At 40.5% G+C, this 57,281-nt stretch overlaps 2 protein-coding genes across 2 annotated transcripts; both read right to left on the bottom strand.

The window, feature by feature from the left end:
* Positions 1–497: 497 nt before the first annotated feature.
* LOC308221331 (cytosolic phospholipase A2 epsilon-like) lies at positions 498–16,934 on the bottom strand (the record flags this gene model as incomplete). Its single annotated transcript, XM_080618316.1, has 22 exons — positions 498–706; positions 1,240–1,426; positions 1,795–1,961; positions 2,423–2,614; positions 3,296–3,403; positions 4,515–4,652; positions 4,994–5,108; positions 5,814–6,036; positions 6,454–6,590; positions 7,227–7,362; positions 8,040–8,077; positions 8,566–8,646; positions 8,789–8,958; positions 9,154–9,220; positions 9,974–10,016; positions 10,718–10,758; positions 12,118–12,249; positions 12,598–12,734; positions 13,699–13,771; positions 15,032–15,034; positions 16,199–16,282; positions 16,908–16,934. 22 exons carry the CDS (start codon positions 16,932–16,934, stop codon positions 498–500), a joined length of 2,508 nt encoding a protein of 835 aa, XP_080474442.1.
* A 3,741-nt stretch (positions 16,935–20,675) lies between these two features.
* LOC308221330 (cytosolic phospholipase A2 epsilon-like) lies at positions 20,676–53,450 on the bottom strand (the record flags this gene model as incomplete). Its single annotated transcript, XM_080618315.1, has 21 exons — positions 20,676–20,881; positions 22,010–22,196; positions 23,202–23,368; positions 24,147–24,338; positions 25,595–25,702; positions 27,059–27,196; positions 28,314–28,428; positions 29,892–30,114; positions 31,053–31,189; positions 32,070–32,217; positions 34,092–34,129; positions 35,310–35,396; positions 35,508–35,674; positions 36,097–36,154; positions 36,564–36,606; positions 37,693–37,733; positions 38,839–38,970; positions 39,465–39,601; positions 43,208–43,280; positions 52,022–52,108; positions 53,355–53,450. The coding sequence occupies 21 exons, from the start codon at positions 53,448–53,450 to the stop codon at positions 20,676–20,678; spliced, it is 2,580 nt and encodes an 859-aa protein (XP_080474441.1).
* Positions 53,451–57,281: the final 3,831 nt, after the last annotated feature.

Below are 57,281 nucleotides of genomic sequence, written 5' to 3'. Positions count from 1 at the left end.
CTTTCTCTAAACACTTGCCTATGATATGTCATGGTCCTTGTCACAAATCTGTTCCGTAGGCTGCTGCTTGCCTCATTACCACCTCACAAATGCAAAACACCAGCAGAAATAATAAAATGTGTTTTTAATGTGGTCTGCCTTGAACGTGTTAGACAAACATTTCAAACACTTTCTCAAAGCAACTAGCACCCTTTTGGCACCTTCTTCTTCGTGGCTGCCCATTTTCTGCACCTTCTTCTTCGTGGCTGCCCATTTTCTGCACCTTCTTTGTGGCTGCCCATTTTCTGCACCATACAATGACTTGGACTCCACTGTTGCAGCTGAATTGCAATGAATTGCTGCAGTGAAATTCTTTGGAGAAAAAGTTTCTTTTCAGTCTTTTCTTTGTTCATCTGAGTGAGGTTGAGCAGGATTCCTTTGAAGCCTGCAGGTTTCCTGTAAGGGAGCTCCAGTCTCTCAGTAGGTTGAGACAAAATAACATCTTTCTTTGTCTGACATTATTTCTTTTTCTGCCTCTTCCGTGCCACTGCTGTGTGCAAGGCCTTCATAATGAGGTCTTTGTTATTCAGGATGTTGTATTCACTCAGCTGAACCAGACGGTCATATACCTTCTCAGTGTATTGAACTGAATACGTTGAATAAGGGGAACAGGAGCTATAGAGATCAACTTTGCCATCATCCATCTCTGACTCTGAGCGCTTCTGACCTAGGAGGAAGGAGTGACAAATCACTGCTGAGCAATGCGAGCTACTCTGGTCATAAGCAAGCAAATTCTTAACAGGGCAGGGAAAAGAGATGTGTCTTCACAGAGAGAGTTCATAGTCTAAATTACTCTTGTGGGTTTAAAATTTTTTATTAAACAAATAATTCTGTTTTCAAACTGACAGCTCAGTCCCTGCTTCAGGTGGATATCAGATGCTTTACATGAGGAGGAGAGAAAAATTGTGATTATTCCTCTTACACTGATCTACACTGCAATTTTAAGCTCTACCTGTGGCTCATGAAGATACATCAAAGTTATCTGCAAACTATCTATCCTAGGGATCAAAACAGCACAGCCACAGCATCAAATCTGACATGGGAAAAAAAAGTAACTTTAAGCAGCAGCGAGGTTTGATGTACTGAAATGAGCCAAAGTGAACTCCAGGGGTTAGAGTATTAAATGCACTCCTTTAATAAAGAACATCCTTTTAAGGCTGCCCATGATGTAAACCTTTTTTCACCTATTTGATTACTTACCTGGTGCTTTGTATTTTTGGAAGGTATCATTAATTAGTGGGAAAAACAGCAGTACTGGAGCTCCTGGTGTCTCAGCACCATCAAAGAGGTAACACTCCTTCAGGTTTTTCTTGTCTTCTTCACTCAAGTCCACCTTGGGAAAAGGGATTTTCTGCTCTGAGCAGTACTTGCAGGTCTGGTCCAGAGCCTGATTCAATGAATAGAACAGTACTAAGACTTAAATAGGATTTCAGGGATCAGGATTTCTTGAAGTCCAGTAACGAGGGGCATTTTCCAAGCTAGCTGCTTGAAAACTCTGAAACCCCTATTGGAAAGCACTGCATCATTGGAGAGAACATTTTTTCTTTTCTGAGTCTTAGCACAAAACAATTGTATCATACAAGAAAAACAAATGAGAATATTCACTGCCTATAAATGAAGTATCTGCAGGATTAAGCCACAAATGCTAGTGATCAAGATTTTTAGTAGGAACAGTATAGAAAATACCTAAGTGTTACAAACTTCCAGGTATTCAGCTGTTGAAGAAGAAATAGAGACTGATTCAACTCCTCTCACCCGTGTCTGGGATCCTGCACTGTAATTTAAATGCAGGATGATGTCCACCTTCCTTTCTGGTTTTAAAAGTGGCATGATGCTTGTATTGATGAAAAATCCCGTATCTACCAGAGACAGGAATTCCTCTGATGGTGTCAGCTGGTTGGGAAATGTATCTAACACAGTACCTAAAAGGAAAGATTTTTCCTGCTATAAGTGCAATAGAGTAAAACTGGTTAGCCTCTTTTTCCCTTTTACACCATGACCACAGAGTCCTGACTGATTACCATCTTTGGGAAACAGAGATTCACCATATCCCTTGTCTTCTGCTCTCCCAACTCCAGCGACATGCAATTGTATGTTGTAGTGGCAACATTCCTGAAGGGAGTTTCTTGTGCCTCGCCACTGAGTGTGTCTTCAAACAGAGAAAGGGAGAACCACCACCAGGAGCTGGTGCCCCTGCGTCAGGAGGTGTGTGCAACCAGTAAACCATTGGCATAGAGCTCAGCACTACACTATGATACATCCCAGTGTGCCACAACTGATTTATCTAATAGTGTCTCTGCCCAAACATTCCCTCTAACCTTGGAGAATGGGTTTAATATCAGATTTGGGTTTTCTCTCCTCAGGCATACGGGTCTTCTGTTACCTTTCCATCTGCAGAAGTGCTTGTTCTCCAAGTAGTCATTATGCATCTGGAAGCCCTTTAGGAAGTTGTGGTCCTGGGCAATGCAGACGCGGTCAGTGAGAGCACTGCGGAGAGTGCTGCCAAGGGGGCCGGGCGGGGTGAACAAGCGAGTCCTCAGCTCGTGTGGCTTCAGAGGTAGTAGAGGTTCCTCCTCTGCACAGGGAAAACATGTTAAATCCTGTTAAATCCTACCTGCCTAGAGCAAGGTCATCCCCAAAAGTGTCAGGGTAAGTAGTAAAAATCAGTGGATTTTTTTATTTAAAAGGCTTATGTTGAAAAAAACTCAATGAGCACAAGTGACAAAAGTAAAATGAAAATACAATGCTACTCTTACTAGCCAAATACCATTCCTTATGCAGTCCAGACTTGGATAAAAAACAAGACACAATATCAGGCAGCAATGAAAATCTACTCTGGACATATGCAAACTTGTAGAATAGAGTGAATGGAAGCTTTGGAAAAGGATAACTGTTGCACTTTTTTCTATTACAGTAGCTCCTACTTACTGTAGTCAAAATCTTTCTGCTTTATTAATAATTACAGATAAATCTTATTATTCTTGAACATATTACTCATCTGCTATCATCAGTGTTGTGCCCCCAGTGAGCACACAGTTCACAGGACTGGAGATTTTTAAACTATCCAGTTATGCTTTGCAGTATGAGATTTTGAATCCAATTCCTTCCAGAAAGGCAACATGGCCTTTGAAGAAACCCTCCAAAAAATGCCAAATCTACTGTGCACATCTCATGTAGCAGATGGGTATAATAGTTTCTCTAATATTAACTCTACCTAGCAATAAATACACAGTAAGGAAGAAGTATGATAATTTACCTATATCGTCAATTTTGTCCTGGGTCCATCTATGCCAGAAATCTTCTGATGAATGGGACAAATTCCAGATATATAATACATTAAATGAGAATAAACTACTCCACATGCCTGTAAAAAAAGAAAGAGATTTCTAACTTGTTCACTCATAACATTCACACATCATGAATTGAAAAACTGTTATCATGAGAAGAAATTTGTGAGTCTTATGCTTTTCCTTGGTTTGTTTTAAATGGATGATATGTCATTCTTATTTGGCTGCTGGTTATTAGGGCTTGTATAAAAATAAAGGGTGAAAGCTTGCAATCTGAGAGATTTGATGGGAAAATATGTTGAAAGGTCCTAACTTCAAAGTGATCTTACAGCCTCTGCATTTGTAGGCTTCCCTTTTTGAGAACAAGCCTGTTAACACAGAGAGAGATCAGTTTTGACCATGCATTTTTGAGCTTGAGAAACAGTTTCTTTCATTATCGCTTAGTGCACAACTTCTTACAGTTTTCTGGCTCAGGAAGTGCAAGTGTATGTACATCCAACATAGGCTTAGGCTAAAATAGAGCAGTGTCTCCCTCTCTGTAACTGCAGTGGCCAGTAGAACAAACGGAAGTTTGCATCTCAAATCAGTCACAAGTTGACAATTTCTGTCGTTGTCTGGAAGACATGTATCCATGCTCCACTTCAGCCAATAATAGAAATGTTTCTAGATATGACTACACCGTTTTCCCCCTAGGCTTGCCCAGGCAACGTGGAAACTGGAGACAGTGATGTGTGACTCTCTGGAGCAGGGGGACCTGGTGTGATCAAACGCATCCTGATGCATGGAAGAATCAGCAAGAAGGCTCATGTAAACTGTCTATAGGAAGCACACAAATTACTGACTACCCGTGAGAGAGGCAAGAGGATCTGGAGTTCACCTTTTTGGAGTAGCATGAACAGAGCCATGGATTCCCAGGGACCTGAATTTTATTGTTGCACTGGAAGCGATACTATATTTTTATTCAAAATTAGCTTTAAAAAGGAAAACAACTATTTGTCTGTCACTTTGAATGTTCTTTTTTACAGTAAACTGAACCCATTATAGTAGTTATTAATTCATAAATGAAATTTTTATCCTCTCTGGTGAAACTGCCCTATCAGTCATGCACCAGCGCTTTATTAGTCCTTAGTTTATATAGCTCACAAATAAATATGCAAATAAATAATTCAGATGGTTTTAAGATCTTACCTTCTAAGAAGCAGATCCGGGATTCAGGGATCTTCTTCATCAACCGACCCATGAAGAACTCACTGCCAAAATCCTCAGTGCGAACAAAAGCTCCATATTTTTGCAATCCCACCTCATAAGGAGTGAACTCCACCCATTCTGTGACAAGGAACGCAAAGAAGAGAACAGTGTTTTACTACCCTTGTAGATAAAAATGCTGGTTTTATTTTGGGAAGGAAAGGAGTTAAAAAATCAAATAATTTCTGCAGTTAAGTTGAAGTACAGATGAAAACTCTTGAACATGAAAAGGCTTTGGAATATATTTCAGTCTGTTGCATAGGCAAATTTCTACTTGACAGCAAGGACATAGTATGAATACAGATCAGCTGAAAATCTTGTCTTTAAATGAGGGGACTTTTTTTAGACTATCTAAAAAGACTGTCCAGGAATTTACCACCTTAAATATAAAGACAAATGACTCTCAAAAGTCTTGTAATTACCTTTGAAATCCAGAGTGCTATAGTTGCTCTTGACATTGACCGCAGTATAGATAGGCAATGGGTTCTGACCATGATCAATGGCCTGTTGCTGATCGGAGAGTCTATGGTTGTCTTTCTGTGATTCCAGAAATATGATTACACTGAGATGAAAATTAATACAGCAATGTTTTTTCTGTGTCTAAGCTTGAAGGTCAGAAAAAATTCTGCCTCTAAAGTATAGTGTGTGCTGAGATTACATTATGAAATGTTCCATATTTTTCAAAATTCTTGCAAGTATTCTGTTACTGATATATCTGCAGGCATTTAATCTGATGCCAGATTATTTGATGACTCATTAGGATGAAAATAGAAGGAAATGATGAAGAGCAGAAAGCAATACTTTTGGACTTAGCCAGTTTTATGCATTATGCTGCAAGCTTATGTAAGGCCTCTCACCTATTTCAAAAGTCTGAAGGTCTGTTTGTTAATACCTCTCATGGGCATTAAGATAATGTCTGTAATTTTGCTATTTTGAAATAAAATACTTACAGAAAAGACAAAAATATTAAAATATAATTTTTTTTCAAAAAGTTAATCTTGGAGTTTTCTTACAAAAACATATCCAAAATCTCACAAGCAAGGATGCTGATTTCCACCATGGCTGGACATCTAAATGACGGCCACCAAATGTTTTGGAAATGGCTGTGCATTTGCATATGCGCAATCACACTGTTTTGTAACCAACCACTTCTATCAGAACTAAAAGGAAAATATCTTCTCCAGAAATTAATTTTCAGAAAACAGTAAGCCACTGTAAAAGCTGCTTTATGACATACTGTACCCCATCATGCAAAAAAGATTCCAGGACAAGGCTCCAGAGATCTATAAAAGATGTTTTGTGGCCCTCTTTTTTCCTTTGAGACAGCTGCTTTTTGTAATACTTCAAATACTCCAAGGAAAGGGAATTTATTTTGCATTTTGTCATATGTTTTCGAGCCTCACTGATTTGCTTGTCGAGATCCTTTTGTGACCAGTCAGCATCTCTGTACAAGTTTGACATCGTCCTAGAAGAGGAAATATGTATTGAAGAGCGGAAAAAACCACACCAAGTTTTGAAGTAGGCAATGGCTGTATTTTAGGTTTCTAATTTAAGGTTTTGATTTGAAATTAAATAAAGATTTCCTGTGTTCAGTTCCCTAAGAAACTATCATGTTCCTTTTAAAGTCACAGTCAAGATAGCTGTCAAAACAGCTTGAGTCATTTTTTATAAGCCATTCTCAGAAAAATGCTTGTTTTCATGTTGTTGCAAACTATGTCACTTCCCCCATGAGAAGAATGTAATCTGTCAATTTTGGAAGGAGATGAAAAACCAGGTCTGCTGATGGTATCATAGGTAGACTACTGCATGTCAGTCCCAGACTACTTCAGTGCATTGGTTTTACCAGGAAGATGCCAGCCAACAGCTGCCCAGACCTACTTACCACGTAGTACCAGACAAGCCAGTTAGGTATGTGGCACAGTCCAAGACATCGAGTTTCTTGAGCCCCCGCAGACTGCCATACAGTGCGGTCAAAGATCTCATCCCTCCTCCCGTGGTCATGATGGCCACCACTGGGGTCTGTGCAACACACGAGCAGAAAGGGCTAGCGTCACACAGTGGACTGCAGCTGACTGGGGCTCTCAGCAGAGATACAAAAAATCTGACACCATACGTGCCCAAACACAGACCTCTTTTCAAATGATTTCTACTGAAAAATAAGCTACAACTTATTTTATAAAGGAGAATAAAAATAAAAGTAATGGCAATTTCTGTTGAGATAACTTGTCTCCAAAGTGTTCAATACAGATATTCGGTAAAACTGAAATGAAAATGCTTTAGTGCAAACCACAGGAGTGGTAAAAAAAGTTGTAAAGGCAAGAATTAAAAAGAAATCTCACAAGTCAAAGACAGAAGGGAAGATTACACAAAAAGGATAACAATCATAGGGTAAAGACTGGAAGAAGCTATTTGTCTAAAAGGAATATCTACCCGAGATTGTAATGAAGGTGTATCAGGAGTTAAAACTCCAGATAGCAACTGCAAAAGACACAAATGGCAGGGTGAAATGAGAGGTATGAGGCAGTATTGGGAGTGTACATAATTTAAAAGATGAGGAAAGACCAGGAAAAAAAAATTAACTGGGAAGAAAAATCCTGCAATTATGCCCCCACTGCTAAGAATCTGTTAGAGGTTTTAAATATTTGCCCTACAGACCTCATGGTCCAGCAAATCATGCTCCAGCTGCAGGACTTTCTTCAGAGCAGGAGCAACATAACGCTGCCTTTTGCGTAGAAAGTCCTGCTCCTGCATGCAGAGGTCAAACCCCAAACGCACATCAAGGTGGTCTGGGCTGGAGCAGAGATCAGGAAAAAAGAATATCCTGGGTTATTATTGGTAGACAAGCTCAGAGTTTCCAATAGAAGAAAATAAATCAGACACACAAAGTACTCCATTTACAGAAGAAGCCTTTCCAACGCTCCCAAGCAGGTATAACATACTGCATGAAAGAATGATAGAAAAAGGGACTGCTAAATGTCTAAGCAGCTATCAAAAGAAAACCTGAGGAAGGACATTCCTGCAGATAATTTCGGAGATGTCTGCTGTCTGGATTCTGTCATATTTTAGCCTGCACTGAGACCTGTAGGAAAAACCTTTTACATTTTTCTTGAATTAGACAGCAAAGTTTATCTACTTCTGATGAACAGTACCAGGCGATCAGCTGCACTCTTGCACAGTGTTAAAGAAAATGTTAAAGATTGTGCTGAGCATAACACAGACTAGCATAATTGGCTTGTAATATTGTTTCTTCTATTTTATGCATCTTCTTCATTACTCATATCTCAGTATGGATTATATATATGTGTTGTGAATTTTGTACCTATAGTTAGCTTTCAGTGCATGTGAATCAACATCACTTAGTCACACAACCTACTGTTCTACTGTGAGTGCCTCCTCCCAGTAAAAAGCCAGGGGTAAGTGAGTTCAGTTAAGAACAAGTTAGTCTCTGAGATTGGCCAAGTCTCTTACCAGTCTTCTGCCTTTGCATATAAATCAAATCCTTTATCCTGAAAAGCAAGAATGAAAACAGTAAAAGCATGAGTATTCCTCCCTTGCAGCCCCAGGAGGAATTTAACTTGTGCTGTTCTAGCATTGCAATTACATATTGGGAGCTCTGCATAATCCAAGAGCACATGTGAACAGATGTAGTGGTTTACTGGTTTATTGTTAGGGAAGTTGTTCAGTAATTCCCAGTGTTTTCTGGTGAATGTAATGTCTGAAGACAACTGCTGTGTACAGAGGAAAGTAATGATATGAATGCAGCCACACTACTATTCTACACAGCAGCATTTGCTCCTCCCTTTTTGCCTTATATCCCATAACATCCATGATCCTTTCATCCTATATAGATTTTTTTTTAACCATGAATCTAAAAGTGCTTTGCAAAGCATGGTCAGCATCAGCAAGAGATTGGTGCTGCATCAATTAGTTCAGGTGCCCCACTGGTGTGTGAGAAAGGGAAAAGCAACCACCCCACAAAAGAGCAGGCACTCACCTCTACTAAGATCATGTTTTTTCCGCTTGGAATGGAATGAAGTTCCACATTTGGAGAGCCTGTATCATGTGCACAAAAGCACTGAAAAAATAAAAATATATCCAAGGTCATATTGTAAGGAATGTTACTCCCTTTACACAATGCAAATTATTGTTACTATTTATGGTGCAAGTTACTTTACATGACATGACTGTGTTTATTATAAAGTCCACTTATAACATACAATGGTGGGAGGTTGTTTCTTCCCTGGTAGTGTAACATCCAGTGTTGGCTGCTTGTATCTGGCATAGTGGAATTTGGCAGGAGAGGAGCAGCTGAAGAGCAGGTCAGATCCCAGTGTGATGTCTTGGGTGCCCTCATACGAACCTTGCACTTTAAAGGAGAATTCTTTCTCTAAGGAAGAGACACAAAGAAATATGCAGAAAGACGTTTTCTCATCAGAATTGGAAACAAAGATTCTTACAGATCATAGGCTGCTCTCATGTTTCAGATTTGTTGTTGGTTTGTTTTTTTGAATTCTTACATTAAAACAATTGCGTTCATTATATGAGCACATCATGATTTAAAAATAGCTGATGGATAGCTCACTTGATACAGATTTCTTTTTCTTCTTCTTCTCAATCACCTGAACTTCCAAGCAGCAGATTTTGCGAGACTGTAAGAGATATGAACAATAAAATACCTCATGGGAGGGAATTTTCCATCTAAGTTTGTTTCCTAGTCTAAGCTCATACTGATGATGATACAAATGCCATAGAGTCAGTGCATTTTGTCTGGAGGAAAACATTTTCTGTCAACCACAAGCTCAATATCAGATACTGGATGGAACAGGAGGAGTCTCTGAGAAACTGGATGCAGCCAGGCAAGGCTGGGGGTGCAGCATGGATGAAGATGGGAGAAAGTACAGGCAAAGTGAAAAACAGCCTTCCCGGGATCCCAACAGAGATACAGAGGACTGATTTAAACAAAAATAAAGAGGAAAAAAAGGAAACATGAACAAACAACGTGGTCAGAAAGTCCACGTGTAAAAAGCGCAGTTAGGCATGCAGGAAATGACATGTGCCGGGGATGGAATAAACCCTGTCATTTGGGCAATATGGGAATTCAGAGGGAGTTCTGTTCAAGGGAGAGTTCACTGCTGCACCAATGTCTCAGACCTAAACCACTTCCACGTGTTGCCTTCGCAATACAGGAGGAATGCTAGCACAGGGGATCTCCCCACTGTTCCACCTGCAGCCTCTCCACAAGTGCCATCCATGAGGATGTGTTGTGAGGCAGATGAACTGGAAAATCACAATGTTTCAGTGCTAGCTTTGCTCAGTCAGAGGGTATGTTGGCCTCATGACTGTGAGTCAAATGATGCAAGTGTGGCAACAGGACAAGAAAGATGACAAAATATAACACTCACCACTAGTACTCCATTAGTAATGATGGTTTCAGGAGGGCCTGAACTAGGAAACAGAAAGAAAAACACGTTTTTAATAACTTCAGTATAATTACAGTATAATTCATGAGTCACACCCTTCTGATTTTCCTTTTGCTTATTTTTAGCTGCATATTGGATTTGAAAGAAAAGTCCCAGGAGACTCGCAGTACAATTTTCTTCACCCTACTGTCAAGGCACAATAGTCATCCTTCCGGGTCATCCAGTCCTGGACCACAGGAAGAAAAAAGGTACTGCAGGGCCAAACCATGTAGTGACTTTATGCTGAGGCTGCAGATATGTTCACAGATTCTAGGTTTTTTACAAATTTCAGTTTGTTGGAGGATGGGACATAAAAGGCTCTAGACCAGAAATCCAGTATGTTATTCCATGTTGTGCTTTGAACGGGGGTGAAGCCTCTTGCTGATCTCAAAGACAAACACATAACAAAACAGCAGTCCCAGTATTCTGGTCATAAATAGTATTCATTACACTAGGCAAAGAAAAGAGTTTAGGGTGTTCTCCGTATCTGTCTGAAGTTCATGGAAGATTAGCCTGGCATACACCAAGTTGTCACACACCTCATAGCACACATTCCTCAGGAAACCGTATTCATCATCAGCATCATCAGGGAATGATGCACTCTGGACAATTAAACTAGATTATTCCATGCATTTGAATTGCTGTCTCTTTTTGCTGCAGATTATGTTTTATTTAATGTTTACTCACATATTATCCAATGCAAATCCCACTTCTAGCTCCTGTTGTCTCTGGAAAATAAAAGAAGGCACTGGTCTACTGGCAGTTCTCATAATGCAAGTTCTCACGCTCACAATATATTTACACATGCATTATTTGTGATTGGCAGAGATTTAAAATAGAGGCATCTTCCACCTCACATTTATGTGTCTTGAGCCACACAATTCTTTATTGATTGGAAGTGTCTGGACGGCTGTGATAGCCATTTTTAACAAAGAAAGTAGTTGGCTGCCTGCTTCTGTGACAAAAGGGACAGACCCAGGCAGAGATGCTGTCTGCCAGCAGAGAGAAAGGGTCTGCTGGGGGGCGCAACTGAAGCCTTTTAGTGTAAGGAGGGGAAATGTTGACATGCAAAGCAGCTGTGGAAAACAACAACCACTTTACTCAGCAATGTGTTGAGAGCATTGGTGCAGAGGTAAATCTGACATTAAGGCCTGGTCTGTGGGGTGGTGAAGAAGAGTATAATCCCTAGGAGGAAGAAAGCGCAGGAGAGAGGAAAACAAAGGTGGGGACAGAAGGGATGATGAACAGAGAAGTGAGATCATGCTGTAGGTTACTTAGTTGCTGAAATTACCTATTGCATTAAAGAAATGAAAAAGTTATTAATATAGGAAAAAAAATATTATAAAGGCCTGTAGCTGTGCAAATGCAATAATGAGAGGCTTGGATATACCACGTGTAACCACCCAGACAGTAATGAGCTGGGTTACAGCTAGCCAAAAGTTTCTATTTTACCAAGGGCTAGTAGAATTCCACACATTGCTCCTCTGGTATTTTGGAGAAAAAGAAATGGTCAGATAAGGCATTTAAAGATAATGAACTGCAGCAAGGAGTTTGAGTGGGTAATTAATCAACTGAATGGTACATAACAAATGCACAAGAGACTGGGAGAGAACTGGAAAAGGCAAGGGGCAGACGAAACATACCAGGAGGTGGGATGGGTGACTTTCAGAGCCTCTTTGGACATTCAAATTAAGAATATTTTTTGTTGCCAAGCTGACAGACACCTTATTTAAACACCCATGCCACAGTCCATAATTAGAAACTAGTCTGGTTTGACACCTTCTTCTGATCACAGAGTTATTGCTTCCTAATTACTAGGTTAAGTAACAAGTTATGACAAAAGCATCATGTACTAGCATGGACACACTCCTTGGAGCCACTGTGGCCAGCACTAAACCCTTCAGTGTGCCTACAGACCCAGGTGTGAAGAGTCTTTCCCACATCAGAATGAAAAGAGCTCCCTTTTATGTGCCTGGGCAGCCCACAGACAAGAAGGAAAAAAGAAGAAATATTTTGCAAATAACATTTTAGACAGAAAAGCAAACATGCTCTTGACAACCAATTCCATTCCTTATTTCAGACCTCACCTGTGAATCGCACTTGAAGTGCATGAAGACTTCCTCTCCCAGGGAAAGTTTGGCTATATCAAAGTACACCGTGAAGAGGTGGTCATCTTGAGTAATCACATCCTTATCATAGAGTGCCAGCTCCAGCACATTCTGGGAAGAAAAGGACTTTATCATGTCTCATGTCTCATTCAAAGCAGGATACCCTGGATACAGCTGTTTTAGTCAGGAGTAAGAGGACATAAAGAAAAAGAGGCAAGATCTATGAGAAGGAATGTGAGAAAATCACAGACATCTCAAAGGTCATATTCCACCTGTGGCTGAGAGAGAGATATCTGTCTTTCACAGCATGGAAAACCATCGTAAGGATATGTGTTATTCTCACATCTTTCTGCATCTTTCCTTGCCTCCTGACAAAATTACTTATGTCCCCTTAGCAAAAGATAAAACCTGGCAGTTCTTCCGTAGGTCATGATTAGCAGTGAAGTCCCAGTTCAGTACCTTGACCTGACTCTGGATCCTGAAGTAAAAGGTTTCATTCCAGACTGGATCTTTACAGTTCGTGATAGTCTTAGTCTTAAATTTGTCAGTTGAAGCAGTTGGCAGCCACAAACTCACATAGCAATCAGTCTGGCTTACTGCATGTTAAAAACACAAACACATCTAAAATAAGGATTTGTTCCAGAAGAAAGCATGAATTGAACAGCATGAAGCTTTTCTTCAAAGAGAGACACTATGATACATGATGATATATTTCTCCAACATAAACATTACAATTTAGGTAATAGGAATGGAGAAAAAATAAGAGGGACATGATTCTTCTCTGAATAAATGTAATTAGAGGTATAATATATGCATTAAAACCAAAGGATTTTCTTTTCCTTCTATGTCATCGTGCAACCAATATGTCCCAGGATAGAATAATTCAGGACAACCATAGCACCCTTTATTTGGAAGGATTAAGGAAATAGAGTGATAGCTTCTATTTCAGTCAGATGGAACCGTAAAAAAAAAGTCCAAATCAGAGGGAAAAAAAAATCTTTCTTGTTTTCTGCATAAGTAAAGCTACAATTTCCTATTATATTCCAGTTGCAGGCCATCAGAAATGAACCTACAAAATGTAACAAAACCTAACAGGATTTTATCTGTGAAAGCTGGTCATAGGGATTTGGGGTATGTTAATTTGGATTACTTAGCCTTGAGCTTGAGTGCCAGCTACTTTTGAGATAAGGCTGCTCCCTTTTCAGTATTTGCTCCATTATCCCAGTTTGAGTTCTTTTGACATAAAAATATTCCAGAAGAAACCACATGAGATCTTTCCACATTTCTTGCTTTCAACAGACTGCAGAGCTTTCCCTGCTCCCTTTAGGGATGCAGAGAAATATGTGCAATAGGTACAAGGTGACCTTCAGAGTTACGTCTGCACAGAATAGGGTTGATGCAAAGAAAAGTAATACACGATGCTAATTGCTGGAAGCAGCATGCCAGTGAAAGGACTTTCTCCAGCATGGAAGATATCTAGAAAGCACTTCTTCTTGGACCAGGATAAGCTACTACCCCATGAAGTTTAAGGAGACTGAACAGAGAACTACAGATACTTACAGACATCTGCCTGGAGGATATTTCTTGCTCTTATGACTCTTACAGTCAGTAAGTAACACAGAGATGATTCTATCTGCAGGGAAAAAAAAACCAAATTAACAACATACAACAGATGAGTAAATCCTAATTGCACACAGCATATTTAGAAGATAGAAAGGATCAAGAGAGAGAAATACTCAAATCATTAACAACTTAGTCTAATTTTGCTATGTGACTATGAAATAGCCAATACATTTATTTTCCTACTAATATCTAAATCAAGTACTAGACTGAAAGTCTTCTCTACTTTTATAGCATGAAATGTGGATTTGTATTGTTATGGACGATTTATTTGCTTTCTGGTGAAAATCTCACTGCACAAAGTGGTAAGATTAAGACTCAGCCTGGGAGAAGATTTACTTGTTAAATTTCCAAGGCAGAAAACGAAAAGCTGCCTTAGGCTTTTTGCAAATGATAAAATTATTGTTGTGGGAATCACCTCTCACCCAGTCATTACACATGTTCAGTGTCTTGGGCTACAGGATATGGTTTTCTCATATTCCTGCCTTTTTAAACATACAAGAGTCCCTACAGTTAAATGTGACCTCTGATATCCATGCTGCTTTCAATGTCAGAGGAAGACGTCACTGCTTTGCACTTCCACCATGCTAGTCACTATGCATATATTTTTAGTTGACAGGGCCATAACTGCCCCTCTTGAGCTGAGCTCACCTGTGATTTTGTCTTGTGAGAACTTTTTCTCTAGTTTTGAACCATGTAAACTCTTCATGTCTGAAGTTTCTTTGCACTGTTTTGCATAAGAAGTGCAAAGACAGTGTTTTACAACTGATAAGAAACTTGTTTGTTCCCTTTGGCTTCTCTCTTTCCTAGTTAGCTCATGTCTCTGACATTAAGGCTTCATGCTTGGCTTCTTAGCCTCTCATATTGGAGCCCAAACATAAGCCCATATTCCTTGTCTTTTTAACATAAAATAAACAAATAAATACCATTAATCTCCAGTCATGGAAATGGGGAAAAGACACAATATGATGGAATATAAATCCGCAGAAAAATGTTACTCCAAAAGTTCTGAAGTGCAAAAGGCATTTAGTGCAACTACAGGGCCATGGGCAGGAAGGACATAACCTGCTCACTCTACCTACACTGCAAAGTGACTATAGAGAGACCATTTCCAGCCCTGAAGTGCCATTAGCATGACACTGACTCATTAGTCCCACTGGGAAGCATGTGTGACACAGGTATTGTGGGAAAGGAGAGCAGGACTTTTGCTCTACTTGGCCTGTCTGAGTAAAGCAATTTGGTATGTACTGAGTTAATAATGTGCTGTGCTTACCATCTGTAAAAAGAAAGGTACATCAGTGTTCATAGGCTCAATGGAATATATGTCTGTGTGATGTCTCTCATTGTTTATTGAGTGTATTAATGCACACAGCAATGAATATATGTTTTGGAGTTTGGAGGCAGGTACAGATGGAAAGTGTTCAGTAATTACAGAGCCAGTAACTGCCAGTGGCTGGCTGTAGAGAAGACACTTTCCTGGAAGGGCTTAAAACAGTCTCTTGGAGCTACCTTTGTGGATTGTGGTGATCTCACAGTGCCAGGGAAAGAGTACAGATTGAACAAAGTACTCAGGCATGTGGATGTGCCCTATCATAACCAGGGAGCCTTGGCTTAGACATCACAGAGGTATAAATTACAACTGGCCAAAAGTCTGTCAGTGGTGAGTTTTGCCTAAAAAATTTGAGAGGTTTGGTTTGTTCTTCTGAACCTGCCACGATCCCTGGAGTGTAGAGTGTTGAGTTTTAGGGCCTTTTTTCTCATCTTTGGGTTTTCCATTCAACTAATCAGCAGAAAGGGCTGGCTATTCCTTAAACTATAAGCACAACACCTGTTGCTCAGCTGCTTAAGTCAGCTAGTAACAGAACAAGGGAGAGTTCCTAATTATTACTAAATGGCCTCAAACTAGAGATAACAAGGTCAAAAAGCCTTTTTCAGCAGATCTGGTCTTCTTTCTTGGAGGAAATATTACATATAATTTGTCTGAAATCTCCTGGAAAACTATTAGGCTTTTGTAAAGGCCAGAAGGATTAACCCAGGAAACCAGGCGTTGAAAATCCACTTCAAGATTGTCTCACATACTTTGTGGGTTTAAGTGCCACAGTTTCACAGCTCTTATTACCTAGACTGGCAGTAAATTTAGCAAGACATATGTGGCAGAAAACCTATTCAAACCCATCCTTTAGAAGATAATACTCTTGTTAAAACAGGGTTCATTTCTCATGTAACAAGGATAGAAAACAACACTAGGACTTTAACATGAAGCAAGACTGTGTAAGTGAAGTGATTAAAACGATAAGCGAGACAGTGTTTCACAGAAGGAGCTGTGGGTTACTGAGCTAAACAGACTGGCAGATTCTGAACCCTATCTGTTCTCACCCAGGCTCCACCCAGCAGGAAAGTCTCTTCTACAGGTTTATTTTGAAATTCTCCTCTGTGGTACCTTTGTAACAGGAGTTTGCTGTTCCCCAGCAGGATTCATCCACGTAGTTCCTTCTTCTAGCTGAGAGGCTTGAGTGATCACCTCCTGCAACAAGAAGGGACAACATTACCCCTGGAAAAGCCATCTTGTTTCTTAAAAGCAATCTTCATCAGGAACTGAGAACTGCAGAACAGCAGTGAAGAGGAGCCTATAGTCAGTCCTGGCTGTAGAGCCTGTACAGGTGATTCCTGCTGTGCCCGCTGCCACTGCTTGCTCCGTGCTTGCCCCAGTAAGCCTGGGCAGAAGCGTAGCAGCCAGGTAAGGTCCACCCTTTGCATGACACATGGGGAGGAAAGGCTCCTGGCCCTGGCTGTTAAAGGAACAGTCTCCCATACACGCACCCTGTTGTTAATCTTTCACCTTGAAGAGCATTTCCATTTAATACTTATTCTAAGGCTGCATACATCACATCTCTGAAATTAGGAAAACCTCTAATAAACAAAATGCTCCCTTAGTAAAGAAACTCTCACTGCTCAAGTAGTTTTCACTTCTTTCCTATGGTTTACTATGATTTTTAAAATTTCAATAATGAGTTCCTGAAGCACTTTCTCCATCCTGTGCAGTTATTTGTAGTCAATGGTAAGTCAAAAATGTAGTCCCATCTTTGCACTATGTGCAGCATAAACAGCTGAGATATCAGCTGCTTTTCTTTGCTCTGCACCCTTCTTACCTGAGACAAAATGCCATCGTGCTCCATTGTGGTCATTGTCATGTACACATCCAGTGTTATCTCTGACAATGCAATTTCACATCTCCCAGCTTCCACAGACGGCAATAGTTTAAGCGTCTCATATGCAGGTGAGCAACTATTTTATAAACTGACTCAGAGCCCCACCTCTGCCCGATTTCTTAAACCCAGTTATTCCCCTCCCATTTTCTTATGCTAGGAAGCTGAACTCTGTGATCGAGTAAGTAGGAATACCTTTACGTATAGAGCAGGAGGAAGTATGCAGTTTGAGTCATTTGCCCAATGCTGGCCAATAGCAAGTTTATAACTAATGGTAAGAAAAGGATGCTCTTTTATCTGAGCACTGAACTTTCCACTTAGTGAGACCTCAAAACCTACAGAAATACTCTGCAATAAAATGCAGCAACACTATATTAATTGGGTATAGATTATCCATGACAGTAAGCAGGTAGGATAAAACAACTAAAGAAAAGATAAAAGGAGACAACACTATTGCTCTCAGACTAAACCGGTTCTTGCAAAAGCCAGTTTAAGGCTTTCCATACCACATGTCCCTACAATCCCAAGTCTAAAGTCTACATGTGCAGAGCAGACACACATATGTGATGGTTTATAGGTACTCAGCCTTGGTCCAGCAGGGCTGGGTCTCTCCTCAAGTAGTATTCTTTCCCCCTTCTTTCATATGACTTATTATTATTTTTGTTTAGATTAAGAGTCCTAAAGCAATGATTTTCCTTAGCTTAGCTCCACCCCCTGTTAATAATTCCACATCACTTTCCAGCTCAGACTCTGACTGTAATCTACCTGCATTTAAGAGCCCATGTGTGACCCAATGAACTCTGCCAGCCAGAGGCAAAACTCAGCACCAAATGCACCCCATCCTCTGAACCATCCTCAGCACCCCTGTGAAGCTGCTGCAGGACACTTGTGCCTGCCCTGTGAGCACCAAGATGCCTCCTATACCACTGAAACCAGCACAGCTCCCAGATCACTGGAATAGGGTTAAAAAGGACAGCCAAAGACCGTTGTATCTTTAGCAGGTCATAACAGACCAAAATCTCTGAGGGAATGGAAAACTTTGGCTTCCCTGCTCTCCTGGTAGGTTGTGCATGGGCAAAAAGTTACCTTATCCCTAAGCATTCTGGAATTTACTAGTTAAATCTTGCTACCAAACAGCACAGCCCCCTTTGTGCATTCCCATGCAAATTAACATCAACAGTCATCACAGTCAACTTGGTAGAATAAGTTTTTGCCATAGGGTATGTTACTTCACAACACCATGAGGAATCGTGTCTACATACATGGCATGGTTCCCCCATGTGCCAGCTGCAATTATGTAGCTTAATGAAATGCATTTTTCATTAGGTCACAGAGAACTCTAGGCAGCTTTGGCATCTTTCAGTCATAGTTAAAGGCAATGCTTTATTACGACATCTCCTTGGAAGGTTAAGCTATGAACCAGACTGTCCACCAGGACTGGAGCTCTGAGACTGCTGCTCACACAGTGCCAGTGGCTCGAAAGCTCTCATTTTCACGAATAACATTGGCAATCCACACCAGAGACAGCCCTTATGGCAGGAAGGCACTGTGGCTCACTTTGTACCCTTGAATCTGTTTCTGAGACATTCCTTTATCCATGACGCTCACAGCAAATATTTTCTATGCTCTTTGCAGAGATAACAACAGTTTTGTTTTCCTGGAACAAGGAACAGACTGTGAACCTGGAGCATATTACTGAAATGCCTGAATATGTCGAGCAAGGCAAAATTACCATTTCTCAAACAAGCCTTTATTGTCCAGTATTTTATACATAAAATATTTGCATGTAAATAACATTTCTTCAGAGCTGGAGGTGGTACAAGTTTATGGCCACGAACTCTGTTTATTTTTTCACACCAGGGATTTCAGGTTCAAATGGAGGCAATTCCCAGGGTTATATGCAGAACACATAGCATCATATTTCTGATTATGACTAGTGAAACTACCAAATAAAAAAATCCCAGCAAAAGTGTGTATTTATTAAAAAACTAAAGAGTTTTAAATGTTAATATTTATGCCCTGATCTTTAAGCTTGCGACATTAGGCTGGAGTTGCACAAAAAGTAAGGTTTGGTCTGGCATCATAAATGACAAAAGTGTTGGCAAAAGTCATTGTGAACCAATTTGTAGAGATAATTCGTCATTGCTTCTTGACAAAATGAAAATCCTCACAATGTCATTTTGCACCAAGCCAAACATGTTATTTGGCTGTAAATGAAACCTGTTATTTTCAGGTTGGGTTCCCTGGGCTGATGAGGTAGGCAATCTATTAAAAAGAAGCTATGTTTCAAAAAAAAAAAAAAAAAGGACGTCTCATAGAACATTAGCATGAAATGTTTCAACTTACCCAAGCATTTTCAGTGGTTTATTTTAATCCTGGACTATGACATCTGGTAGACAGATTTTCTTTTTTCACTGAATAGACTCTCTGTTCAGAATTTTACCTGTTGTCATTAGGACACAAAACTCATTCACAAAAAAGTGTATTTTCCATTTGACTTGATGCTGCAATGCAAAGGTTCTTATGGACTCAGAATTTTTACAGGTCACCCCCAGCACTTTCAACAGCTCCAAAAAGATATTTTCCATAAAAGAGAAAATGAAGAAAGATTAAAAATGCAAACCCACAACAAATGTTAATGGTGGTTTTGTGCTAGATCCCATGGAGCATCTGTCCAGACTGTTATAAGATGGTCTTCATTGTTGCAGACTGCTCACTCCTGTTTATCTGCACAGTTTGAACAGGTAGGACTGAACAAGTATACATCCTAAACTATTTAAACAAATTGCATAGAGTAAAACAACAAGGATTTCATTGTCTACTGGCAGTAAAATATTTTCATTTCAAGCACTTTTTCTTTTTAATTTAAGAAAAGAAATTTAATATGAGAAGTAACTTAGCTGGGGAAGAAAAATCCAGGGTGTTTCATTTTGAAAACTTCAAAATAAACTGTTGATTTTTTTATATACTGGCTCAACACAAAACAATCAAACCTGTGATATAAATTCACAGGAAATTTTGATGTGCCCAAATTACACCTTTTGCTTTAAAAAAACACCACTTCCTCCTAAGTAGCTCCTTCCCATCTATGAATAGCCTAAGAAAGGCCAGGAGGTGGACATGATTCATGGGGCTGGCTGTGTGCACACACTGTCCCTCTTACATTTCCAACCTCTGCAGCTGCTGTTTAGGATGCTTGCAAAACAGAGTTGACCCAGGGATCCCATGCCATCTTCTAGTCATGTCTCAGGTTTTCTTCATTTTCCAGGGTTGTATGCACCTTGTGTTCCACAAAGAATTGTAGGGAGCAGAAGTTTATGCCCTCTTCTTACGGCCTCTAGGTGTGTTGCCTGGGTTGTACCACCGTGGCACTGTGGTGCTAAAAAATTATTTTCCTATATATCATACAATGTAATAAGTTAGTCTTAAAGTAACACTACTTAAAAAATCTAACAAGGATTTTAGGTTAAAGAGTGTTCTACAGACAACCTTAATTTAGCAAACAAAGCATATGTAAAAATGTCCCAGGCAAAGTCTTTGCCGGTAGAGGTCACTTCTTGGGAATGGAAAAAAACTCCAACAAACCACTGGGCCATCTGGGATAGTTTCTTTCTGTAGTGCAGAATGGCCAGTGTTCAAAACTGTATGTCCCTTCTGTGTCCTAGACCATGAAAAACTCCTCTGAGAAGATAGGGGCAGTTGGAGGGGTGATTAGCACATATTTTGTCTTCTTTCCATCGCTATCTGCAAGGCCTGCTTAATCATCTGTGAGTTGTTCAGGATGTTGTATTCACTGAGGTTCAGCAGCCTGCGGTAATTCTCATCCGTGTACCTGACCGAGAACATGCAGTAAGGAGAAAAACGACTGCTCAAATCAAGTTGTCCTTCCTCCATCTCTGAGCAACAGCGCTTGACACCTACAAGGAAAGAGAAGTTGCTGGTGGTGTTTATCTCAGTCAGTGACAAACTGTCCACAGCAGCCTAAGGAGGGGCTGTTTTCTCTGGAAGGAAGTTTATAGGGTTTAAATGCACAAATAATACAGGTCACGTATCCCCCCCCCCGGTCAAGAAAACATTGTGTGTCTGACGTGATGAGGGAAGAAGGAAGTAAGAGATGGCATTGTAATGGTCATCTACAGCTTACTCAAACATCTGCCTCATTAAACCCATGGATCAGTAAAGGATATCAACCTGAAAGGGTGCTCCAAAAACCAGTGCACTGCAGGTTTTTTCCTGAGCAGCTGAGACCTCTATGTTCCCTGGCTGAGGGAGGTGAGTTGTTAGTAACAGAATAGAATTTATGAGAAGGAAGTAAGAAACATATAGAAACTTAAAGTTCCTGCAATCCTGAATGCAGTCCCAGGGGGCTGGCACCGGATCCATCCGGCATTTCTATTTCCTTTGTCTCCCAAATTTCTCAAAAGCAGAATTTTAGACTTTACCTCCCTGCTGCCAAGGAGAAAAGCAAATACATCCTAGTAACTGATAGTAAAGGAGAGGAATACAAAGCAGGTGGCCTGGCAGAAAAAGAATGACAAGACCTGAGCACAGCACAGTGAGCAAAATGACCCCTGCACCAATGCTGTACAAAAAGGAGACACGTTGATCTTGGCACTACAGGACTTCAGCCTGAAAGCCAGGTTCTTGCTCCCCCATCATTCACACATGACACTATGCCTCCTCAAGTGTAGAATGAAAATCCCTGGACAACAGACAATATATGCAGGGGAAAATAATCTGAGATAGCTGTACTTTTTCCCAGGAAACTTTTACAATTAGCTAGTAACACTTTATGCTACAAATGGGAAAGAGGTGAAGGTAAACATCATCCAAAAGACAAGGGCTGTATCTGTCCTTGTAGGGCCACAAGGCTGACATTAGTGAACACAGTAGCTTTGGCAGGGATAGGGAAAGGAAGTTTACTTAGAGTGCTCCCCCATGAACCCAGCCATCAAAGAGAGCCAGCAGCAGAGAAAAAGGCTCTGAGTCAGGAAAGCAGAAAAAGGTGTCTTTTGTTTAATGCTTTGCCACTACTTGTAACTTACCAGGTGCTTTGTACTCTTGGAAGGTATCATTCACAAGGGGAAGAAAAATCACAATTGGACATCCTGGCAAATCTGAGTCTTGGAAGATGTAGCACTCTTTCAGATTTTTCTTATCTTCATCAGTCAAAGAAATTTTGGGGAATGGGATTTTCTGCTCTGAGTAGTATTTGTACGCCTTATCTAGAGACTGGAGGATCACAGAAATGGTCAGCACTGGAATTCAATTTGGTTGTGTTAAAGCCCCAACTTGTTATCTAATATTAAGGTTTAGTGACTCAGATCCATAGGATGAGTTCCTTCTTATCAAGGGTTACTCTACATATAATTACTGCAGATAGTAACCAGAATGCTAATCACAAGCTGTAAACATGATTTCAGTTACAGAATTCATCCAAGACACTGCAATTTTAAAAAATGGAAACAATTTGCAGACGTTTACCATGTACTTTTAGTAAAGGAATGAACCTGTGCTTAAATATATGGTATAGAATTAATTAGAAAAGAAAACTACAGAAAGAAAATGTTTAAGGTACCTTAGTATGTGCTTGGAAGTCAGAAGATAAGAAAGGTAAGCTTGAATGTGCAATCATGTCTCTGCCTGTGCAGGCATTAACAGTGTTAATTGAGATTGATATTTTATTGAGAAAGTCTGAAATGCTGGGCTATACTGCACCTTCTCCCTGGAATGTCTAACACAATATCGTGCCCTACTATGTACTGTGTTATTATTCACTCTCCATTATTTCATAGTGGACACTATCATATAGGAAACAATTTCTACTAAACCACTTAAAATTGCAGCAGCTTTTCTTCATAAGATTAATCTAGACAATGTACGAGGCTGAAATGAAAAGTCAGGATAAATTACTTCCTCATCCTTATTCATATTCCTATGCATGGTCTGGAAACCTGTTTAATTCAGCATAAAACAGAAAAGGCTCTTCCCATCAATCTGGAAATGACCATGCTGATATCCTCTTGAATAATGAACATTCAACATGTTCATAAACCAGCAAGAGAGACTGCAGGAATGGCAGGAAGAAATGGGAACAATGTTAATCACTACAGGGAAAAATGTAGGGGAATGCAGCAGTTAAAACCTGAACAGTCAAAATAACTAGCAGTTCTAGGCACTACAGGCTAGACGTTCACAAGGAGAAACAAGACAGGGTAATAACAAGATCCTCCTCACCGATGTATGTGATCCAGTAGTATAACTTAAGTATATGAGGACATCCACTTCCCTCTGTGGCCTTAAAAGTGGTGGACTGCTGGTATTGATGAAAAATCCAGCATCTATCATGCCCAGGTGATCAGAGTTTTCCATCAGCTGGTTGGGACGTGAGTCTAACACAGTGTCTAAAAGGAAAATATTTCTTGGAATAAGAAATGATCTGCAGGTGTTTTGACTGGAAAAAAGAAATGCAAGGTGGAACTGACCATCCCCATGGCCTGTTTAGTTTAATTGCCATACTATTGCATTGTGAAATAGACATGGGAGGGACTGCAAAATGCCACCTAAATTCCTGTTCTGAAAAATCCTCTATGTTAAGTTTCCAGGCAAGAAATTCCAGTAATTTGTCATATTCATTAGGGCAAGTAAACTACTACTAATACGTAACTTAAACCTGCCTTTCTTCATTTCAATCATTGTTTCACCTTTTATCCATTCCTGATTTGTAGAACACAATATCGCCATCCCTTTTTGTGTTTGTGTTTATGCCTCCCCCTCTTTTTTTGACTACAAAGCCCCATCCCTTTCCAGCTTTCTTTCGTAGGTTATATTTTATGGGATATCCCCGTTGCAACTGAAGTTAGAGGCATAGTCTTTCCAAATAAAGCTTTCTTCCATGTTCACTCTACTATTTGCTACTTTAAATTTGGTTCTGTCAGCTGCAACCCTACCCTCTCAGTCTGGACCACAGAGATCTCAGCTAAAGCACATAAACACATGCTTATATCTAAAAAGTCTTAAATACCTAGTAAGAATGAAGTCTTAATCTCACCTCTCTATTCAGAAAAGAAACGTTCTTTCAGAGATTTTTCTTCCCCTGCAAAGCTTGACAGGGCTCCTTCCTAAATTCCCCTCTCCAAAATCACCTGAAAACAATGCCTGTTAAATATAAGTCCTCATTACCCTTCCATCGACAGAAGTGCTCATTCTCCATGTAGTTATTATGCAGCTGGTAGCCCTTCAGGAAGTTGTGGTGCTGGGCTACGGAGAAGCGGTCGGTCAGTGCTCCCCGAAGGGCGCTGGAGAGGGGGCCAGGAGGAGTGTACATGCGAGTCCTCAGCTCATGGGGTCTTGAAGGCAACACTGGGTCTTCATCTAGGGGAAGGGAGAAAAATTGGTGAACCAGTTGTTAACTGATGTTCATTTCTGGTTGTCCTGGTGCATACGAGATCCCAGAGGTTGTTCTGGGATGATTAATCCACAAAAACTGCTTTGAAGTGGTTGCTGGACAAAGGTCTGCGGATGGTCTTAAGTTTTGGCCTGAAAACAGTTCTGCAGAAGCAATCTTTAAAGGGACACCTCTAAGAAAATTAAGGGATTCAGAGAGTGTCCTGTCAGAAAGTTACACATCCTCACAGGAAGATATCAGGAAACAGCGGCAAGCATGGAGAAAATGAGGATGAAGCATATGCTCCCACTTAGTCAGTTGGGCAACAACAGGGCACCAGAGGGTTTATTTCAAGAGTGACAGCTTCTATCTGATAATCACCCATGGCTACATGAGTGTATGCTTAATCAGTAGAATGTCAGCATCCCAGGAAAACCTGGGGCATACGTTCATATTTAGAAACTACAAGGTGGCTACATGGCAGCATATGTGGGTGAAAAGTAGAAATGGTTCAAGGTGTGGTTTCTTGAAATCACAACCTGCTTTGCCAGAACAAGTGGCTAACAATGCAGCAGGAAAGAGTTGGTGGTTTCTGTGATTACGCAGATGTATGTCTTTATTTTCAGGATGTCTGTAATTGCAGTTACTATCATATTAAATGATTTAGCAATAAACCCATGGTTTCTGTATTGCTTCAGAAAATACCCTCTGGGCCTCATTTATCTTTTCATCAAGATGAATCCAAATAAGTAATTCATGTATTCAGTAATAAAACAAAAACCCAGGAAATACTGATTAACCGATCGATATTCTGGTTTCTTCTCTGCACAGGCAGTAAAAATAGCTTTATTCTCTGCCACTGGTTCTAGGCTCTGTATGGCTGAGTGAGAATGTGCAATGCCAAAACACTTCCTGAGAAGTGTGTGACCCCACTAAAGCTTCCTCTTAAGGACAAAGCTTTTTAATCAGTAGGGTTTATCAGTCTAGTAATTTATTTTAATATTTAATATTAAAATTAATATTTATTTAATATTTTAATTTTAATCAGTAGGGTTTAGTCAGTCTAGTAATTAGACCAGCATTTCCCTGATTACCCTCTTCCTCTTAGTCTTTATGGTAGGAGGGGAAGTCACTATCTCTTAGGAGGATCTTATGATGCTGGCTTCAGCGTAGTTAATAGGGTGATACCAAAAGGCATCAGAAGAATAAGAGACCACAAATGAAAGTCTTAATAATATCTCACCAACTTCTTCTATTCTGTCTTGTGTCCATCTCTTCCAGAAGTCCTCTGAACTGTGGGACAATCCCCATATTTGTAATAGGTTCACAGAAAATATACTGCTCCACATACCTGTAAAAAGGATTAGTGAACACAAGGACACGTTCTAACAAGAAACTGGTTTTTTCCCTTCTGTTCTCACCTCCTGGATTAATTTTTGAATGAGTCTAATTGAAACATTTCTAAACTTCTGAGCTGTCAAATTTCTCTTAACTTTCTATGACATTGGTTCAGGTCATGCTGCTGTAAGTTCTGCACCTAACCTACTGCATGGCTCTGCTGCACAGTAGAGAGAGAAGAATGTGAGAGAAGTAAATGAGAAAAAAACACTCCCTCGAGAAGCAAAATAAGAGCTCAGATAATGCAGACATCACAAAAATATCCTCTCTGTCCGTCTTCCTTACTCCAGCTTCTTTTTCTGCACATCTCTGGTCAGCTTTCATGCACCCTGAGCTCTTCCACAGCAGAATGAACTGGCTCTTGAGCCATTTGGGTTGTAAGAGAAAATCTCACACCACAGTGTGTGGTGCTTTTACAGATGCAGTGGGCTCCTGCTCCACTGTGCACTCCTTCCTACATTCAGGATTGCCCCTCTCTGCCTCCTCAGAAGGGGAGCTGGTGCCTTTGCTGATAAAACACAATGCCACCATTTCATTTACCATTGTAAATATAAATATGTGTTCTGCTTAGTCTAACACAATTAGGCTTCTTAATTTTCAAGGGCACAGAAGCCAGTAGAGCATACAAAGTATATAAAAAATTAATTTCCCACTAATGGGCCAGGTAAGAAAGGCTAGCCTAAGAGGTAGAATCTTAAAGATACTCCTTGGAATTATGGACTATTCAGCACAGCTGAAACCAAGGAGCTTCTAAGCAGCACAAGAGTAAAACGAGATGACTGAAACCAAACTCACACTGCTCTGTGTTCACTTCGCAGTGATTGACTCCTTGGTAAAGGGATATTATTACTTTTATACACAACCCATGAGTACAAATCAGGGACTGATCAGAGAGATTCAGAGATCCTTCGCTTCTGGTCTCATTTTTTTGTCCTGGGCAGCCTACATCTTTAGTGGATGGGGCTCTGTGTGTGGAGCTGAAGTTAAACCTCACAGTGAAAGCATAGCTGCAGGTTTCCTGCTTTCTCAGAATTTGTTGGAATGCATTCAGAGAGGAACCAAAGGAATATCCCATCTCTAATGTTAAAAAAAAAAAAATTGTACATGCCAAGACAGTGACAAGAAATCAAAAAAAACCAAAGATGTAGGATTTTTTACTGTATTCTTTTGGACAAACTACAGCACACTCCCATTTGCTGGCAGGTGCTATCATTGCAGCATTCAGTACCTTAGACCAGAAATATCCACTCTCCAGTTAACGTTACACCCCTCCAAATCACCTCTGCACCAGGACAATAAAATACATCACCTTGCAGGTAGCAGATCCGGGACTCGGGGAGCTTTTTCAACAAGCGTCCCATGAAGAACTCGCTTCCAAAATGCTCTGTGCGGACGAATGCGCCGTACTTTGGAAGTCCCACCTCATAAGGCGTGAATTCCACCCACTCTGCAATACAGCCATGACGGAACATTTAGAAGGCTCTCAGGTGGGTGTGGGAAGAGGGGCAGCTAAAACATATATTGGTCTGATTTCTGTTCACTCTGCTGCATTTGCCAAGCCTTGCTTATAAACGGCAGCCTGCAGGGCCAGGCAGCTGAGCTGAGACGCTGTGACAATGGGGGGGCAGGAACAGTTATGCTGCTCATGATGCTGCTGCCCATGGCACAAGGTGCATGCCAGGAGCACAGAAAGGCTCCAGTTCCTACACACCCTTTGTGTATGCACCAGTCCAATGTTCTCAAGTGTGCGCAAGGTTATGCCACTGTTATCAGTGCAGTTAATTTAACTTCCTTTGAATAATTTGTTTATGTGCAGACAGCAACTCAGCTCTTCAGAAATCAGTTTTTTATGAAGAGGACAATTATACATTTAATGTGTAGTACTAAGGAAGACAGAACTTTTCCTTGTCTTCCTTGGATACCCTCCTCAAGTGAAGTACAGTTGCCTAATCTTAAGATCCTTTCCCACCCTAACCATTCTACGATTCTGTGATATAACTGCAGTGTGAACAAAGACTGGGACAGAAAGGTCATGGACCATAATTTCCTTTTTGTTCAGAAGTGGTTCATTTTTTCTCCTCAATCAGAAAAAAATCTGATCTGAATTTCTTCTTTGCCTCTTCTCCTCCTCCAATTGCTTCTCCTCATGCAAAAAAAGAAATAACCAGAAAAATGAGAAAAGAAAAGGATTCAGTTGGGAGCCTGGATGCTTTCCCAAACTTTACCATAACTATGCGGTCTTTCTTCATATTGAAAATATAACTGGGCATTGACAAAAGTGGTATTTAATTCTCAGACAATTCCAATACTTTTTATTTTAGATGCATCAGATAATATTTCAAAAATGGCCTTTCTGGCAGGATTTCCACTGTGTATGTCTAGACAGTGAAATGCTGATCTCAAAAAGCCCTTGTGTTAAAATTGCAAGGCATAGAAATGGTGATTATTTCTCAAAAAAGCAACTAACACACTGTTTTCTCCAAGTGCTACCAAGCAGAGAAGAGTGAATCACAGGAATCCATTTGCCAGTTTTAACCCCACGGGATCTGAAGTATCATTCTTACCTTTGAAATCATTGGTGCTGTAGCTGTCCCGGACATTGACTGACACATAAATGGGCAGTGGGTTCTGGCCATCACACAGTGCTTCTTGCTGTTCTGAAAGTTTGTGGGGGTCTTTCTGGTTTTGAGGAAAAACAGTTATGTGAGAAGAGGCGGAAACCACATGGTGAATTCGATGGTGCTGGGGGAGCCAAGTGGGTCTGTGCCCCCAGCACACAGGGCATGCCATAGCAGCTCCATTGCACAGAGCACTGCAGGCACCCATCCGCCTGTGACACACTAGTTTCCCAGGGTCTGTCCTGACTGGGTATGGGTTCACAAAGAGACAAGGAGAGGGAAAACTACTTCTGTGTACATAACTATACGTACTACAATGTACTGTCCTGGAAAGCAGAAGAACGGGAGAGATGCTCGATAGAATGAGGGTTGTAGTGAGCAGTCCTTGCTCTCCGGGGCCTGAAGTAAGCCCTCGAGTATGTCAGCAGTGAGTTTCCTTTGACAGTACACAACAGCTATCACAGTCCTACCTTGCAAAGGAACTGGAATTGGCCAGCAAATTATTTGCATTCCACCCAGCTCTCTGGAAAAGTGTATTCTCACTGAAGAGGGTTGTAAAAAACGTAGCATCTCATGAACTGCTTATACATTTAAAAGCAGCTTGTTCTGACGGTTTAGGGAGAGGTTAATGGTTATATAGCAGTAGTAGGCACTGCTCAAAGGCAAAGATGTTTGGCTACACTGGGACGGAGACCTCATTTGTTGAGATTAAGAGAGGCAGCTATTCAGCTTCTACCTTTGTTTAATATATAGTATTCTCTGTATGTATTTATTTTCTGTTTATATATAATACTATATAAGTAATTATATAAAAATAATTAAATAAATCCAAATGAATGGCTGAATGACTGCAGCATTTCTGCCCCCACTGAAGGACACTTCTTTTCAATCCTCAACAGCTTGTCCCTTCCCACTTCCCAACTGCCAAAGCACACATTCTTGAACTGTGGTCCATCTGGAGAGAAGAGGGAGAAGACTGCTGTACTGTAAGGGTAGAAACCACTTCAAATAACAGAAAAGCAAATTTGTAATTGCTTATAAAATTAAGTCACTTAAACCAGCTACTGTCTGAGCAGTCCTTGTCAGCAGAAGTAAAATGTGCTCTTGCTTCCAGTGTACCTGCAGATCAAGTTACCTGCCAGTAGATGCAAATCACCAAGCATTCTAGCTGTTTTATGCTTGCTTCAGATAGTTTTCACACTGTTGAGTTTACTGTGCAGTTCATCATGAACTCTTTTTGCATGTGTAATCTGCATCTTGGGCAGACGGCCCAAAATTGCCTCCACTGCTAGCTAAATACCAGCCAGAATTCAAACGGCTGCATCCACAATCAAATGTATTAACATGCAAGATGCATTTCTCCCTAGGCAGACTATTAACACCAATCAAAAAATCTGAGTCTGTTGTCATGAACAACTCCACTCTGTTTTGAGGTATGTTCTCTGAAATGATAAGCTGGTTTCCTTTCCACTCACTCTTAGAGAAAAATCCATAGTTCTCCAAGAAACGAAATATACATCATACCCCATCATTCAGCAAGTACTCAATCATGAGCCCCCAAAGATCTATAAATGATGTCCTGTATCCCTCTTCTTTACGCTGACAAAGCTGCTTGTTGTAATATTTCATACGATCCATAGAGAAACAACCCATCTTGCATTTGGTTGCTTGCTTCTGGGCTTCACCAATATGTGAGTCTAGGTCCTTCTGTGACCAGTAGGCATCTCTGTATAAGTTGGCCATGGTCCTGGAGAAAGAGAATACAGACAGCAAAAGTCAAAAGGAGAAAAAAATTACTTGATATTTTGTGCCTTTTGGGACAGAGGTTTACAGTTAGGGATTCACTTCGGTTCTTACATCCTCTGGTTCTGCTGCTCCATCCAGCAGAATGAACAGTCCAGAGTTTCTATGACTGTTTTACATATGGCCCTGAAGAATATTTTTTTTATGTGCTTAATTTTTTTTTTTTCTAAACAGAACTGGCAGCAACATAAGGGATAAAATTGCCAGGTGTGAACACAGGTACATTTCTGAAGCACAAACTAGGCAGAAAATTATAATTAATTTTCTTTGCTTGTTTTCTAGAACCATAAATCAGTTCAGATCAGCTGCTGTCTCATGGCTTTGTGTCACTTAGTGTTAATCTTATGGTATCATTATGCTTTATTTTAATACCATCATCTATTTTACCAACCTTCCTTCCATGGGACCATTAGATGATGGGCAGTTTTAGGTCCTGTGAGCAGGGAATAATGCTGCTCAGGGGAACTCAATCCTTTCCCAAACTGACTGGTTATGGGGGTAAATGTTCACTGTCCTACAGTTTTCTCTGTGTAACTAGTCAGAAAGCAGACCCAGTCTCAGAAGTTACTGGGAACAACTAGGACACTGGTGGAGAGAGGAAGATGCATGATGCTATGGGCATCCACAGGTACATCCACAGTAACTACTTAGAAACTATTTGACAAGTGTACTTGTCATATACATATTTAATTGCTGCAAATGTGGAGTTGAAAAGCACTGTAAAGAATTGCTAATAAAAGATTGGTGCATCAGATCAAGTTAACATTTAATGTTTCTACAACGTTTGAAGAAAATCTGATCTTGTCTGTTTTCAGAAGCTCCTCTCTGCAGCAGTGTCACCCTCACAAGACCTGGTCAAGCCCCCTGCACAAGCTGGCTTACCATGTGGTGCCAGACAGCCCGCTGATGTATGTTATGCAGTCAAGGAGATTTAATTTCTTGAGTCCCATGAGGCTGCCATATAGTCCTGTCATTGACTTCAGTCCTCCACCTGTCGTGATGATAGCCACAATGGGGACCTGTCGGGCAGAGAAGGACGGGACATTCACGTCAACACTGTTCAACATTGCATCTTGGATCGCATCAGGGACTGGCCACCACATCCAGCCCAGGTCCTGACTCAGAGCATGGGTCCCTCTTCAGAAAGAAAGGCTCCAAAACCAAGCAGTGGCTGCTACTGCTGCTTCCCTTTGAATAAACATGATTTCGGAGATTAACCCAAACCTAGGTTCTTGCCTATCTCTACGACAAATAGGAGTACAAATGAATAAGAAGAAACCCTTCTGTGGAGGCAACAAAAAATTTTCTCTACATTTCCCACTCCTTTGCCACTTTTTCCTTATTTCACACATCTACTATTACTGTATAAAAATCCACATCAACTCCATGAAGAAACACCCTCAGTCCACAGCCAATGTTGTTAAGCTACCTTCATCAATGCTGTTATTCTTCAGTATAATGAAGTTACTTTAAAATAAATTATATTGATTTGAAGGAGTTTTGAAATTGCAAGAAAGGGAAGATACTCCAAGAAGCACTCAGATGTTTATCCTAAACTCTCGCAAAATGATGAAATTTGAACAAGGAAAGAAAACTTTGTCACACAATGTATTTAATACAAGGTATTTCTGAACTAAGCCAGCTATAGAATAGGATGGCAGGGATGAACACACCTCAAATATGACAAATTCCAAATTGACAGTCATGAAGAATGCAATTTCTGTAGCTAGTGTTTCTTGCAATAACAAATCTTGACAGCAGAAGCAAATGTACTTAAGACAAATGGACAAGCTTGTACCCACACAACAGACATGTGACCCATTTTGCTGTTGGCTCATCTAGAAGAATACATGAAGGCACTAGAAATTCAAGATCTACGCCCCTCCACTTCACGCTTACTTCACAATCCTCCAGATCCTGTTGTAGGTGAAAGACATTTTTCAGAGCACTTGCTACATATCTCTTCCTTTTTCTCAGGAAAGTCATCTCCTCTGAACATAAGTCAAACCCAAAGCGCATGTCCAGGTCTCGGTGGCATGAACAATGACTAAGATAAAAACAGGCACATATTTTACATATTAACACACCCATATCAATCTTACAACTTTGATCAAAGATAATCTACAGCACCCTTCCTTTCAAACAGGGTGATGCAATGCGATATTAGCAAGAGAAAATATTGTAGCTATTTTTAGAGAAAGAAAAGTTATTTCAGTTAATAAGCTTAGCCAGTGATATTATACCCTGTTATTACTCATGGATGAAGAAACAATGTAGAGTATTTACAAACAAACAAAAAAAAAAAACAAATAAAATGAATATTCTGAAAGCAAAAGAATTACAAACCCAGAAAATCTGTGCAAATGGTCGGAAGTGAGTGCATTGATTCCCGTTTCACGGGGTATTTTCTAATTCTAAATCTAACCCAAAACCCAGTTTTCAAATGTTGGCATTTCCAACGTGGTCTCGTTTTTAAGCAGCTCCAGTGGAAACACATCCCCCTCTAGCGGTGAGCGCCCCTAGGGAGGAAACCCATTCACCCGCCAGGCTGGTATGGGTGGCCCCATAATCCTGCTTGCTGGAGGGATGACCTCGCTGACATGCAGCCCCTGGATGGATGGATGGAAATAGGTCACTGAGGTTAGTGGGGCAGGATTTCACCTCCACTGCTCTGGTCTGTCTGCACTTGCAGAAGGCGTCTCATGAGTCCACGCTAGCAATTGCATTTCACATCACCCTTGACTCAAAAATTGTAAAGCATAATAATCATCAGAAAAATAGTTCATTTACATCAATTTCATAGTTTAACATCATTCCTTAAAACTTCACTGTTGTAGCTTATTCCCGTAGCATTTGTGCTCTTCCATTCACTAACCTCTCTCCTCTTCCTTCCCTGTGCCTATGTGACATCAATGGGCAAGAGGTCTGCCACTGATGTCTTCAGGCCAGAGCTACCCATGAACTCCCTGGCTGGCCAGCTAGCCCTGTCAGGCATTGTAAATGGCAGGGGTTTGCTTTTTCTTCCAGTAACAGAGCTTCTGTCTACTACTGAGTTCATAATTTCATTGAAACTAGTAAATATTTTTATGAAATTTCTCCACCAGAAGATGTGGATAAAATCAGCCAAATGATTACAAAATATTTGTAAATGAAGACACATAAAGGGAATTAGGTGGAGCAACAAAAGCCAGTTTCCACTGCAAATAAAGACACAAACAAACTGCTTTTAAAGTTCTCTGAAAGTAAAATAAATAAGCAGGAAGCATTTTTACTGTCCCGGAAAAACACTGATTTGCCTGTTGCCATAGATCACTTGCCTTTCTGAAATGAATGATAGAAAACTTTGAATTCAAAATGAAGCTGTTTCCCCCTTTCATTTATTTGGGCATTTAAAAAAAAAATAGCTTGCCCAGTTCTGTGTATTACATATAGCTATGGGTAACGTGATGTTCATTGATGTGTATCAATCAGCCTGTCTACAGATATCATATCACTAGCCACATTGTCTACCTTGGTTACTACTCAATGTACAGTATAACTGGACTTAACAGAATACAAGATTTATCACTACTGAATATTGACAGTTAAGAAAAAATACATGTTCACAATTTCTGATCAAGTTTAATGTTTACTCCTGTCTCTTCTTTTTTAGTTAGCTTCAGTCTTCTTGTGAATTTCAGAGACTGACATTTGTCAAAAATAATATTCTGTGGTCAGAAGGGAAGGGTTAATGCTAAAGTAAATATATGTTTATCAACATTTGTTGATTAAAATGAAATCTGTAATATACTATGCATGCATTTGATGTTTTATTAAAAGCAGCTTCTAGTTTTCTGATACAGTCTACTTGTGTCATTTCCATGTGGCTAAAACAGTATCAAAATTGGTAACCCAAGTCTTTAGGAATAGAAAATCTCTTACCAGCTTTGTGCTGTCACATTCAAGTCAAATCTTTTCTCCTGGAATACAAGAATAGGTACTGAAATTTTTTTAATTTTTATTTTTTTTTATTTATTTATTTTTTTTTTTTAGTTTTCATTTTAAAATATCTTTCTTCCCTTTCTGTCTTGGGGTCAGAGCTTAATTTAGACCCCAGCAAAGTCCGGCAACCTCAAACTTAAATGTCTGAGATCATGACATGTATTTCCGAAAGCATTCATTTATCCCTAGTGGAACACCCCTACTAACAGATCCCAAACTGCTTCCAGGCTGTAGAAACCATTAACAACCTTGGTAAAGGAGGTTCCTGAGACTCATGCAGTAAGTCCCATTTCCCGTGTTATTCACAAGCTTTCTGCAGCATCCTGAAATACCATTTTTTATACATTTCCCGTTCTTTATGTTCTAATACAGAGCAGATCTTTGACATCCTGGCCACAGTCTCAGTGAAGAGACTGCAAGTCTGCATTTGCTTCTGCCAAGACTTCATCCTGTCTTAGAAGTGTTATTGCTACCTTCATATTAACTGACAAAAAGCTCTCTGGTCTGAGAGGATGTTTTAATGACCCTGAAATCCAATGTTCTCCTACTCCTAACTAATATTTGGACAAGATCAGCCCTAATAATCTGGATATCTGTCTCAGAAGCATTTTTTTATATAGTAAGGATCTTTTTCTTCTATTAATTTCATTCAAAATTATAAAGCACATACATCTATTTCAAGCAATATTCTTATTACATTCTCTAAAGTCCATATGCTATGTCTAGTATTTTCAATGTACTTTAATATATTGTCCTTTTAAGCACGTGGTTTACTAAGGGAAGGTTTACTGACTTTTTCCTATCTTGTGTCCAAGAAGTAACTTTCCATTTGGACCCTAAGAAAAGGTCAGTGAGTCTTTGGGTAAACAGGGAGAGATGTAGTGAAGGAATCATCATATGTTCTGACATCCTAGTTGGTCTCTGTACTCACTACTGGCACATTAGTCTTGTCCTGGCTGAATCCAGGACAAGACTAATGGAAGGACAACCTGCTTCTGGGATAAAACAGTTGGAGAAACAAAGCTCCTATTTGTTAAAGGTCTGAGGAAAAAAATCCTAACATTTCTGACTCTCTTAGCATCTATCTGAGACAATATTATGGGGAATGCTTACTACTTGAGTGACCTTTTATTCCTAACAGCTGGAAGTGATGCTCACCTCTGCAATGGTTGTTTGCCTTCCCATGGGCAATGAATTCAGCATCACGGCTGGGGAGCCCGTCTCCGTAGTGTACTTACAGGTCCACTGGGAAAACAACATGCTTTAAGGGAAAAACAGTAATGGCTTTACCCTCTCCCGCTCCTCCCACATTTTAGAGTGACACTCATGGTCAGTTCATTATTAAGGCCAACATACAGGGTGGTAGCGCCTCTTCTTTGGCAACATGACATCCAGTGTTGGCTCTGCATACTTGACATAGTGGAACTTGGTGGGACCCAATGGGCTAGCCACTCCGTCAGGGCCCAATGTGATATCCTGTGTTCCTTCAAAGGAGCCCTTCACAGTGAGGGAAAGCTCTTTCTCTAAAAAAGCAGAAAAAAAGTTGTGATAAATGTGTGTTAACTTGATTAAAAGTGGGGTGCAGGTAGCAGAGCTGTAGATTTTGGATCGCAGCTTTGTCTAGTGGAAAGGGCTCTGAAGAGAGCACTGGCAGCGAAGGGAAAAGAGCAAAGCAGATGCTGTTTTCATAAAAAGGGGACTTTGAATGTTCTTGCTGTTACATGGATCTAGGATTTCAATTTTAATGCATGCATATTTACATATACCTAATGGAGTATGAGATGCAGCCATTGAAGTCTGTAACAATCTAATGTATTTACTTGGTGTTAACTGCACTTAATGCTGTAAATACTATTTATTCCACTAATACATTATAAAAAAAGAGCATCATCTCATCAGTAAGCATGCAGTTATTGGTAAATAGATAACAAAACAATAACTTTACTTGATTTTTGCTGCATCTTCTCTGCCACTTCAACTTCCAAGCAGCAAAGTTCACGACACTGTAGAAGGCAGAGAACAGGAATCTGTTAGAAAGATCATCACAGCCCAACCTCGTTACTGGGAACTGTCAATCACTCAGCTTTTGGATATGTCTGATTACCCAAAGTGCCTAATCCCCTGGCATTTTTGGACTTTTGCCCAGTAGCTACTGACTAATAAAAAGGAAAAGCTTTGGAAGGAGTCATAGAGCATCCTCCAGTGACAATGATACACAATTTGGACAAATGGGAAATAATAGGATATCATCAACAAATAGGGCAATAAAATACCCCATTTTTAAAGCATATATATAGGAAAGAGGGACAAAAGAGAAAGAACTGGTCTAGTGGCTTCTGTAACCCCCACCCTCCTTTCCCCTTTATATTAAGGAAATGCTTAGAGAAAATTTCTTGGGAAAACGACACGTACCACCAGCACTCCATTGGTAGCAATGGTTTCATGAGGACCAGAACTGGGAAACAAAATGAAAAACATGGTGTTTTTCAGACGAAACAAATGCCCATGCATCCTTGCCCAGGGTGTTTCCCTTTCTCTCCTATTAGAAGAATGACAGCCAGAGAGACCCCAGCAAGTATGCAACAAGCTCCTTTCCATGCTTGCTTGGACTGAGCACTGCTCTGACAGGACTTGCTTCTGTTACAAAGCTGAGCAACGTGCATCATAGCTACTCTTTGCAGTGCAATCTCATGATCATCTAAACTGAAATTTGTGGTTAGGCAGTGAAGTTCTTCTCCTTACTAGAACACATAAAGTACATGCAATTTAGCTGTAACATGCTCGTAGGCCAGCATAACCCTGCTGGGAAGCCCAGTTCTACTTATATGCTGGTATGCAAATACAATCAAGAGGGCACAGGGCAGTGGGTACCAATCACACGGGAAAAAGGAAAGCTTTCCTTTCAGGTGAAGTCAGGAGATGATGTGAAGTGACTTGAATTCTGGTATTGGGTCTTGGCTGGAATTAGGGCTGACCTTAGGCTGGTCACTCTATTTCTGCCATCCTTTAGTTACCTTGTGGCAAGAGAGACAAAAATACTGATTCATATGGATGGCAGGATGACCATGTTGGACAAAAAGTTCTGCACATTGTCATTGTGTTGGGTATAAAGAAAACAGAATTACTAGAATCAAAACAGTGCTGTAAGGGAAAATGGAAGGAGTCAGAGATACACTGCGAACCAAACCAGGATGGCTCAACATCAGGAGTCTGTCCTGTACATAAGCTGAAAGAAGCATGGAAAAATTGGTAGACATGCATGCAGTCACACGCAGAAAGTCTTCTGAAATGCCACAAGTTGACAAACTTGACATTGTGGATAGAAGAGACAATGCTGGGAGGGTGCACCTTTGGAAACAACTAAACTGCAGAACAAGCTGACTGGAGAGACCAGCTGAGTGTCTTTGACTGCAGTAGTGATGTAAGAGAAGCCTGACACTTTTTTACAGAAACCCCTCAAAATGTGACTTCTAATGCTGTTTCTTTGGTTTAGCACTTTATGATTTTTTGCATTTTTAAAAACAACGTGTGTATCACTTACGCAGCCTCCAATTTGAATTCAACCTCTAGCTCCTCTTTAGCCTGAAAACAAGAACAAGAAATTAGATGAAGTAGCTACATAATGCTTTCTCCCTTCTCTTAGCCCTGGTATGCAATACTGAAGTAATTGTTTGCAGTGCTCAGGCTGTGATAAATATTTCAGACTGGAAGGTCTGAAACAACATCTCAAACCAGATAGTTTAATGATTCCTTGCTCAGCAATTTATTTCTTTAAGATATCATCAGAACAACCTGTACTTTTATCTCTTAGTGTGAAGGTGCTGCTGAACGTGCTGGAACTTGCTTTGTCTTCTGAATCCTACCTTATTCTCCCAACTATTCCTGACAGTATCCTGTTTTAACTTCCTGTCCTTGCTATTAGCTTGGAAGCTAAAGGTACTTTCCAGCCATCACTGTAACATAATAAACAGAGATTGGCATTATTTAGTGATTTAGTGATACAGTTTTGCAACCTGTAAGCCAGTGCCGATATATATGAGCTAGTGAGTGACCTAGTTTGGGTATCAAAACCAATCTACCCATGGTATCAAGAAGGTGCATGGAAAATATTTCACTGATCTCATACATAGATCTCAAAGGGAGTCAAAACTCTTCCTCTTATTTTATAGATATGAAACTGAAAAACAGAGTAAATCAGTCATCCAAAGCTTCAAAAACCGCACTAATTCCCATAGACAAGTCAGAAGGCTCAGTGCTAGCTGAGGTGCCACTGCAGAGGACAGCCCTGGGATACATACAGCTTTGCCTCTGGGATGAAAGTAGATATAATGAAATGAAAGTAGATGTAATCACATGGAATGTAATTCACATGGAAAAAATATTTACAGATTATTCACCCTGCAGCAGCTATGCAGCCTTGGTGTTGCACAGAGGTAGCTCACAGTCGGATCCCTCCCCTCCTGCACTGTTTCAGTCATATGCTTTATTATAATTTATAAAAATACTAGGAGGAGGCGCTCAGGCTGTCAGATTCAGATTTTTACCACATTTTTGTGTTTATATTTCAAACAGCAATTCATTATTGGGATAAGTCATCCATGGCAAATTCAGGAAGCTAACCCCAAGATTTTGAATATGTTGTATAACTCTCCACTAGTTTCTTAGTTGCTTTATTTTTTGCTCTCACCTGTGGGCTTGGCTTAAAATACAGGAGCACTGTTCTTTCGATTGGGAGTTTAGCAGTATCAAAGAGCGCACAGAGGAGATGGTCATCTGGAGTAACAAAATCCTCATCATACACTGTCAGCTCTAGCACGTTCTGGGAAAAGAGAGAGAAGTGTTTTTTATAGTGCTTATATTTTGGATATCAATAACTCTAGGGAAGAAGGGGCATTGAGGATGTGCTTGATAAGAAAAGTGGAGAAATTAAGAATCATCCCCGTTTGGACAAACATACTGTAAATCGAATATTCATTCTTCCCTAGTTCATTTTAATTGCTGCAATGTGAGTAATACATTGGCTATACTTCATGATAGCTTAGTTAACTCCCAAATTCTGTATCCATCTTGCACTGACTTACATGAGTCTCTAGTTACCCTCAAACCCCAACACTGGGCTCAGTTTCTGGCCCTCCTAAAGAGCCCAATTGAACAGGCAGGGGAACCCAGGCATCTCTACTGTTAAACAATTTGAACAGTCCCTTATCATAGGCAATCTCTGAAACAGTTCCTGGGCACAGTTCAAGTGATAGATAGGACCCACCATACACAAAATCTTCAGGCTGCTTCAAGTAGATAACTTCCGCTCCTTACCTTGACCTGACTCTGGATCCTGAAGTAGAAGGTTTCATTCCACACTGGATTGTTGGAGTTTCTCACAGTTTTAGTGCGGGACTTTTCACATGTCGCAGTTGGCAGCCACAATGACACATAGCAATCAGCCTGCGTTACTGGGTAGGGAAAGAAGCCAGTTGTTTATGTGGCAAAATCAGTGGTGCTGCATGACACTGGAAAGGTTACTGCATGATACCAACAGCAAGTATGAGTTATTTAAAGACAGAAATGCCTGAGGTAGTGTAGCTTTTTTCAAGATAGCCTTCTAAGATGGAAACAGACCACAAGATGACCTAAAAAACGAGGTGGATTCTATTCTTCCTTGCAGGAGTTACAGAAAACTGATGTTGTGCTTAAAAGAAGAGGATAAGAATTTCCTCTTCTAGTGAGCCAATTTCTTCAGTTTCCCCAAGAAACATGCTTTCCTGTGCTCATGTGTGCATGCACATACACACACATATTAACCCTCAGCTGTCTGATGAGAAGAACCTGAGAGCCTCTTCCACATTCTGAGAACACCTGCAAAAGGTGTCCAGCTCTTCCCTTCATCTTCTTGCCTTCAGTGATATTCTGAGAGAGGATTTGTGAAAGTGGGGGTTTGTGAAAGCAGCTGCAGAACTACCCCTGTCGTAGGAGGCAGCAAAGGCTTCCTCCAGAAGGACCTCTTTGAATCAGACATTGTATCTTAACTGATTGCCACCTCCAGCAAGAGAGGGACCAAGTCTTTCTTCCTAAGTCCACCAGAAGAAGGTTAGTGAAGGATATTCCATCCCATTTCTCAAAGGCACTGAAATTAAAGGGTATCTCAACTGGCTACAGCTGAAAATAGGATGTATTTTGTGCCAGGGAAATGCAGTATTTCTTCATGCAGGTTACGTAGCTTCAGCAACTTGAAACTCTCTCATAGACAGTTCTTAACAATAAAATGATCCAATATCACACAGTGCAAAATGTAACTAACTTTGAGAATGATGTCTTTTGTTATGAGACTTTTAAGAGAGACAAGTGATGGCAGCAGTAAATGCAAAAGACTCTTCAGCAGCAGGTAAGGACTCTGCAGTTAGATCAGGGGAAGAAGAGCTTGCACATCTACTTGTGGGGAAAGGCAAAAACTCGCCTGCCTGTAACAGGAGCTTGTTTTTGTCTTCTCCTTTTCTCTCCTCCACCAGGCTTTGCCAGGTGTCACCCTACAGCCACTGGCTCTGTCTCAAACTGGGTGGAAGCTGCATTTTATGATGTTGAAACTGTATTTGCTCAAAAAATGCTTGCTGCTTTTCTGTCCAAGTCAGAATGAAGAACTGCTTGAAAGATTGCACAGAGCATTGCAGTACTTCAACTGACACCATAATTATTGGGTTTATAACTTTCAACATGACTATGCAGAAACAGAAAAACACTTTTAATTCTGTCAAATTTATCCCAAAAATAAATGCAGAGAAATCAACACATTCCTGCGGAGTCAAAACCCCGTATTCCTCTGATGGAAAAAATTCGTCTAGAAAATATTCAGCAGGCCCCAGCCATATCCCTCATTTAACTGCTCTTGTCTGGAATCATATCTTCTGTTTTAATTCACTTCTACCTTCTCACCACTCTTATCTCTTTATTTCTTATCTTTCTTCCCCATACTTTCTTCCTGTGTTATTTGAGAGGATATTTCACCCTTTTCCTTTTTCTTTTCCTTTTCCCTTTCCTTTCCTTTTTCCTTTCTTTTCTCCTTTCCTTTCCTTTTCCCTTTTTTTTCACTTTCCTTTTCTCTTTCCTTTTCCTTCTCCTTTCCTTTCTCCAAAGGGAAGGAAAAAAGCTGTTCTGTCTTCAAGCTCACAGGTGGCAACAACAGAAATTACCCCAGTACCATCCATTTCCCTCAAAGAGTGGGCATGATGGGACTCTGAGAATCATGATTCTCAAGGATGTCTCTTCACTTCAGACATTTGGGCTGCTATATCTATACTACAACCCTTTGCCTCTTGCTGTCTTTACACCCATGCCCATTTTGCGTTAAGGTCTGGAAGACGTACCTGGGTCTTTAACATTCTCATGGGTACAGATCAACAATAAGCAGCATCAAAAGCTCCATGGCTTAAGAAGGATGTGAAGGTCCTTGGATACATCCAGAGAAGGGGAACAAAGCTGGTGAAAGGGCTGGAAAGCATATTGGCTGAGGTCTCTGTTCCGGATCTATAATCATAGTTTGTGTCTTTCTACAGCTTATTTTGTTACCGTTTCCTCAAGTGTCAGAGGCTTTTGCAGTGGAGCTAATGAAGATATCCCCCTCAGAGAACTGTACGAGCATCCATTTGATTTTGTGTGATGTTTGGTTTTTTGTTGTTTGTTTTGGGGATTTTTTGGTTTGGTTTGGTTTTGGTTTTGTTGTTGTTTTTTTTTTTAATCTGGGAAATTCTGTGCAGATAAGAATACTTTGAAGTATTTTGAAACTGCAAAAATAGGTATTCAAACATGTTTGGAGATCCTAGAACTAACGATACTCATTTTAAAATGTTTTAAAAGTAACTCTGTACACAGTTAGGGAGACCGTGTGACTTCAAGTTTATCATTGGAGATAGATGAGTGTTGGCTGTTCGGCTGGCAAAGTACTCTATTGTACTGATGTGATTCATCAACCTTGTATCTCAACTGTACTTTGAGATACAAAACATATCAAACAATTCTTAATTATATGAGTAGATGTAGGAAAACTAGTCAGCTGTGTATTTAATGCAAAATATTGCCTCAGTTCTGCTTGCACAATCTCTTTCTACCACCTAGTTATTTGTGATTTTGCCTTGCTGCCTGACACAGAGATTTGTGATGAGTCTTTGATGAAACCTTTTTGTGTTATTGCATCATCACATGCATGCCAAAGACATGGTGCAGAAGGGAAGTGTAGACGCAGAGAGTGCAACACAATGATAGGACCCAAGATATGGTTAGTATACCATCCACTCAGAGCTGTGACACTGCGAAGTCCTCTGATATACCTTCCGAAAAATGTGCGACAACCACAGGGTAAGATGGGAATGGTACTGCATGGTAAATCCTGAATCGTCATCTTTCAGAACATATTCCCTGGCTCTTCCTGTGCAAGAGACCGTACTGCCTATTGCTGCCACTTACAGTGAAAGACGAGAATCAAGACAGACAGAAGGGTTACACCATTTCCGTTCTACATTCATCCTAGAGCTACTTTCAGCATCTTTTCACAGGTGGCCACATAGCTATATTGATTCAAACTAAACAGTTAACTCGTCTATCTTGTGTGACATGCCTTATCTTTCTGCACGTGTGGAAAGTCCGTGTCCTTTAACAAAACCGTGGTATTTTCCTTTCCTGCTCACTTACTTCTCACCACTTTCCTGCAGGGTGACTCACACTCCTGCGCAACTGCAAGGCTGCTGCATGACCATTAGAAGGGACAAGACATCCAGCTCCCAGTCAGCACATTTTTGACAGTATTTTCAGGGTAGTTAAAAACGACATTTCCAATCACAATGATTTTAGAAAGTTTTTTCTTGTTCATTTCAGCTTTGTCAGAATAGAATTTGGTGGGGGATGAAAGAGTTTGCTCCTCCCAGCAAGCAGCAAGGACTAACTGGTTTATATCAGTTAGTTTACATGAACACTGGATTAATTCAGAAACACTTGGAAAAGTCTGCTATACAATTATGGAAGAAAACTTGCTGTCTGTACCCTGAGATACAACTAAGAATGGAGATACTTACAGGTGTCCACTCGCTGGAGATTTCTCATCCGGATGATCCTTACGGTCAGCAGGTAGCAGGGAGAGGATTCTATCTGGAGAATGGTACAAAACAGAGTATGAATAAACCTTCAGTGGGGAAAAGTATCAAATGTGCAAATTAACAGAGTGCTACAAAGCAATAATACAGTTGGTAAAAATTGTGTCAGCCATTTCACATTATTTCTACAATGCAAACCTGCAACATAAGCTTCTGCAATCAAGGAAGTTCTGTTTTAACATTTCACAAATTTCACTCTCTATCTGCAGTGCTACCCTGAGAGTCCAGATCACTCATCATAGCAGAAAAGAAAGGGATAAATCCTTGTCAGCTGACACTGCCTGCAAGACTCTTACAAAACCCCTTGCTCTGAAATTGCAGAGTTCAGCTCTACAATATAGCTACAGTAAGTCTCTTGGATAGTGTAAATGCACTGGTGAACTCCGTGATGGAATTGTCAAAATACCAGCAGTCTTATTTAAAGTTACAGTCAATCACCTTAGCAACTACCCATGAGGTCCCATCACATTGAAAAGAGTGCTATGGAGAATTCCTGTTGTCACTGACTCTCATGGGATAAACCTGAAGTACCGATCCATGAGAGGTGGTTTTGCCTTCTGCTTCAAAACCATAGATTTCTCTGGTTTTCTTTTTACAGTTGCACACGAAAAACAGTAACAATAATCTGAGCTTTTCTAAATCACAATGATGAGATAAACCAATGGCTGAGAACTGTTTCCAGAGGATTTAGGGAGTAAAGAATTAGGTATAGATTGCCTTCAGGGAAAAGTAAAGTTCAATAACCTCCTCCAAAAACCCCTCAAGATTGAAAGTGCTTAACTTCTTTTGGTCCCTTTGAATGTCCCAGCCATAAATTTTTGTGAAACAAGTCTCTCCAGATTTCGTGACTATGGGGACCGCTTGTTTTTTATTAGAGGATAAGGTGATTTCCTTCTTCTAAGGAAGGTGATTTCCTGCTGGCACGTTCCATAAAGCTGTCTCTGGCTCAGACCTAACTGCAAAAGACTGCTCTGACAAAGCCAATAAATAAATCAGAATTTCCTGTGGCTGTGACACACGGTCATTTCCTCACACTCCTAGAAACATTTCCACCTGCATAAGTGGTTATAGCAGAGCCCTCCAAATCACTGTTTTTGACAACTGCTATTTTTACCAACTGATTTCCTCTCATTTAGGAGCATCCTTCTATTTCTATAGCACTTCAGAGACTTCCTAGAACGTCTATAAACAAGTAGACAAAGTAGATGTTAAGGCAGATAAAGAGAAGCTGGAGGAACATCACTTAAAACAATACATGCAATGTTGCCAATTACTGTAAGATAACAGAGCAAAAAGATCTTAATTTCAGATGGGAAGACAATTAGGCCTCCTTTGTCACAACAAATTACTTTTTCAATGTACATTTAATATCCTCTCTTCTTTCTCCTAGCACATAGTGTTATGTTAAAATATTTTTGCTGAGATCTTTAATACAGTTAATGCTTTCACCCCTCCTGTACGTTCATCAAGAAGTCCTTGGTTTCTTCCTTGATTTAGTATTTCTTCATGAAATTAATCCTCAGCAATCCACCCACCTTTTATTTCAAGTATTCTTAAAGGAGAAAAAGCCTAAGAGAAGCTGCAAAATTTGCAAACAACAGCTGATGGAGGGTATGCCCTCAGAGCTACCCCACACAAGGACACTGGTTCACATTTCAGAAACAGTATAGCCATATGATTGAAGTTCTCCACCCAGTTAATTAACCCTTCTTGTCAGGTAATTAACAAAGGTGGATCATCACACTCACATGTTAGGAATGAGTTTAGGCACCTCAGCATATGCCCTAGAAGGCAGAAACTCATTTTGCAATAGGATCTCCATAAGCATGGGGCAATCCTTGCCGCCGTTTATCTCTAGAGATTGTGCAAGGCACTGCCAGCTCCTGGATCAGCTCCAGCTAAGCTTCCTCAGGCAAATGGCATTGCTTGGGTTAAAAATGATGGATTCCATATTTGCAAAGCAGTTTGAGATTCTTAAATAGGAGACATTAAGGAAGTAGAGCGGGTTGGGATTTTTTAATGATTGTTACACAGTTTCTGGCATCTGATCCCCTGTCTCCTGGTTGCCATGTAACGACTTTCTAAATGTTAGCCAAACTTCCCCATCTGACACGGGGAAATCAATTCTCGGAGATGCAGGTTTCACAAAAAGCCTTACTGAGGTGTCACAATAAAAAATGTATCAGTAGCTTCACAGAAGCTACAGATATCAGGACCTGTGCTTGCAATGTGGGAGAGGCAGATGCTACCAGCCAGTTACCTGAGAAAGAGGCAGCATCCAGGCATTACCCGTCCTGGCAGCCCTGGTACCTGCTGGTGGAGGTAGAAAAGACAATAGGGAAAGCAGAAATCACTCAGTGACTAGGACTTGATAGTTCTATTGCTCCCAGGAGGATTTGCTATTTTAATTATCTCCAGTAACATATTAAACAAAAGAAATGTATTTAAATAGCAACTGTGACAACCGTAACATGATGTACTAGGGTCTAGTTATACAAAGAAACTGGCAGCTATTCATGCACAAAACAAAGGATAGAAGTTCTGTTACTCCGATTACTTAAAAACTACTATGATGTCTTTAACAAAAAAGGGGCTGCTATTATGTCATGATATTCCATATATGGAGAGATTCCCATCATAACCTTGAGTGGTGGAAGACCACAGGCAGCGTTGTGCCCTGGGGCTAACAAGGACATACTACAACAACTGTTAAGCACTGTCACATCGTAGCTTTCCTTCTGATAAAATCAAGTCTAATGTAGTCACTTTGTGACTGTTTCACTGACTGTCAATCTGTCAGCTTGTCTTCAGCTCGGTGTTTCCCAAATCGTATTGATGTGTGCTTCCTGTACACGTGTGTATAGGACAGCTGCATGCAACATAGCACACTATGATGCCAGAGCATGAAAAGGATGTATTCTGCTAGTGTCTCTGTACTCCCAGGGAGATGAAGCTGTACTGAGATTTTCCAAACAGCTCCATAAAACATAGAGCAGACTTCATATTCTGTTCTTCCGATTTTACACCAATTCCATAAAAAAGAATAACATGGTATGATACTTGGCATCAAGTTACTGTGTTGGTGGGAGTAAAGGATTCCTCTGTCATGTGAATGATTCCAACTTTCTCCCACCCGGGTGAGTAAGAATTCAAAAACAGAAATTTCTCTGTTGTGAGCACTCTGGTGATGCATGCTGGCTGCATTCCTGGCAGATTTGTGCCTCCGTAGGTCTATCCCAACCCTTTTTAAAGTCATGCTTATATTCAGATGTAGGCATGCATGGAATGCATCTACATTGAGAAGCACTGCTATAAATTACTCCACTGGTTTAGATGTATAATACATCCTGTCACATAACAAGTGGCTGTGGAGCTCCAGAATGACAGTTCTCCTTAATGAGACAAAAGCCCATGAGACCAGAAGATGGATATTCTTCATAACCTTTTTTTACTTGCCTTTCTCTGAATACCTCTCTTCAGTCTCTAGGCTTCTTTATATAACAGACTCTTCCAGGATGAGCTACTGCTAGCATCATCTTCCCAGACTGCGATATCAATGGTACAGACATTCATCACTCCACCATGCTTACTGGAAGACCAATCCAGTTTTGCAGTTCCACAACAGTACAATCAAATGAATGCTGGGTCAATGCACACTTTGTTTTCCAGTGAAGGCTCTTTGTTTTGCCATAGATTTTCAACCAGGTAGCAGAATATTGTAGCTGCCTTCCCAAAACATAGAGCAGTCATTTAACAGCACTGATTCAGAGAGAACTTACCCTTGAACCTCCAAGGGCAGCCAATACATTCCAAGTCCCAATTGTAGCCCTTTTTAGATTGCTATTTATTCAAAGCAATCATAAACTAACAGAAAAGTAATGCAGAGATCCTGAAATTCATCTTCAGTGTGCATGATGAAAACTGTATCATCACCAAAAAGCAGTTGTCCTCCAAGCACATGCTTGGCTGTTGCTTTTCTACATGAAATGCAGAATGCCTTCCATGCAGTCTTGTGAGGAGGTAACCTTTGTCATGCTGCATGAAAAAGTTTGATCTGGAAGCAGAGAAAATGATGCGCCACAATGTGCTGGTACTGTCACCTATTTCAGTGCAACCACACTGCGTGCTATCCCACAAGCCATCCTGCAAAGATCAGACAAGGTTTAAAAATACCTTGAAGACAACCAATTTACTTTTTCAGTGGTTGAAAAAGGCCATTTCTGCAGACCAACCTGAAAATATTTGTGGTATCTACGAAAACCATGAAAAGAGCTTCCTCTCCACCCACACATTTTTCCTGCAGTCACCCAATAATAATGCCTCTATCCATTTCTATGTCATCTACTGGCACAGCAGCCTTTCCTGGCAGACGGCTTCCCTGCCTTGACTAAGGTTTCCCAGCATTCCTGGCCTTGGGAAGCATTCTGCTGTGATGAAATCACTCACAGGATGTTACCGGTGCACTCCTTTCTTCATCTCCAGGTGTCAATTTAACTAGATGGTAGCCAGGGACCAAATCAAACTAAAATGCTTTGCTGCTGACGGTGTATCCAGAGCTGGTGGTGTCTGAAGATGTGCCCTTCTTGAGCTGTCTGAGAGTCAGGATTCCCTAGAGAATGTGCATCCGCAGGTTTTCTACACTTGTAATTGAGATGCTTCAGGCTGTGAACGTCAGTCAGCCAAGTCCCATCCCAGCCTGGTAGAGCCTATCTCCCACTGCTGTGGGATGGGCCAGTGAACCTCACTGTGGCACGCTGCTTGGGCTGAGCATGGTTGGCTGCTGCATTTGCCCATGTTCCTGAAGCTCTTCCTCATTCTTTACAAATGCTTTTCCACACTGGAAAAGCAGCCACTCTAATTGCTTTCTTCCTCTGCCTTCTCCAGGCCTTCGGGGCTGTGGCACCTCCGTCAAGGGCTGCGGGGCTACACGAGGCATGGTGGTTGCTGAGGACCACTGCTGCTATGGGCTGGTTTTCACAAGCCATGTGTTTCACAGGTTTTATTAGTAACATAACTTCTAATCAGACCGCTTTTTCACCAGAATTAGCAGAAGTCTTGATTGAGTATCAGTAAATTAAAAACTCCACAGCTGGATGGAAACATTCCTTTCATGCATATGGCCACAGTAACCCTGGTTTCAGCAGGGAAAATTTAACTGTGTCCACAGGAGCCTGACAGCTACGTGCAAAGGCCACGAGAGTTGTGTCCTTCAGATCATTACCTCCTCATACATATATCCATTATGGTACTCTGAACACTTTTGAGGAATAAGGCTGTACACGATACTGTGCTTGAAACATGTTTACAAAAAGCAGAATTTCAAGCATTAATCAACACAACATGGATACTTTCAGTACACAATGATCCCAGCTTCTGCAGAGGTGTATTAGTTGACTGATAACTCGGGCTAATTGCATGGCCTTTCTCGTGCTGTTAACACTGTCCTCCATCTTTTAGTGTTTCCGGACTTTTAACAACCGGAATTTTTCTGATTTTGAAAAATAAGTCCATTTGAAAACATAAAGCATCCAATTTCATATTCAAAATTATTTCCATATGTAGAACTGCAGCTAGGGGAATTGAATAGTCTATCCATGAGAAGACAGAGCCCTTTTATACTGCTTTGCCCTAAAACAACAGACAAGATATGAGAGAAAGAAGCTGATCATTAATCATCTGAGGGTTGAGATTCATCACACCTAATTCAGATAGCTGTAAAATAGATGTTTTCATCTGGCAGCGGCTAGGCATTTCTGGAGTCTCATCCTAAGCTAGTACCACAGGACATGCATCATCCTCTGAAAAATCTCTATTTCCAGCTACTGATTCTCAAGGAAATCTAAAGGTCTATCTCACTTTTACATTTTGGTGCCAAATATGGATAAGACAAACCATGTTTCAAAGTTATGAGCCAATGGGAAGCAGCCTCCTTTGAACAGAGGACAGCAAGTTTCATTTTGAAGTGGGAGGCATGCTGGAGTGTGTCATTTCAGCAGTCTGCCTTTTGGGCATCCCCATACCACCACTCACAGGGTGACAGGGGAGGACCTGGGCTCAGAACAGCTTCTGCAGTGAGCAGAGCCACTGCTGGTGCCATGCTCCTGCAAACACCATGAGGCTGGAGGTGGCTCAGGAGTGGTTTCCTCCTGCCTTTCCAGTTGCTGCTGTTGCAGTCTGTGCTGGAGCTGCTTCCACATCAGGCCCTCATGAGATACAGAAACCCCATAACTGGCACCAGTGGGTACCCAGCCCTCCTGCTTGCCTCTGCTCTTGGTTCATGTGATGGAGTCCAATCTGTGCCAGGGGCAGCAGCTGCAACCTCTTCCTAATCTCTCCATGCAGTGTGGCAGCATCCCACTCTCCCCATGATCTCAGGAGCTGCTTCCAGCTTCCAAAACTCAACAGAACCCAGAACTCCTGCTTTACACAAGGGCGAGAGAGTTTAACTGGCCTGCCCCTCTTCTGTTAAAGGGCTGCTGTTTTCCTAGCTGCACAAGCCCTGCAAGAACAAGGAGCGCTTGCTGGGCAGGGAAGTGGGAAACCACTTGACCTGAGGTATGAGGCATCTTACCCTTGTTAAGAAATGGCTAATGCTGATTTCAGAACTATGCATCCATTTTTCCCCTCCCCTTCCCTCACAGTAATTATTGTATGAGACTTGCTGCAGTCCTTAAATATTTTAATATAAACACTGAGATCTGAAATACGAGAACTGGCTCTGCGTAATACTTTAACACAGGGAAAGTACCAGCCAAGTCCTGAATAACACAGATTTCTTAATGCAGATAAAAATCAGCATGTTGGCATAAAGGCACATGTAAGTAGCTGGGATATACTGTGGCATCTTTCTAAGAGATGATCCCTCTTAGCAGGCAAAGACCTCCATATTTAAGGCTTCTGGTAGTTTCAGTGGTGAAAAATTTACATTTGAGAATAACTGAGCAGAAGGTGAAAGCATCTGTGCATCCTTCACATAAACACATGATATGCTGCAGTAATAAAGTCATAATAATGCAAGTGCATGGGATAGAATGCTGTTGTGATCACAGAAATAGGAATAGTGCCTATGCAACCAGATGCAAGAACAACTCAGGAGTTTAAACCTTTTTGTTTTCTCTCATCATGATTTAGTGTTCCCGAACCTTGTAAGGAGCAGACAGGATACCAAAGACTGATCAGCTCATCGGGTTTTGGCCTGTTTTTACCAACATTTTTAAGAAATTTTTCATCCTATACATGGTCCAGAATTTTGGTATCACCATGGGCTGGAGATACCAGGAATTTTAAGCTAAATTTTTGCAAGATGAATGTCACAAAGACCAAAGCCTGATAGAATATATCCTGAGAAAATACAATATAATCTTATAATGCCACTGAATTATTTTTTTTTTTAATATAAAAATTCTAATACTGGGCAAACACAAAAGATAAATTTCAAAAAGTGTATGTGAAAAAGTAAAAATACTGTAAATGTGAATGAAAACTTCTTTTAATTTCTCAGTGCCTAAATTGTACCAGGAATACCTGGTAACTAGGTTTTTACAAAGCTCACCTGTCTCCCCGTTTTCAGTATTACTTGACCTTGCAGATAAAGCTCCTTTTCAGTTTCATTTTGTCTAACATGTCTGTGTAGATAATGCAAATAATGCAAATATTCACATAATTATCTGCCTCAGCAGCAGATACTTCTTGGGACAACACTGTTATATGAGTCACATTTAAACTTCTCTAATCCTGACAGGTAGGAAACAATGCCTGTACTTACTGCACAGATAGCAAAAGAGCCAAATGACAACCCCTACCAAAATCAGTGATTTCTAACAAAAATAAGCCCATGACTGATCTTCGAACACAAGAAATAGCTTTAGAATATTCAAGCATCACTCCTTTCACAAAATTCATCATTACAGGTTTATTTTCTGACGGAGCAAAAAAGTGGTGAAAAATCAGGGTTCAGTAATCCAGGACACACACACCCCTCTAAATTGTTAGAATAGATATTGTACTACCAAAGCCATTACAGCAGGACAAGCATCACTATTACTTTTGGCCTTTCAGTTACAAAAAATACTGTGGAACAGAGAGCTCACCAATGGATTTCTTTTACAAGTAAGCAAGGGATTAAACCAGCAGATATTCTGCATGCTCTCAATAAAATGTAACAGAGAAATACAACAAACAATTCTGAGAATCATAAAAGCAAGTGGAATAAAATGATCCTAAAAATAAACCTAAGGGTGTACTGCTTAAACTGCTGCCATCATTACTTGTCTACCTGAGCCTTCTCCTCTCTTGAGCAAAGCAAAACCATCACTCCCTCTTTGATTGTGCGCTGGTTTTGGCTGGGATAGAGTTAATTTTCTTCATAGTAGCTAGGATGGGGCAATGTTTTCGATTTGTGCTGAAAACAGTGTTGTTAACACAGGGATGTTTTATTGCTGAGCAGTGCCCACACAGAATCAAGGCCTTTCATGTCTCTTACACCACCCTGCAGCAAGTAGGCTGGGGGTGCGTGAGAGCTGGGAGGGGATAGCCTGGACAGCTGACACCAAAGGACCATTTGCTTGCATGGATGGCTTTTGCTTTACCTATTAAACTGCCTTTGCCTCAACTCATGAGTTTTCACACTTTTACTCTACTATCTCACCAGGGGGGAGCAAATGAGCAGCTGCATGGTGCTTAGTTTCTGACTAGGGTTAAACTACATCAGGTTCAAAATTCTCTTGTTCATAATACCTTGAAATCACCATTGTCCTGTGCAGTACTTCCTTCATCTCCTTGCTGCCCACCATCTCTGAAAGAATTGATGTCTGAGTCTTTATCCTGAAGAAAGAAAGAAATAATAAATGCTAACATTAAAACAACAACAGCATCATTATCAGGGTAGATAATTAATTCCTACTTGCAGTAAGTTATGCTGAAACCCTAAATAGAACAGCTGCTGGTTACACCCAGCTCTGTTACTGTGCTCGGCATGATGAACAAACCACCATGTGGTTTGGCATATGCAGGTACACAATCCATATCACGGGTACCCTTTCAACGATTCAGTGAAGGAAGAGCCATTTCAGCTGTGAGATACCCAAAAGGTGCCCCTGCATTTATTCTGTGAATAAAGGTTTGCTTTTTGTTTTGAATGCGATCTTTTGGCAATTTGCTCCTGCTCTCAGGAGTATTAAAACTCAATATAAAAAACCCCCAGAATCTCTTATCTGGGTTTGAACCCAGAGCATGGAACACATTGCAATTGCAAAATTTTAAATCTAACTGTTCAGTTTCTTCAGGAAACCGAAGTTCCAAAATACTTCTAAAATGTAGGGTGATCCCTTTCGAAACATTTCATAGGAAAACACCTTTAAAGGACAGTTCCTAAAAGACATGTTGAAAGTGTTTTGTTTCTAGAGTACTTCCTAAAGTGATGCGCCTTTGTCCAGTGAAAAAGCACACAGAACAATGTATAACACACTGCAGTCAAAATTACATGTAAATCTTGAAATAACACAGGGAACACAAAGCAAAATGCAAAATTCAGAACAAAAATGGGAATGTGGAAATAAAACTAAGTTTCCTATCCCTATTCTCTATCCTGTCCTTCTCCCTTTTTCAATAACAAAAATGGGGTTGTCACATTAATACATGTCATTTTGCTATTGAAACAAAAACATTAAGTTTTTAATAAAAGTAACATTTAATTATGGAAAGAAACATTATTTTTTTTAAACGTATGTGTGGATTCAGGCCGACAATTCAGTCCTCTAAAAATTATTTTCTTCCCTGTTGATCTTTATCACTTTCTCTTCTTTTTCTGTTTCCTTGCTGTGCTAACTTCTCTTATTTTGCCTATGAAGCTAAGAACTTTGGCTCTGGTATAGTCAGGAGGACTTTTGCCACTGATAGCAACAAAGACAACATCTCACATTAAACTCCTTCAGGCAGAAATATTGCTGCCTAGTCCCATCAGACAGTAAGTTTGTACAGTAGCTTGTATAGAAACACTCCCACAAAGCGGGATTTTGTTTTCTGACAAATGCAGTGGACCTTAAGTAAACTTTTAAAGCTGTTTTCTTACCTGTAGACCTTTTGCATTAAATAACATCCTGGCCTTCCCTGGATCCATGTAATAGAGTGATTCCGGCACCTCCACGGGAAGCAGTTCCTGAGACATGGTTGAGGCAGGATTGACTCGTGTAGGAGTCAATGACAAGTTATTTTATAAAATTGACTGAGGCCCCACCCATCTCATCTCTATAAGTAAAGGACTCCCCTCCCATTGCCGAAGATGGTGGAGCACCAAGGATGACTGCTCCAGGGAAGGATCTTACAACGCAAGCACAATATCTAAAAGGGATGCAGTACCTTCCTCTGGCTGGGTATGCCATCCTGCAGCATGGGAATGGCCTGAGCAGAGGGTAACAGCAGCTCCTATGTAGGATAAATTGAGCCCTGAAAAAAAACTCTGTGTGTAAATAGCTACCTGCATGGTGGCATATACTTGTCCACTTTGATCAAAGCCTCCGTACAGGTGGGGGGACTCGAACTCACTATTTGCAAAGAGGCACTGCCCTGGGTCACACAGTAACCCCCTGGAAAGGGCCACCTCTACCACCTGACAGGTTACTACATAGACCAGCAGCTCCCAGCTCCCTCTGGGCTGCTCCCATCTCTTCTTCCCAGTGAAGCAAGGGCAAGGGGTGGGCTGAGTTTTCTGTTTGCAGAGGTGAGATATAGGCATGGAGTAGCAGTACCAGATTACCAGCATAGCCTATGACTACAAGCATTATCCAGGACTACTATGGCCCTTGGCAGTACCTTAAATTCAACAAAAAAAGCAAAGAAATATAGAATAGCTGTGCAAAGAAGATAAGAATTACACTTTCAACATTTTCCAAAGAAAGGCAATTGAACTTCACAAGGCAACTGCAGGAAACCCATGTCAAGATGAAAGGAATATAGTATCCAATAGTTTAGTTTTATTAGTTTTATTTTACAGAGATTTTGTTCAACCGAAGAGTCTGAACAAAAGAGCACATGAACATCTCCAGGCATACCCAGTGGAAATTACCATCTTCAAACACATAAAAACAAATGAATAACAAACTAGCAGACCTAGTAACAGTAGGCTGTGTCATAGCACCTGCATTTCCAGCATGAAAAGTAGCTCTGCCCACTCTTCAAGTACAAGAGCATCTTTTGGCCTCAGGTCATGGACACACAGAGCTGAATCCTGGAGAACTCCTCTTGCAGCTTCATTTAGGGAACAATCATTCATCTTTATTTTTTTAGCCTCATTAGAAAAGAAGATCTGCTTGACCTTGGAAGACCTGGCATGGGACACTAAAAATAACAGCATACTTGTTATTGGAGTAGGCCAGTTTTCCCAGGGCGGATTAGTTCAGAGGACCATTGGCATAAATGGTGATAATCACTTAGAAACCCCTCTAAAGGTGACAAATCTTAAGAAAGCTGAGATTCCCTATCCGCAAGGAAACCCAGGGAGAAGAACAGATGGGTTCTATGTACAGATTTTCACAGCTGCAGAGTTAATTCTTCATTATATGCATACAGAGCCATCTGGGATGATCTGTGTGGCCTTCAGTTAAATCAGGGTATTCTGATGCCACCTGAGTGACTCCACAGGGAACTCCATTAAGAAAGCTCTGAGGCTGTCATTAAAAACTGAACTAATGTTACCTAATTTAAAATCTGTATGTACAAATCCAAATGGTCTCTATTTGTAGAATGAAAAGCAGATGCTCCAAGTGGAATGATTTTATTTCTCTACATTTCCTATTTCAGTAATATAAGTATAGATGAAGCAAAATAACTTATCTGCTCCAAAGATCTAACTGTAGTTGCCCTGGCAGCAAAGAGCACACTACTCTCATCATTCAGTGCTTGCTAAATCTCATACTTTCTTTAATCTTTAAGTTTCTTAGTCACAGTACAACCCAGTTCGTAAAAGCATCAATCACCTGACAAAGTTACCTGTATTACTTCTGACTGTAGAGACATGCTGTGGAGGAATGGAACTCCTTGACAAATTTTAAATGTTTCAACATGTTCAAATACATTTGTGATTTCTTTTATCACAATCTCTGATGAGAATGAATCTGCTGATAGCCAGTGTTCCCCTAAATACCTCACAACAGCATACGCTTGCCTAGCCCTCAAACAGGCCAGGCAAAATGAGCCTGGGTTTATTCTGGCAAGCTGGAAACCCAACTAGGACCGGCTGTGACCACCTCACTGCTTTCAGATGTATAGATACTACTTCTGTACAAAAAACCCACATTGGAGAGCAGAGCCAAGTGGACATTATGACTCAGATACCTACTCTTCCTGCAGGAAGTGTCTTAGACCATCAATTGTAGAGTTAGTGAAGGAAGAAGATGTGGAGCAGGAGAGGAAACTCATGGGAGGCAGGAGTGTTTCTGTTGTCTGTTGCATTACTTCTGTCACAGGTAAGAAGGAATCTTCTGGGAAATTAATTTCAAAGCAAGTCTTTAACTAGAGAGTTTTAAACTACTAGAATATGTTCCTGTCAGGAACTGAGAAAAGTACAGCACTTTATATCCATTGCATATATGCATCAGCACTTCATAGAATCATCAAATTATAGAATAATTTGGGTTGGAAGAGACCTTCAGAGGTCCTAGCTGGACCTAGTCTAACCACCCTGGAATGAGCAGAGACATCTTCAACTATACCAGGTTTTTCAGAACCACATCCAGCCTTGCCTTGAATATCTCCAGGAATAGCACATCTACCACCTCTCTGGGTGTGCATTTAGCACATAATTGGTATATGGCTCTGAAAATGGAAAGTATTACTTTCCCAGTAGAGGGACTGGCATCACAGTAACTTTTTATATCACTGCACTCACAGTTAAATGTTTGTCTATGTTTCTGTCATGTTACAGTTACTAAATGCATTGGATAAATTCCAGCACTCACTATACCAGTCTCTGTATAGCCTATTAAAATTAAGATTCACACTCCATTTTATCTCTATGAGATTCTGTGTATGTTGCAAATGTACAATTCCCAGTGGTTACCTGCACAGTGAGAAAAGACTGTGCCTGGATTTGTCTCACTATGGGATGTTTTCTGTACTCGGAGAAGGTTTCCCAGGACTGCAGTAAACTAGAAGAGCAGTTGCCAGAGTTTTCCAAATCACTGTTCACTCTCCACATTTCTGCAGATTACATGCAAGTTTATCATCTCCTCATGATCCAGAAACCAGTATGAGGGCAGTGTGATCACTGCAGTGCTCTCTTCTGTGCCCCAAACCAGCTGTGGGTTATAGGCCATCAGCTCCCATGTGAGCAAAGATCATGGACCAGAGCTTAAAAGTGAAAAGTTATTTGTTAAGGGTCTAAAAAAGGATTTTCTGAATAATCTTCAGCACATCAGACATAAACATTTAATCTGCAGCAAATTCTAGGATATCATGTAATCTATTAAATCTCAAAAAATAAACTACTACGTATGTTTACAAAGTAGATACCAAACCAAAACAACTGCAACTCAAGGAGGAATTTGGAGCACAGGTTGCTTTCAAGCTTGGTTGGAAAAGTTATGGATGTCAGCCAGCTGAGTGGCAGAAATTGCGAAATAAAAGGAACTACTATCAGTTGCTCAAGATTTAAAAGTGGATATTAATATATGTAGTAACTTGCAGCTCATTACCTGATAGCCTTTAAGCACACTCCATTATCTTGGTAGAAGAAAGGAAATAGGAGTGGAGCAAATATTTAATATATTTAAAAGTAATTTACAGATTATTGGTTGAGAGAGGGAAGGGTGCAATAAGTAGCTGGCAGTAAAAGTCATACTGCTAGAGGCTGGGAGACCATCAGTATTTGAGAGCAGAGAAGCTAGAATCTAGAAAGCACTCACAGTATGTGTTTCAGGCATCTGCAAGCCCAGAGCAATCAGAATCTCAGCAGCAGGATTTAATGCCATCGCATTTTCCAGGTTAGGGTTTTTAGTTGCTG

This window comes from Psittacula echo (assembly GCF_963264785.1).
Source record: "Psittacula echo genome assembly, chromosome: 5".
NCBI classification, from domain to species: domain Eukaryota; kingdom Metazoa; phylum Chordata; class Aves; order Psittaciformes; family Psittacidae; genus Psittacula; species Psittacula echo.
This window is presented reverse-complemented; position numbering and strand designations above follow the sequence as displayed.